This window comes from Gordionus sp. m RMFG-2023, chromosome 1 (assembly GCF_954871325.1).
Source record: "Gordionus sp. m RMFG-2023 chromosome 1, tfGorSpeb1-WG-v2, whole genome shotgun sequence".
Lineage (NCBI taxonomy): Eukaryota > Metazoa > Nematomorpha > Gordioida > Chordodea > Parachordodidae > Gordionus > Gordionus sp. m RMFG-2023.
In genome coordinates, this window is record NC_088775.1 from 62827624 (window position 1) to 62889174 (window position 61551).

At 26.8% G+C, this 61551-nt stretch overlaps 2 protein-coding genes across 5 annotated transcripts; one reads left to right on the plus strand and one right to left on the minus strand.

The window, feature by feature from the left end:
• Positions 1–15693: 15693 nt before the first annotated feature.
• LOC135931530 (protein farnesyltransferase subunit beta-like) lies at positions 15694–49771 on the minus strand. 4 transcript variants are annotated; one of them, XM_065468720.1, is made up of 15 exons: positions 49663–49771; positions 49555–49622; positions 49440–49515; positions 49239–49330; positions 39207–39256; positions 27255–27351; positions 24893–24987; positions 24825–24839; positions 24709–24775; positions 24519–24648; positions 24114–24270; positions 22774–22818; positions 22636–22705; positions 15961–16066; positions 15694–15891 (listed from the first exon to the last, which is right to left on the minus strand). In XM_065468720.1, exons 1-15 carry the CDS (start codon positions 49750–49752, stop codon positions 15778–15780), a joined length of 1272 nt encoding a protein of 423 aa, XP_065324792.1. In that variant the 5' UTR covers positions 49753–49771; the 3' UTR covers positions 15694–15777. The 4 variants fall into 4 exon arrangements, with proteins under 4 accessions (XP_065324792.1, XP_065324791.1, XP_065324794.1 ...); XM_065468719.1 differs by having other exon boundaries at positions 22774–22821; XM_065468722.1 differs by lacking the exon at positions 22774–22818.
• Positions 49772–56744: 6973 nt separating this feature from the next.
• Positions 56745–58680, plus strand: LOC135931607 (uncharacterized). Its single transcript, XM_065468842.1, has 2 exons — positions 56745–58066; positions 58117–58680. The coding sequence occupies exons 1-2, from the start codon at positions 56837–56839 to the stop codon at positions 58567–58569; spliced, it is 1683 nt and encodes a 560-aa protein (XP_065324914.1). The 5' UTR covers positions 56745–56836; the 3' UTR covers positions 58570–58680.
• Positions 58681–61551: the final 2871 nt, after the last annotated feature.

Sequence of the window (61551 nt, forward strand, 5' to 3'; positions counted from 1 at the left end):
AAACCACCTCCAAATCGTTATTAATACTAGAATATGTTCTCTCTCAATTCGACATTTTAGTTCCTCAAACGCAAAATGGCGCCGCTATCTGTGCAAAACCTTTCACAAACCGATGATAATAATTTACCATCCCTAGAAAGGCCTGCACTTCCACTTTATTATTCGGTCTCAACATACTGGTTATTCCTGCCATATTTTTATCCAGCGGTCTCACCTCTCCCAATAATCTTGTGTTCTAGATACACCACCTCCGATACTCCCAAAAACTCTTCTCGGCACTTGCCCGCAATACTTTAATCACGATATCTTAAAAACAGAGATAATGTTTTACACGTATTTATAGATAAATAAACCAAAAATGAACATTATTTAAATAATATTACTACCAAATTTGGTCGATCGAATATTTAATAAGTAGTCGGTTTTGGGCCCGGCATTCGGTCAAATCATAATATTTTTTGGGATAATGATTAACACGTTAATGTACACGTATAAACCAAAAATGAAGAATTTTCCATGGATAACGCCAGCAATGTAGTATTTCGGTTTCTAATCGGTTATCGGTCAAATCACGATATTTAAAAAATATTTTTTGAGATAATGTTTTACACGTATTTATAGATAAATAAACCAAAAATGAACATTTTTCAATTAATATTACTACCTAATTTGGTCGATTTATTAAGTGGTCGGTTTTGAGCTCGGCATTTGGTCAAATCATAATATTTCCAAAACATTTTTTGGGATAATGCTTAACACTTTAATGTACACGTGTAAACCATGAATAAAGAATTTTCCATGGATAAAGCAAGCAATGCAGCATTTAGTCATTGGGCCGGTTTCAAATCGGTTATCGGCCTAATCGCGATATTTTAAAAATATTTTTTGCGATAATGTTTTACACGTATTTATAGATAAATAAACCAAAAATGAACATTTTTGAATTAATATTAATACCAAATTTGGTCTATCGAATATTTAATAAGTGGTCGGTTTTGAGCTCGGCATTCGCTCAAATAATAACATTTTCAAAATATTTTTTAGGATAATGCTTAACACCTAAATGTACACGGATAAACCAAAAATGAAGAGATTTTGATCAATAACGCCAACAATATGTGCCTTACAAATTTTATATTATTTTTAGATTCTAAACCTACTACTCATTAATATCAAACTTTCTTTTTTTTTTAATTTTTATGAAAAGCGTTATCCAATAATTATTTTGGTTTCTTAAGAATATATTTTCATATTTATTCATTTAACGCCCTCTTATGGATATATATTTGTTAAATTTTAAAATTGAAAAATAGAATTTGAGTTGTAATAAGCTAGTAAATATAATTTTTTTCCAATAATATTACGTAAAAATAGAATTAAAAATTATTTGATATTTAATCTCAATTTTTTATTTAATGAAATATTGATATATGTACATTAAATAAACTGTTTCTGAAAATTATTCATAAATAAGATTTTATAATAAAATTTTGATTGATTATAATTATTTCCTCTTTAGCAATTCATTTTAGCAATGCAGTATTTAGTCATACCGCTATTTTTATTTAAATTTCGAAAATATCATAACTATATTTATATAAATAGAAATTCACATCATGTATAAGTGTTGAAATATAATTTATTAATTAAAACGAATTTGGCTAATTAATCTATATATAGATTTCGGACATTTGAATTATCATTCTAGTAGTTTGGGATTCCATTCGCATCCCTAAATATTAACCATATAAAAGAATTTTAAAATTAAGACTTTCAATTTTTTGAATATTCACCAACAAAAAATTATTATCCAGTTAATAGAATTAGAGCCCTACATAGACCTGCAAGAAGTCAGAATAAAATTTAAATAAAATAGGTCGCTTTTTTTCAATATGGACCTATCAAAATTATTTATTTCTATCTTATTTTTTTTGTGCTTATAATATTCTGACTGCCTAAATGTTTTTGCCTTAAAAAATTAGAGTTTAATTAAATAAGATATAAAATATATGCATATTCAAACTCAAGTATCGTTTATATCTAATTAAAATTGATACCTGTATATTATAGATAGTGAATTCCAAATCAAACATAAAAAGGTTGATTTTCAACCCGAACGCATCTAATTTTTTTAAAATTTTGCATAATGATAGTATACACTAAAACTAGGAAATAAAAAATCCCCAACAATGCTTACCCTCTAAAATGTGTTAAAGCGGGGATAAAATGAACCTATTTATTTTCAAATTTTATCGAGAATTTATTATGTTAGAGCAATCATTGAAATTTTATTATGTTCTTTAATATAACATAATTAAATGATGGAAATCTGATTAATATCTAAGACCGAATGTATAAAACAATAAATAGCCTTAGGAAAATGTTTTTTTTTTCAATTTTTCTTCTTCTGTAGATAGATATCAGACTGCTTTATATTTGTACAATATCCTAGATTGGGATGAGCTTGGTCCTTAGGTTTATGCCCCTTTATATAGCTAAAATTGATCAAATTTAACATAAATATTTTAATGTATTTTTAGTAGTAATAAAATATCGAAATCTTTTGTTATGTATATTTAGTAGTCATAGAATTCTTTCATTTTTTTTATTTAGTATCCAAAATAATGATCATCATTTATATTCAAATTCATATCAAATTATATAATAATAAAAATAAACATTTTACAAAAAACAACAATTTAATACATATCATTTATCCCCAATCTATCTGGTTTCGATCGTATCCTTTTGGGATATCGATCTTGACTTGTATCTTCTCCTTCCCTCTTTAGATTCATTTCATTGTTATTTTTTATTACAATCTTTGTTTATTTAACTCTTCGGTTTTCTCTTCTACTTCAGTTCTCTCTTCTAATTCGTATTTTTCAATTAATATATTTTAAGTTCTTTTCATTAATTGGTCCGTATGACGTATAATCGTATTACCCGCTATACTTCATAACGTTGTGATCCGAGTATGCCTTTAATAAGGGCGTCTTCCCATTTTTTTCTTTATTATTGTAAAGGCGCGACCAAACTTTTTCATTTATCTGGAATTTTTGATTGTGGTATTCTAACTTCTCCTTTTTGTTCCCCCGTTCGAATAATATTTGATCTAACAATCCTTTAGGTTTAAATTTTAGTAGTATTTCAGCACGACATTGTTCAGTTTCTGTCCCTGGTGCATTTCTGTAATTGTAGAGAAAAATAGCTAGACTGGTTTCTAAATCCCTCTCGTTTCTTTTATTCATACTCTATTTAAAAGTTCGAACTAAACGTTCGGCCATGCCGTTTGTCTGAGGATGGTAAGGACTTCCGTGCACTAATTGAATCCCGTTTTTTTCACAAAAATCATTAAAATTTTTGTTGCTGAATTGGGGTCCGTTATCAGAAACGATTATCCTGGGAAATCCGGATCTTGCAAAAATATTTCTTAATATTTTTATTGTGCTTGTTGTAGTGCTAGTCACGGGAACTAGTCAGCGATTGCTAGCATCTATCACTACCAATCAATCATGATTTTGAAATGGTCCAGCATAATTAATATGTACTCGGTGCCATGCTTTTGGTGGTTTTGCCAATTTTGAATTGCTATTTTTTGAGGCATATTGTGTTGCTCCTGTATATCTTGGTTTATATTAGGCGACCACGCGTATTGTAGTGCTCTCATCTTCATTTTTAACATTCCGATATGTCCTTGATGTATCATGTCCAACACGTTGTTTAGGTATTGTTGTGGTATTATCATTTTAGTTCTCCATAATAAACAACCCCTCTCTGTTGTAATTCCCTCTCTCCTTTGCGTCATAGTTTATTGGCCATCCATCTATTGTATATCTGTATACTTTAGAAAGTATATCATCTCGCATTGTTTCTCTTTCAATTTCGCTTGCATTTAAAGGTGTTTCTCCCACCTGTATTTGATCTAGCGTTTCTTCTTTTGATATTGGAGTTCCCTTTATAGATAATCTAGATAGCATGTCAGCATTTGCTATTTGTCAACTACTTTTGACTTCTATTTCATATTGGTAATCTGCTAATAATAAAGCCCATCTTTGTATTCTGGCAGTAGATGTTGTTGGTATATCTTTTCTTGGATGAAATAAACTCATTAATGGTTTGTGGTCTGTTTGTAATGTGAACTTTTTTCCATATATAAATCTTTGAATTTTGTAACCCCAAATATGTGGCAAGTGCTTCTATTTCTATTTGGCTATAAAAAAATTTCAGCTGCATTTAGCGTTCTTGAGGCGAATGCAATTGGTCTCTCCTTACCTCCTTCTATATTTTATATTACTCCCCCCAATTCCTATGGCTGACGCATCTGTTGCTAATATAATGGGTAATTTTGGATCATAATGTTGTAATAGGAGTACTACTTATTTCTTGCTTTATTTTTTTTACGCGTCTTTGCATTCATTAGTCCATCTCCAAACAACTGTTTTTTCTAATAATTTGTATAATGGTTTGGCTTTGGATGCAAAATTTGAAATAAATTTTGAATAGTATGTTGCTGACCCTAGAAATGACTGTAATTGTTTCAAATTTGTTGGTTCTGGTGCTTTTTTTACTGCCTCAGTATTTTTTCGGCAGTTGTAATTCCGTTTTTTGAAATATTGTGTTCTAAGTATTCGACATTTTGTTTGAAAAATTTACATTTTTCTATTTTTAGCTTGATTCCATTTTCATCTAGACATTTTAGTACCTTTTTTAAATTTGTTTCGTGTTTCTCTCTATTTTTCCCGGTTATTATAATATCATCTAAATAAACAAGCTACTCCTTCAAAACCTTTTAATAAATTCTCAATGGCTCGTTGAAATATTGCTAGAGAAGACGATAAAAAGGTAGTCTTGTATATTTAAATAATCCTCTATGCGTATTGATTACAAGATATTTTTGAAACTCTTCCCCCACTTTAATTAGAAAATAGGCATCTGAGAGATCCAATATTGAAAATTCCTCTCCTTTTCTCAAATTGGCTAATAAATCTTAGATTCTTGGTATTGGATATGAATCAATATTAGTATTTTGATTTATACTTTTTAAAATCCCCGCAAATTCTTAATGTTTTATCTTTCTTTTGAACAATTACTATGGGTTATGCATAAAGTGAATGATTAATTTTCTCTATTACGAAATAGTTATCCAATTTCTTCCAATGAAATTTTTGGTATATCCTTTTGTAATTATGAGAGGTAGTTCTAATGTTCGTCCTTTATATTATTGTACTTTTACTACAGTTTGACCTAATAGTGGTATATTGGTTCCTGTATAGCTTTTAAATTTTAGCATGCAATTTATTAATCCAGGACAATTAACTTTATTTTTCCAATCTATTTCGTTAATTATGCTTATCCCAGCTCCAGTATCTAATTCCATTCTGATATCGCTGTTGCTTATTTTGACATCTACCCAAAATTCTGGATTCAGCTCCAATCATGTGACAGTTCCTACAGAGAATGACCTACTCCCCACCAACTCAAATTTTACTACTTTGGAGATTAAGAAGGCTATACTAAAACTGAAAAATAACAAGGCGGCCGGACCTGATCGCATTAGAGCGGAACATTTAAAAGCCGCTCCTTTTTACTGATGATTTTTAATAAAATTTGGGTTTCCGGTGTTACTCCAAAAGAATGAATATATCTTTTATTTGCAACTTCCCAAAAGTTTCCAATCCATCCACTTTTGATGACTATAGAGCGATTGTGACGTCTATAGCCTCTAAGGTCTTCATGGTACTTCTAAAAGATAGAATATTAAACTCTACTAGCCATTTATTATCAAACAACATTTGCGCTTATAGACCAGGTAGACACATCCTTCAACCCATTTTAGCGCTAAAAATTACCTTACAAAATTGTTTTAGATATAAACTACCTTTTTTCTTCATCTTTGTAGATTTTAAAAAAGCATTTGATTGCATCAAGCATGAAGTTCTCTGGAATATTTTAACAGATAGTGGTGTGGACTTAAACATAATAAGAATTCTCAGAAATCATTATGGCTCACTAATGTCTACCTTTAAAGTAGAGAATGTCCAATCTCCTTCCTTTATGGTACGAAAAGGAGTTAAACAAGAATGTGTTCTGTCCCCTATCCTATTCAATATTGTTATGAATAAAATTATCGCAGATACATTAGGAGCGTTTAATTTACTAAATCTATCTTACCAAGATAACCTTTACTTAAAACACCGTATCATATCCTATGCTGATGATATCGTAATCATTTCGAAATCTATGGAGGAAGTTATATTCCTTGATATTCTTAAATCATATAGCAGCGAAATCGGACTTATGATTAACTTTAAAAAAACATTTATTATGCCCTCTCCATGGGTAGAGATAAATCCAAACCATACCTCTGAAAGATTAGGGATTAATTTGATCGAGGAATTCAAATACCTTGGAGTTAATTTGGACAACAAAGGACATATAAAAAACGAAATAGAATTAAGACTCAAACATGCAAAATCGATATTCTACAAATATTTTAAATTATGGATAACAAGAGAAATATCAGTCAAAAGTAGACTACAGTTGTTCAATTCGTTGATTATCCCCATTCTTTTATACGGAAGCGAAATCTGGGATGTTAATAAAACTCAGACTAAAAAACTTCAAGTTTTTATCAATAGATGTCTAAGACTTATCAATGGATATATGTATCCTAGAGTCATCACAAATGTTAGCCTATGGAAACTATCCAAACATACTCCAGTCGCAGTACAACTGAAGAAAAGAAGAATTCAGTTATTTGCGCATATTCTGAGAAACGCCGGAAATAATTTGGCCTATGAAGCCCTTAACTGGCTACCAATTTATAAAAACAAAAGGTATTGTAATTATAAAACGTACTGGCTAAATAAAACTGTATTCGACATTCTAAATTTGAATATATGTCTAACTCAATTTACACATTTGAATAATAATAAAAGTTCAATTAATAAACTTCTTAAAATGAAAACCAACTACCTTATAGATCGATAGTTTTCCTATGTAATCCTTCCATCCCTTTGGGAGGTTTCAATAATTTCCTTTTCCTCTTTTACCACTTTCAAGCCCATTCCAAAATTTATACGTAACCTTTATATTCCTAAACCTAATACTGTACACTCATTGGATGGTTATTCGATTTATTGTTGCTCAATGTAATTTTTAAACCTTATTTTTAATATATTATCCTAACATTATGTTATTATATTTATTTAAGCCGAGTTATATTATTTACTTCTCAATATTATTTCAAATAAAATTAATATAGCCAATATTATCCTTCCATAATCAAATTTTATTTTAATCGGGCATTGGCTTTTTTACCTCTCTTTTATTTTCCCTTGGGCGTTTAAGGGGCTTTGCCTCTTGCGCGCATAGGTAACTGCGGCCTGCCCAAAAAACGTGGATGGTCCTCTTATTTATTTCCCATTCTTTTATCCCAGTTAGATGGGCTCTTATGAGAGAACCAAGCGTTATATATGACATTTTAGGGCTAGTGCGCTTAATATCACGTAATTATGTGAACCCTCTTATTTGTGGCTTTGCATATAAATCAGGCCTATTAATTTTAACCTCAGATAACGAGAAAAACTTGATTAAAATTAATATTTCAATAATCTTGAAGGGAAATGAGAATGTGATTCACAAATACAAGGTTATTAAATATTTTATAAAAAAAAATAAAACAATTTTAAGCTTACAGACAATATAAATCGAAGATATATAAATCATGGAAAATTTTCATTAACGCTTAATATCCCTCACATATCAATACATAGTAAAAGTAGAGATTTGAAACAATCAAAATTACTTTGTGATCTTATTTCTAAAATATATAACAAAATACATGTTGAAATTGATCATCAGGATGATAAGACCTCTCAATTTAAAGTAATATAATGTTATTGTATTAAAATATAATAAATTATAGGAATATCAAAAGGAAATTAGTATATCAAGTTTTAATTTTAAAAAACAAATTGTGTCAATAACACTCTTTCTTGAAAAAATAAATGTTTATAAAATTTTAATGTAGATTATAAATTTTTGACAGGCACAAGGAATAACACATTTGCAAATTATAAAATTGTTAAACCAAATTAATAAATTATCATATTTGACACATTTGACTCTGTCCCATTGTCATGTTAAAACAATAACCCCGGTTCCAAATTTAATTTATTTAGATCTGTCAAATAATTTATTATTAACTCTACCATCAATGATTTTTAATATGAGACATGTACCCAAATTAAAGTAATTATTAAAGTGATTTTTTTTCTGTATAGAATATAACATCAGATATTTGAATCTTAGCCATAACTGTTTAACATCTCTACCTAATTCTTTATGTATATATCTTTCTAACACACTCTTACATCTTTATTTGAACAACAATAGAATTCTAAGTTTGGCTTGTAATCTAGGAAGACTTCAAAATCTAACAAATTTGTTCATTCAAAACAATCAAGTAAATTATTTTATATATTTTTTTAATGTAAAACAATATAAGATAAAATATTTACCTATATTGAGCTTTTTCAGCAACTTCAAAAGTTTTATTTGAGTGAAAATGATACAAGCTTACTTGGTCACTCAAAATATTTCTATAAAAGAATAAAGCACAAATCATTAGAAGCATCTTCCTTGCTAAATATTGCAATAAAATCTATATTATCTAAAAAGTTTTTCTTATAATTATAAACAATATTATTTAATGTTATAGATATTATATTATATTTATTTTCGGATTTGGCAAAGTGCCAACACTTTCTTATTTTGCCCATAACTCATGAACGGTTCATTCCGCTGCTTTCCGGATAGAAGATCAATTAGGATCAATTAATGGACTACACAACGGTATAGGTTTCGTAATTAATCCTCAAGTCGTTCCGCCAGTCAAAATTTACACTTTCTTTATTTTGATGATATCTTTCTTTCCTTTAATTTTTTTGACATTCCGTTTGAAGAATTCAGAGGATCAATTAAGACACTAAATATTGGCTTTAACTAAAAAATGATTGCTCGAATTTTAAATTTTGGCAAGATGCCAAAACCTTTCTATTTTGCCTATATCTCACGAACGGTTTATTCCGCTGGTATGCGGCTTAAAGATTCTGGAAGATCAATTAACGCTCTACACTTTGGCATAATTTTCGGTAATTGATCCTCAATTTTTAAAAAAAATTCCGCTAACTTCACGTTTTTAAAACCGTTATAATTACGGTTGGTGATATGGATATGCGGTTTGCAGATTATTATGTACACATTGAATACTACATAATTGCCAAGTTTCAGATTATGATCTTTAATATTTTCGGTTTTGACAAAGTGCCAACACTTTCTTATTTTGCCCATAACTCAATAACGGTTCATTCCGCTGCTTTCCGGATAGAAAATCAATTAGGATCAATTAACGGGCTACACAATGGTATAGGTTTCGGTAATTGATCCTCGAATCGTTCCGCCAGCTTCAAAATTTCACACTTTCCTTATTTTGCTTATAACTCATTAATCATTGATTCCGCTGATGTTTGGTTTGAAGATCAATGAGGATCAATTAAGATTCTAAATATTGGCATAGATTTTGTTAATTGATCCTCACATCGTTCCGCCAACTTCACGGACCTATCCCTGACGGGTATGGTTTAATCTGAATGGAAAGGTCAATGGTTTAATATGGGAGCGGCGATATCGGTGATGGGATATGAGGAATATAGTAAATTATGGCAGAGGAGGTATAAGCTGAGAGGATATTTTTGTGAGGCAGTTTGATAGATAGGAAACGGTCATGGGCCCGAGTAGAGATAGGGGATTTGTTTACGGTGAGCTACAGGTACTTGAATTGTGTATAATAAATTGGAAGGTAGAAACAGTGTTGGGATGGGATTGGATCAAGAGAGTGGGTCTGGTTTATCAATTTTGGGGGGTATTTGGAAGATGGGGTGTGTTTGTCGCCACAGATAGCGAGAGTAGAGATGGGATCATGAAAACAGTGATGGAATGGGAGGAAATAGAGCATAGAAGTACGGCGGAGTGGATGGAAGGAAGGGAAAGTATAGAGTGGAATAAAGGCGAGTATCTTTATAAGGGAGAAAGTGAGGGAATTACAATGAAAGATCGTGTAGATACGGTGAGAGAAAGCCAAATAATGGATAAAATGGAAAGGGGAATATCGACTGTGAGAAAGGAGGTAGTGAGACCATAAGTTCGAGACATGGGAAATGGAGAGTTACAGTCCGAGAAGGTGCAAGAACAAGGAAAGGAAGTGAGGAGACCGGAAGGGTCTAGGTGGAATAGAAATGTGTGCATAAGGGAGTAGAGCGATTGGCAAAGGAGTATGATAAATTTTTTAGTTGGGAGTTGGGTTGTTTGAATATTATGAAATGGAAATACGAATGAAGGATAGATGCGTACCGAAGTATTGTGCTGTGCGTCAAATGCATTTTGAGTGGAGACAGGAGGTGAAGCGGGAGTTAGATCGCTGGGTGAAGGAGGGCATAATGTGCCCGGTTGAGTACAGCGAGTGGGCGACGCCTTTGGTACCCGCGAAGATGGACAATGAGAGGTTGCGGTTGTGTGTGGATTTCCGGGTAACGTTGAATCCATGGGTGGTTGAAGTGAAACAACCGTTACTAGGATCGAGGAAATTTTAGCTAATTTGAAAGAGGGCAGATATTTTTTAAATGGATTTTTCGAATGCATATTTGCAATTACGGGTGAGGAACGAGATGCAGAAATTGTTGACGATAACCATGTCAAAGGGGTTGTTCGCCTTTCGGAGGTTGCCGTTTGGGTTGAGCCTTTCTGCGCTAATATTTCAGCGGACGATAGCGGCAGTGTTTCATGGATTAGGAGTATTTTATTATATGAATAATTTGTTGGCGATGGGGGCACACCGTAGCAGCATAATTGAAAGTTGGAGGAGGTATTTCAGAGAATACGAGAAGGGATTACGAGCAAGTAGAGAGAAAAGTGTACTGGGAGTAATGGAGATGTATTTGGAACATCGGTTTAATTGAAAGGAAATACGGTCACTAGATAAGAATATGGTTAAAATCAAAAGTATGGTGAAGCCGCGGTGTAAGACGGAGGTAAAATCCTTTGTAGGGATATAAATTACTAACATACATCGGCCTGTTGAGAATTTTGCCTGAAGTGGCAGCGTCGTTGTACAAGTTGTTAAAAAAGGGAGTAAGATTTGAGTGGGGAAATGAGCAAGATGCTGCGTTTGAGGGTCTGAAGAGGAAAATTGGAGAAGAACTAATTTTGGTATGTCTTAACAATGAGTTGGAAGTGGTCTTGGCGGTGGATGCATCGAATAAAGGAGTAGGAGGGACATTGTTGCATGAGATGGATGGAATAGAGAGACCGGTGTTGATTTCTCAAGAATTCCAGGATGCAGAAACGAGGTATTCGGTAATCGAACAGAAGGCCTTGGCGGTTTGGATTGACTAAATGAAGAGAATATTTGATTGGGCGAGGTTTGTGGTGTATACGGATTACAAGTCGTTGATACATTTGTTTAAAAGGGATAACAAAGAGTTGATGATGTCTCCGAGGTAACAGAGGTCGTTGTTATTGGTAGGAAGTTTTGATTTGACGTTGAAATATTTTAGGAGACGATGGAACTATTTGCCGGACATTATGTTGAGATGTGGGATAGAGATGGTGTGAGCTATGTCTACGATTTTAAAAGGGGCCCGGTGAGCTGGAAAGAAATTCGCGCGTCTACGATGAAAGACAGATATTTAAGTCGAGTAAAGGATTGCATAATGGGGCGTAGGCCATGGCAAGATAGAGGTAAAGGGCACAAGAGTGTGGAGAATTAACAGTATTGGATGATTGTGTAGTGCATGGAAATAGAGCGGTGGTACCTAATAGGCTAGGAGAAGCTGTGATAGTGATGTTGCATGCTGAGCATCAGGGAGTGGAACGGATAAAACAGTTGGAAGGTGGCCGGGAAGAGGCTGGCTAAGCAATGTGTAGTGTGCAATACCTGAGCCAGTATGCCATCGAGGGATAAAAAGAGTACATGGCCGAAAGCGTCGGGGCCCTGATAGAATACATGTGGACTTTGTTGAGTTTGAAAGGAAAGAATATTTTCTTGTGGTAGATGCATACTCCAAGTGGGTAGAGTTCGAGATTGTGGATGGATTGACAACAAAAATTGTGGCCAGATAATTGAAAAATTTATGGCTGAAGTTAGAAGTGGCCAAGGTAATAGTGTCCAATGGAGGTCCAGCCTTTATTAGTGAAGGGTTCGGAATTTTGTGTGGAGGGTGAAGCGATGTGCTGGCGCCATCTTATCACCCGAGCTGGCAGGCTGAGAGGATGGTGGGAGTCGTAAAAAGTTGGTTGAGAAACGCCAAAGTTGGAGATGAGATATGGGCATTGGTAGGATATTATAATAATAGCCGAAAAGAGAAGGAGTTGTCGCCGTCAGAAAAGTTTTTGGGTCGTAGAACTCGTATTAAGTTGGATACAATGAGGTCAGTAAACAGGAAAATGGTGATAAGTTTGAGGTAGGTAACTTAGTGTGGGCATTGTATGGAAGTGAAAAGAAATGGGAATCGGGAGTGGTGATCGAAAAAATGGGTAGAATGCTTTGCCGTATAAGGTTCCCGGATGGGAGAATGGGGGTCAGGCATGCTGACCAGCTGAGAAGGGGGATAAGACCAGGGCCGTTGAGGTCCGGAAGTAGGGAAGTATAGGACCCGGATATTTTTTTAAAATTTTTTTTCAAGGTCATTAGAAAATCAAGGCGAATAGAGTCGTTCTATTTGCACTTTAAAGCTATTAATGAGATGACTTTTATGGATGGATGTATCACCACAACGGTATGATATTAATAATTAAATTTGTTGGATCGATAATAGAATGAACACTCAAAGAGGGGGAATCGATAATATGGAAATTATTTGTGGATGATATTTAGGGAATTAGATAAAAAAGAATCATTGAAAATGGATTTGTATTATTTGTGTTACATAAAATTTGTCGTATTAAACATTTGAAAATATTAAATTGTATTTTATAAAAAACAAAAAATTGTAAATGCAAAAAAATTACAGTAAAATTTACTATAAGTATTTTTTTTAGTATTTTTGTTATATATTAATGGATCGCCATTTATTTTGTAATGTGCAAAAATATAATTGTTTTATTTTTTTAATGTTTCATTGCAAATATACTATTTTACCCTGAAAACTCTTATAATTACCGCGCTATCGCTATCTTACAGAAAAGTAGCGTGCTATAGCTACCGTTATTTTTTTCAAAAAGTATCGCGCTATAGCTACCGTTAATTTTTCAAAAAGCAGCGCGCTATAGATGCCGTTATCTTTTTAAAAAAGTAGCGCGCTATTATCTATAAAAATATGACTATAAATATATGTGTAATTTATTTATCTTTTATTGTATTTCAATAACATTTATATATTGTCATCCCCAAGTCTGGGACGACGATCAGAAAGTATAAACTTTATCATGCTAAATAATTGTTCAACAATTGTACTTCTGGGAAATGCAGTATTAATTTAATATACTTATTTTTTTATATATGAAATCATCAAAAATATTTATTTGAGTATTTTTAGATTTAAAAATTGTATCTGGAGGATTTTCAGTGATATTATTTATTTCAAGTTTTTTTAACTGGCTAGGGTATGGTTTGGTATAGTTTTATTTGATGCTACCATTAGCTCAAGTTGTTTTTTGGATTTAGTAAAATTAATATATGTGCAATTCAACTTGATACTAGGGTGAACAATAGCAGCTATGCTTAACATCCAAATAATAAAGATAATGATTTATTAAATATTATCATTAAATACATGAATCTGATGATAAAATGAGATGTTAATATTAATAATTTATTGTAATTTTTAATTTATAATAATATCTATTAAATCAACTTTCACATAAACTCATAGCTCATAAACTATTATAAATATAGTTTTGTTTAGATTAAAACTTTATTTTATAGATTAAGGATTGTGCCTTTAGATGCCCTCTCAAGTTGAATCTACTAGCTTTGTTTAATGAAAAAGCCTGCGCAGATCTTACAACAAAATTTATACCCGGTGTTTATTTTTTTTATTGAGATTAAAATATTTTGCAAATTTAGGAAAAATACATATAATAATCATTTTACAAAGAAATTGTTTTTTCGATATGATCTATACCAAAATTTTCTTATATATAAATCTCTATTGTCGACATTTTAAATTATCTTAAAACTACTCGTCAAATCCTCCAATGGATATTCTAATTATTATTTAATCGCTACTTTTTTCCAGTAGCGGTAGCTTTAGCGCGCTACTTAATAGCAATAGTGAATTTAGAAAGTAGCGAAATATATAATAAAAATTATTAAAAATATATTTATAATTTTAAAAATAATATTAAATTTATGATCTTTTATTTAACTTAATATTAAAAATCGGTATTATAAATCTGTTTTCAAAATAATTTAAAATTTAAACGATAGAGATTCATATTGAAGATAATTTTGGTACAGATCATATCTACAAAGTTGTTCATAGAAAATGATAATAATATTGAATTTCCTTTTCCCACATTCGCAAAATATTTAATCTCGATAGAAAAATTAACACAGGGTATAAATTTCGTTATAAGATGTGTTTATGTTTATCACCAAACAAGACTAGTAGCTTCAACTTGAATATACATTTATAATACATCAAACCAATTGTAAAAGTGTAGCCCAATCCTTAATCTTTAAAAAAAATTGAATCAGTATCTATAACAGTTTTTGAGCTAGATGAGTTATGTGAAAGTTGATTTTCTGGTACAGTCAAAAGATGGTATACTTCAACTGGTCATAAGATATTATTCAAGAATTATATTATAAATTAAAAATTAGGTAAATAATTAATATTAACATCTCATTTTATCGACTCATCTATTTAATGACAATATTTTATAAATTATTATCTTTATTTTCTGGATGTTAAACATGCTTAAAATTAATCACTCATCTATTTATATATTTTATCAAAGCATGCTAAATACTTATTTCAATCCTTTCATTTGATAAATTTTTTTTTTTTTCAATTATATTAAATTGATTGTATTGTGGAAACAATACCAATTAGTACAAGCACAAATGAGAGGGCCTTTTCTTCATTAAAAAAAAACCTATCTCAAAAGTACGATATCTTAAAATTGATTGAATGGACTATCATTACTTAAGATACATCGAGATTTAATCCCAGCATAAAACAAATCATGGAAAAATTGATGCAATCGCAAAGAAGATTAAATTTTATTTATGAACAATATTTTGATTTAAATTATCTTATAATATATTTTTCTATATTTTACTGTGATATACAAACCGATTTAATAGATATTAATATTATATCTTTTAACAGTATTATATACACGCTTAAATATTTTGTATATTTGTGTCCGAAATTATCATTTTTTAAATATGATTAGTTCTAATATTTATATGATATTTCTAATAAATTTTTAATGCTTCAGCAAAAAATCATTTCAGCAGAATAAGATTTTTTAGTGATCATTTATTTGGAATTGTATTTTATTAAATATGGGTTATTAAATTCTAACATTTTCATTTTTAGCCCGATTTGCCTGTGGATATATTTCAGTGTAAATATCAAAAAATAATAGAATTCAAAAAAGTGTTTATTTATTTTTGCCAAATTTACATATGAGTTAAGGGCATGCATAAAATTCTTAATTGTAAATAACTTTATAATTTATAGATAGATATTATCAAATGATTAATTAGTTTTTTTGTGGAATAATGTTTGGTTTTTGAGGCAATGGTAATTTACTGAAATAGGATTTGGCCTTTCTTTCGGCGTTGATCTCCAAATTGTAAAGAGGATGAATGTAACTCTAATATAATTCATGAAGGTTTTTAAGGAAAAACAAATAATATATATATTTTACAAAATTATTTATTACCAAATCATTGTTTGGGTTTCCAATTATGAATGGTTTGTTATTAAATGAATGTTGAGCAACAGAAAGGCCAGATAAAGCGTAACATGTGTGATAATAATCTTTAGGTCTTAAAAATATAAAAATTAATCGAGTGTAATTGAAACTTTGCTAAAAAAAATTAAAACTTTTATACACATGAAATTTAAAAATGAACTAATAAATAAAGAAAGAATAAATAGTAAAGATATCACTAATTATAATATGGCAAATTAAAGAGGGATATTTATTAAACTTCATAAACATTAAAATAAAATGTGACGTGGATCCAGAGATTTCTATAAAGGGTAGAGTCGTTTCTACTAAAAAATAAATTGCACATATAAATTTTCGAAAAACAAGCGGTTTGACTAACTACAAATGTTAAGGTAATAAAAATTTGCAGTTTACCTTTTTCATATATTATCTATTATTTGTAGTGAGATTGATTTTCCTATGATATAAATAATTTATAAAAAATTTCTATATTAGATATATTGAATAATAAAGAAATATACATTAATAGTTGAATTTTCTTTTATCTCATAATAAATCGCTTAAATCCTTTAATATAATTATATTAAAAATATTTATAATTAAATTTTAAATTTCACTAATATTAAATCCGTAAGTTGGCGTGTATTATTATAAAATACTATTATAAAAAAAAATAATCATTTAAAAATGTTATATATCAAGAATTTACTCCTAAAACATTAAAGGTTCATTTTAATATGCTGAATTATCATACGCATGGTGGAGTGCTATATATAATATTTAAAACAAAGTCATGCCGGTAAAGTATATTGTTAATATTACGATATAAAATATTATTTTGGGTCAAATGATATTCAATAATACCAAGTTACTATTTAAATAAAATAATTTAAATATTATTTATCTTGATTTATCTAAGTATTATAGTAAATGATTAATTTATATTTATATAATTAGAATCATATTTATATAAATATTTCACATGATGGCATTCATTCATTTACCTTTTTTTACCTCATTTTATTAGATTAAAAGATTACATTCACAATAGATTTTTTTCTAGTCGTCACACTTAATATATTCAATCAGAAATGGATAATCACGTAAGATAATATTTATATTACATGGGTGGGTCCTTAAGAATCTAGATACAGATGTGAAAAAATTAATCTTAGATGCAGATACTAGTATTTTTTTCAAAATATCAAAAAGATACTTGCATCTAATTATCATTACCAATTAAATTAGAATAGTTTATTTATTTATTATTTATTTGTGAAGAACATAACATAATTATTTAGTAAGAATGAATATTTACAATAATTAATAAAATATTTAATGATGAGTTAATATATTAAGCATTTTAATATTAGTAATTAATGGCCCATTCTTAGCGTAGATATACCTAGACTAGTATTTTTAATGGGAGTTGAAATATTTATTTGTAAAAGAGTATTTAAAATAGATTTATTATTTTATAAGATAATCAAAATTTTAAAATACTTTAGTATTCGACCTTAGCCATTTTGGCATACATAGCATTTTACCAAGACTAAATAACCTTTCAATTGAAGCTGATGAAGATATTACAGTATTATATTTATAAAAAAATTTAATTAATGGAAAGATAATAATTAAACATTTATAATGTATTTCAACTTTCATAATATAATTTATAACCTCTACACTTAAAGACCCTTTTTATGATCATTTAAACAATCAAATTATATTACTTTAATGATTAAGTTTACAAAACAAAATTTATAGAAAAAGAAATACATGGACGCTTAACCCACCAACAATTCTCATTAGATATTAGCCCACGTTAAAACCCCAAATAATTATATCTCAGAATAGCAAATCAAAGTCTTTAGAAATCAACTGAAAATTCAAACAAATACACCTACCCCCCCCCCCCCCCCCCCACCTCTACATTCATTACTTAAAATCAATATATCATTTTACAAATAAAATATAATGTCATTTAAAATATCCAGAATCCCTTATCTAATATATTTTCCCTTAAAAATGGTAAATCTTTATACATTTTTATGGTAGGTGTAAATTATCTACAAACATTATATGTTTGATAACATTTTTCTGTTATATCTTATTTATTTATTGTAATAATGGCAATAAAAACAAATTGGCTATTTAGGGAAAATATCAATAGAAAGTATGCAAAAATTATTTTAAAAAATTAATTTATCTTACATTAACCATTAAAATGTGATCATATATAATTAATAAAAACCTATATTTGTTCTTGGAATTTTTCAAATCAATTTTTGATAGATAATATATAGAATTTAGCTTACTTTTTAAGTAATAATACAATATGATTTTAGAATATAATATAACAAAAAATATTTTTAAATTTTTTTATAAAATAATAATACGCCATCTTACGGATTTAATATTATTGTAATTTAAAATTTAATTCTAAATATTTTTAATATAATTATATTAAAGGATTTAAACGATTTATTATGAGATAAAAGAAAATTCAACTATTAATGTATATTTCTTTATTATTGAATATATCTAATAATTTAATTTTTTATAAGTTATTTATATCATAGGAAAATGAATCTCACTACAAATAATAGATAATATATGAAAATTTTTACCTAAGTATTTGCAGTTTACCTTAAAACAAGTAATGCACAAAAAGGTTAAAAAAAATTCGTTTACATATAACATATACTTAGATTAGAAAGTATATCCAGGGTATGTTTTAAATATATAAAAATGTCATGAAAAAATTCAAGTCAAAATCGCATTCTAAATTTATTCCTTAAATTGTGTGAAGAACTTATTTAAATTTGAAGGAATATAGAAGATCTTTATATGGGTTACATGTCAATACCGCGAAAATTTTAGCGCGAAATGTATTATCGCGAATGTCGATTACCGCGAAAAGATATTATAGCGAATGCATTATCGCGAATATAATATAGCGAATGCATTACCGCGAATATAATACAGCGAAAATATTATAGCGAATGTAATACCGCGAAAATGTTATCGCGAATGTATTATAGCGAATACATTACAGCGAATGAATTATCGCGAATGCATTACCGCGAATGCATTATAGCGAATGAATTATCGCGAATACATTATAGCGAATCCATTATAGCGAATGAATTATCGCATAGCAAATGCATTATCATATCGCGAATGGAGTTTCATGAAAGTTACAATTTTATATTTATCGACTTTTCGACTGACTTAGTTGAATATGAAAATTAAGTTAAAATGGGGATTGGCTCTAAAAACATTTTTTTATTGAAATTAAGGCTAAGGCTTTTCTTTTTTTGACTCAAAATATATAAAAAAGATTCTAAGTAATAAAATAGATTTCTCCTTTTCATCTAATCATTTTAAATATTAAACATGAAAGTTACAATTTTATATTTATTGACTTTTCGACTGACTTAGTTGAATCTGAAAATTAAGTTAAAATGGGGATTGGCTCTAAAAACATTTTTTTATTGAAATTAAGGCTAAGGCTTTTCTTTTTTTTGACTCAAAATATATAAAAAAGATTCTAAGTAATAAAATAGATTTCTCTTTTTCATCTACTCATTTTAAATATTAAACGTCAAGTTTTTTCCTTTTAATTTATTGAAAACTTGTAGGGGAGAACGGGGTTATGGCGAACGTTAAAGGCAAACCTTAAGAAAATTATAAGTACTTTTATTAATTTAAATATATAATTTTACAATAATGTATTCAATTATAATAAAAAAATAAAATAGCAAATATATATTTTTATATTATTTTATATTTTTTAGTAAAAATATAAACTCTATAAGCAGCTAGCAGATTGTAATTGTATTCTCATATTATTTTTATTAGATTTTTGGTTAGAAAAATTCATTTTTGTGGCAATATAGTGAATTGATCTTTAATAATATATGAAGAGTTTTATAAATAAAATTAAATTCTATATATAAATTGAAACGCGAAAGTGATATTTAAAAAAATTACTAATCAAAAATATTAAGGGTTGTAAACATTAATAAATTTTAATATAACGAGTTAGATTTCAGGCACTAGTCTTGATCCCAAGTTCAGTTAGGATTCCAGAATTTAAAAAAAATTAAATTATTATTTTAGAGTAATATAATATAACAAAATATGAGTTAATAAACAAGTCATGTAATCTATTTATAAATCTTATTTCGTAGTATCATCTTTAAAAAAATTGAAAAAAAATTATTGCACCTTTCATCTTTTTAAAGTAAGGTGCCAGAAGTAAATTATAGTTTGGTAATAACTTTATTTTTATCCACTTCCAAAAATGATAGAAAAATATTATTTCAGCCGTTGGGTTATTTTTGAAAGGATAGCTTTATCAACGCCAAAAAAAATTATACTTTTATTAATATTTATCTATTTTTTACAGTACAGACAAAATTGAATTTAACATATTTCAATGTCATAATTAGTAATAAAATAAATAATATAAATGTCGTAAATTAATATACCTGTGTTCTTCGGTCTGCATTTTTTAGCTCTGATTATTTAAAGCCCTGCCCTAAATTTTCAAATTTCGTTATTTTCTCTGTATTTTATAAATTGTTTTATACGAAATTTAAGATAAGTAAATAATATTAAAGCATAATTAAAATGTTTTTCACTATAATATTAAACGGCATAAAAATATGGATTTGTGGCCTTCTGTCTCTCTTAAAGTTGAAATTGTTTTAAACAGTATCATGAATAATAAACCAATTTGCACAGTGAGATTTAGAAATAATTAAATAGACAGAATATGAAATTAAAAAATCTTCTTTTCCCATTTCAGAAAGTCTCATAATCATTATGTTTAAAAATATTTATTGTAGGCATTCCCTTTCAGGCAGAATAATATGATTTGAAAATAACTTACAAAATATTAAATTTGAACTAAATTCACATATCATCTCTATTGAAACCACCAAAATATATAATTAAATATATTTTTTATCATTTTAAGATTTATATTTGAAACAGGAGTTGGCATTTATTATTTTTAAATTTAACAATGTTTAAATTTAAAAAAGATAAGATTTTATGTTTTAAAGCTATAAAATTAATAATTTTGACGATTACAAAAGATTTAATAAGATAGAGGTCTCAATCCAATGTTCCCCTTCAACTAATATCAAAATATTTTTTTAGCGCTGGAAAGGGTTAGTCATATCTGTAACTAGGGGCTAGTAGAATTAGGTCGAATTAATTATATTATGCTTAAAAATATGATATAATAAGTATTCATTGGCTATTATAGCTTTAAATTCTATTTTTTTCCCTTTAACTTTCACCTTTTCTGGTGGTTGATAATCAAAAGAATTAGAAAAAAATTAAAAAATTCATTAAAACTTAAACATTTTTTATAATAAAATATCACATTTTGAAATTTTTTATGAATTATTTATATACAAATGGTGTATTATTGATAATAACAATTATCCTATAGGAGACTTAATAAACCAATATAATCTACAAGCCTGGGGTTTGGGGCTTGTTGGGGCAAAAATTAACTTTTATTAGATCTTAAAATATAAAATATTAAAATATTTATTAATAGGGTCTTTTGTAAAAAACGACTTAATCTAATCGTTAAAAAAATTGAGTATACCAAATTACACATATTTTTTAATAAAATACGAATTTCATAAATAACAAGTGACGTGTTTTAGAGGTAAATAATTTTAAAACGCTACTTTAAATAAATATAGACAATTAGGCTGGTTCTCTGGTTTTTTGGAACTTAATAAATGGGTTAAATATAATTTTGTCAAATATAAATCACTATTGCATTGTGATAATGTTAGTTGTAATGCATTCGCGATATTGCATTCGCTATGATGCATTCGCGATAATGCATTCGCTCTAATACATTCGCTATGATACATTCGCTATGATACATTCGCTGTAATGCATTCGCTATAATGTTTTCGCGGTAATGCATTCGCTATAATGGATTCGCGCTAATATATTCGCTATAATACATTCGCTATGATGCATTCGCGATAATGTATTACATTCGCTGTAATGCATTCGCTATAATGTTTTCGCGGTATTGCATTCGCGCTAATATATTCGCTATAATACATTCGCTATGATGCATTCGCGATAATGCATTCGCGGTATTACATTCGCTGTAATGCATTCGCTATAATATTTTCGCGGTAATGCATTCGCTATAATATTTTCGCGGTAATGCATTCGCTATAATGCATTCGCTATAATGCATTCGCGCTAATATATTCGCTATGATACATTCGCTATAATGCATTCGCGGTAATGCATTCGCTATAATATCTTTTCGCGGAATCGACATTCGCGATAATACATTTCGCGGTATTGACGTGATACGCTTTATATGTATATTTTTTAAATTTAGGATGAAAAAAACATTTTTAAAGGATGTTACATACCCCCCCCCCCTCACCCCACCCTAACCCTTAACTGAAATACAAAAAAATAATCATTCAATCTTATTATTTTTTTTAGCAATTCTTCAGTTTTGAATAAATACAATGATCAATATATTAATTAAAGGATTTGATTTGAATAACAACTATATTATTTGGCATTTATATATAGAACCCTTAAATTAATCATGTAAATATAAAAAGCCTATCATGCAAAAATAAAGGTTTTTACTTTCCTGGTTTGTCTATCAAGCTACCGGTCAAACTTTGACAACAAATTAGTATATACTCTTGTAAAGCTTCTTGGGGTTTCATGATAAAAATATAATAATAATAAGATTTTTTTTAAAAAAGTTTCATTAACTATTACCTGAATCAAAAATCCAGTTATCGAGACAGGGAATGTGAGGAGAATCTGCTAAGAAGTAAATATAATTTACTACATTTTAAAGACTATTATTTAGACCTTATAACTATAATATCCAAAATAATATAATACAGTGACGACAAGGGAGGCATTGATTCCTTATCATTTTCTTTTACACAAAAACAAAGCGTTTGTTTTATATTTTTTTAAAATATTTAATCCCGTCGTTTATTTATGATTATATATGAAAAAATTGATGTTTCCGTGCTTTATTTATTGCAATTTAGTAAAATTTGGTTTATTTAACAAAAATTTAGTCGTTAAGCATGTTATCAAAAAATTGATTGTTTGGGCCTGAGATGGGTGGGGGGGGGGGATTTATCACCTTAATATTTTGTATATTATGGCAAATAAAAAAAATCAATTATTTCCCTATAGTAGTAATCTTTATGCTTTGTCATCGTATCTTATTTAATAATACTTTTGGTAACTAAAAAGGTAAGAGTCAACAGCAGCGTATCTCTAAATTTATGGAAACTGGGGGACGTAAAAGAACGTTATAAAAATATCATCCAAATATCTAGAAAGGAACATAAATGTTTTACGTTAGGGGACCAGAGAGCTCAAATTCCCTTGAAAACTTGGATGGCCCACTATTAAAAAATGTATATTCATTTCAGTTTTTGCAAATTTTAGATAGAATCTGACTAATTTTAGAAATTATCTTTCTTGCTCATTTTGGATATTTTTTTTTAAAAAGGTGTGCCTCTTCAAGTTAAAAAAGTTAGCGACTATCACTGTACTGATCCATATCTAGATTTATAATAGAGATCTGCAAATCACGGCTCGGCCCTGTAAAAAATAATTTCTGGTCGGGCTGAGTGGGGCCTATATTTTTTAAAAACTTTCGGGCCGGACCAGGTTGGGCTTAAATTTTTAAATATTATATCATTACAGTTTTTCAAATATATTGATATATTTTAAAATTCTTGCAAGAAACAAGGCGTTAATATTTATTTATAGAATATTTTTTTTACAAAAAAAATAAATAAATTTTTATATATTTAAATATTTTCGGACTGGGCCGGGCGGACAAATTTTTATTTTTGTTTCGGCTTTTCGGGACAAATAAAAAATTTGTTAGGGAATGGCCGGGCAGGACAAATTTTTAAAAAAAATTCGGGCCGGGCTTGAAAAATTAGGGTCGATGCAGATCATTAATTTATAATATCCACAACCTAATTTTAAAATATCAACGAAGAAACAAGTAAATTATTAATTAAAAAAAGGATTTTTAAAATTTCTAATTTATTTTATATTATATAATTAATTATAATATGAACCGGATTTTTGTGTATTGTTGCACGATTTAAGATATTGGGCTTCGAAGATGAGAGGGAAAATTGCTCCAACCCAAAATGAATAGCATGAATCCACTAACTTATTCGTCCTGCCATTAAATCCTCCCTCGATTGGCATCTGCCTATTTACCAACCATCTCTATTCCGATAAAAAAAAAGAGAAGTTATTATCATCTTGTTATTTTTAAAATTATCGTAACAACGTGGCGAAATCAGCATATCCATATTTTTAAAATAATAAATTTATAACAGCCTAGTAACCTTGATTTAAAAACAGGAATTTTAAGTTTCATGGCTAAATAAATATCCTATTTATAAAATCGAGATCAACTACTAAAAACAGTTTTCAAGTTTTTAAATAATAAATATAAGAGTGGGTAAAAAAACCATTAAACTTGGCATATCACATAAATGTTGTTTATCCATTAACAAGAGAGTGGCAAAACCACAAAAAGTATATCCACCATGAGCTTCACTTCCGGGTGTGCAAGAAAATCCGCCTTCATATGTTTGACAACTTTTTGTACCAATTTATATTAGATATGTTACAATATATATATTTTATATATAAAATGACTTCATGATCTTAACATTTAAAAAATCTTCTTGTAATTCATTAGAAAATGCAAAGATTTCTCTCGGCCCTGTAACCAAGGATGTTAGGATAATTATATTAAATTAGGTTAAAATTACTTTGTATGCAAAACTCTTGATGAACCATTAGTTAAATTTAATTATCATATAAAAGAATATGAATTAACTAATATTGACCATATGATAAGATATTTTAAATTTGGTGTAACAAATTTGAGGACCATTATTTTGGAGAGGCCGCCCTAAGATTAACCCTTGTTGCCTTCATATATTTTTTATAAAAAAAAACAAAGGTAATCAATTTTTTAAATAATACCTAACTATCCATTCATCGGTTTTGTAAAATAAATCCTCGCGATAAATATTGAGTAACTTACTAACCGTTATGGCGCAATAAGTTCCTCTTATATCAATTTCCCCGGAATCGTTTAAACTAAAACTACCGTCTTCACGTTTCATATTGTACAAAAATTTGAGCAGATTTTCTCTTTTTGATATGATAAAAAATTTCTTTTTATAAATTTAAAGTTAATAATTAGGGAATAAGTTAAGGAGATAAGGATAAACTGATAATTGTTAAAGAAAGAATGGACAATATATATTTAAAAAATCTTTTATAAAAGATTTAAAAAATACATAATTTGATTTTACATGAAGTCTTGTTTTAACTTTTTATAACTAAAGATTAGATTCTCGGTGGTATAGCGGAGCATTCGAAGGATAGAACTTCAAAGAAAATGTTGAACATTGTAGGACAAACGCAACCGTAGTTAAGGAAGGCATGCGCGATTTGGAGAATATTTAAATTAGTTTTTTTAAAGCTCAACTTTAGACAAATTAATAATAAAAATAATAACAAACTCAAAATAAAAATAATTAACTACACTTGGAAATAAATCCTTTCATTTTTTTACAGCTCACATCAAAATTCTGTTCCACTATTAACTAAGTTTCTGATAAATAGACATAAAGACAGATGGTTTTTCATGCCTGTGGAGTGGATATATATTCAAGCTAAAGATTAATTTTGTGATTAAAATGAGGGGTCGAAAAAACGATTTTTTTTCCTTCTAAATTTGGAGCTTGGATGTTGGTTTAGGAAATCAATTGCCTTTTTTTGGATGAGATAAATACACAGGTTTCATTTTCAAAGAATGGTTAAAAGGATAACGGCAGTAGTATCAAAATACTCAAATTATATCATTGTTTAATGTTTCATTAAATTTTTTATGATTAAAATAAGGGTGTCGAACCAAACCTAAATAAACCGCGAAACCGAAATAAACCGTTATAAATTTTCGAACAGTAACCAAACCGGTATAAGAATTTTTTTGAGCTAACACCGAAACGTAGAATAAATTCGAACCGATTTAAACCTGTTAAAAAATAATACATGTTTTTCCTTTATTATACTATAAGATATATTCATCTAGTTAAAAAAAAGAATTGCATAAAAAAAATTGTGTTTAATATTACTTCTTTCGTTATTATTCCTGTTTATAATGAAATAAAAAATTTCAACTCATTTTCCTTAATTTTTATTTAAAAATTTTCAAATATTTGATTATTATATTTAATTCTTTAAAATATTTTTGTTTGGTTTTTATTTTTAAATTGTTAAAATATTTTTGTTTGATTTTAATTTTTACTTCTTTCGTTATTATTTCTGTTTATAATGAAATAAAAAATTTCAACTCATTTTCCTTAATTTTTATTTTTAAGTTTTTCAAATATTTGATTATTATATTTAATTCTTTAAAATTTTTTGTTTGGTTTTTATTTTTAAATTGTTAAAATATTTTTGTTTTCTTTTAATTTTTAGGTTTAAAAAACTTTTTTTCTCGTTATTTGGTCAATTAATAAAACATATAATGCATTTAAGAATATTCAAAACTTATGAAAACTATAACGAAATGAAAAGACCGGATATAGATTTCTAAATTAAAATGAACCGATATAAACTTGTTTAAGTATATAATATAACTAGACCGTTTTAAACTTTAAAATAAAAACAAAGATAGAACTGAACCGTTATACCTATATTGGTTCGATACCCTAATTAAAATTTATGCTTTACAATAATTTCATGATTATATATAGGAAATGACTTATTTTTACATTTTTTTTTCAATTTATCATTATCATCGCACTTACTGCTGAAAAATTGGAATAGAAACGCAAAATCAATGATACGAAAACATTTGTTTAACATAAATAAAATAAAAAAATTAAAGATTTAAATGTGAGACATTCTTGTATGTAATGAAATGATAATAGATTGGGCAGATTTAATAAATGATGTTCCTGAAAGATGGTTGTAACTTGTTTCAGTTGCTTAAGGATTTATAAACATTTTAGATTATTAAAAATGTTTACGGCTTTCTTTGAAATATTAGTTTCCATTAAAAATACTTGTTCCATTTTTCCAAATATCACATTCAAAACCTGCTAACTTTATTTACTTTACCATTTATTTTGATAAAAGTGGTATAATTTGTTATAAAATAGTGTAGTTTTGTTGCCATTTACCGATCGATAATTTCGTAGGCTTTAAAATTATCTAATGTACAAAGGGCACTAATTGCTGCATAAGTTGCTGCCAAATGTGGTATTTGACCTGGCCCACCTTAAGACATTATTAAATAGAATAAATTGTAATATAACAATTGTACTTAATATATTTTATGTTAATTAAAGGGTAAGCGGAAAATAATTTTAAAGAGAAATAACCCGAAAAAAATTCTTCTGGAAGATAATTCACCTGAAAAAATATCCCAGGAACCCCATTTTTTAAATTTTAAAATATATTGCTGAAAGTAATTCCCCTGAAAAAAATACCACTAACAATTTTTTTAAATTTAAAATAAAACCCAGCAGCCAAAAAACTAAAATATTTCTTAAACATTATTATCTCAGTAAAGATGCAGCATTAAGTTGTAATTCTTTTTTTCGAATTTTTTTAAGCAAATTTGTAAAAATATATATTACAAATATAAATATGTTATGATTTCAGTAAAGATGAAATATATTTTAACTTTATTTTGAAGAAAATGAGTTAAAATAATATATTAAACGTTTTTGTTTGTATTATACGATTAGTGTTAGTGAATTTTATCTGTTTTTAGTCGATCTTCGGTCGGACTGGACTTGTCCATTTTGGAAAGAAAATGTGACACCATAATATCATGAAGTGAGATGAAAACGAAACGATTACAATAGATTATTTTACAATGCTCAGATAAAAAATTATTTGGATAACTATTTTTTTTAACAGGGATTGAGAATATGAGGATTAAATTCATGTTGAAATAATCATTATTATTTTCTAGTTTATTGAAAAAAGTTTATATATACAACCATATTTGAAGGCAATGTGAAAAACCTCAATTAAAATCTCCCAATTTGGTATTTAAAATATTTTATAATAAATGTGTAAAATTTTAGGTAAAAATAAATATTTTTTAGACAATTTCTTATAAACATTTTTCCAGTCATAATAAGCTTTTAAAATATCTTCTCATAAATATCAAAAAGCTGGGGAAAATGTTTAAAATGCAAATCAAAATATATTTTATTTTTTAGAATTATTTGAAGCCTCAACATTTCGAGGGTTGAATTTAAAACAAATTTCAAATTTAGATTTATTTAAAGCAGAGACTTGCCGGCCCGGGCCAAAAATAGTATGATATTAAAAATCTGGGCCGATCTTAAAAATTAGAAATTCGGACCGGCTTATTAAAATTAAATGCTAGCTTACGGTAATATTTTGCTTAATATCACAAACTAGGTATCCAGCAGCTAATTAGGTTAGGGATATGAAGAGTTAAGCAGAGTTGTTAACACTCCTTTTTTTAAAAGTAGCTAGCTACCGCTCCCGCTACTAAAGTTTTAAAAGGAGCTGGGTCCCGCTCCAAGTAATGGAGTGCCACTCCATAACCTTTTTTTTTAAAGTACACGAAACAAAATCATATTTTTTTATCAAAAATTTTTTATTTATATTAAATGATATATCAAAATATTTATAATCTTTTATTAGCTTTTAAAAGTAATAAATTTTCTAAATTTGAATCTAACAAACATCCATGCCTCTCCCCTAAAACCTGTTTAGCAATAATAAATAGGCGCTCAACAGGAGCACTAAGGAAGCGGGGTATTGTATTTATAAAAATAGTTGTCCAATATATTATCTTCCTGATGATCAATTTCATAATCCAAAAAATCTTCTAAATCATTACAGGGTTCCCGTGAACTAGTAGCTATTTTTGCATCAGGAATTTGTTTTCTTAAAAAATAAATTAATTTGTATTTTAGTTACAAATTTTGTGCATTTTTTATCCATTCCCAATTTAATTTGAAGGCAGGATGGATAATAGCTCCAATAATATTTTCATCATTATAAACATTTGAAAATCTGCAATAAAGTTATTTAAATAGAATAATTTATTTTTTATTTCGACTTCTTCTTCTATGATGTCTAACATAACAAAAACTATTTTTTATCATAATTCTATAAAATGAATATTAATATGACTTACAAGATTTTCCAAGAAATTTTCAATATAAAAAGAAAGAAAAAATTGATTTTAATATTTTAACTGATTAGATGTAAAACCAATATAAAACTCGGGCTCAACATTTAATATTGCATAAATTTAAATTAAATAAAATTTCATTTTTATTGAATTTTAATTAAAAAATAAATAGATTTATTAATATTTAAAAAATAATTTAATTTATACATTAAATTTAAAAGAGCGGTGGAGCGGCGCCCCTCCACTCCAGCCCTAAAAGGGACTAGCTCCCACTCCTGATTTAAATTAAATCATTTTTTAAATATTAATAAATCTATTTATTTGTTAATTAAAATTTAATAAAAATGAAATTTTATTTTATTTTATTTAAATTTATGCAATATTAAATATTGAGTGGAGTTTTATAATGATTTTTCATCTAATCAGTTAAAATATTAAAAATCAATATTTTCTTCTTTTATTATATTGAAAATTTCTTGGAAAATCTTGTAATCATATTTATATTCATATTATAGACATATGATAAAAAGTTTTTGTTATGGATCCAGACATCATAGAAGAAGAAATCGACATGAAAAATAAATTATCTATTTAAATAACTTTATTGCAGATTTTCAAATGTTTATAATTGTGATAATATCATTGCGGCTATTATCCATCCTGCATTCAAATTAAATTGGGAATGGATAAAAAATGCACAAAATATGAAACTAAAATACAAATTAATTAATTTTTTAAGAAAACAAATTCATGATGCAAAAATAGCTATTAGTTCATGTGAACCCTGCAATGATTTGAAAGATTTATTTGGATTCCATGAAATTGAGTATTAGGAAGATTATATATTGGACAAATATTTTTTAAATAATGATATCAAAATAACTATTTTTTATAAATTTCCTGAATTAAAAAATATTTTTATAAAATATAATACCCCGCTTCCCTCTAGTGCTCCTGCTGAGCGCCTGTTTAGTATTGCTAAACAGGTTGGATTGTTAGATTCAAATTTAGAAAATTTATTACTTTTAAAAGCTAATAAAAGATTATAAATATTTTGATATACCACTTAATATAAATAAAACTTTTATGATAAAAAAAATATGATTTTACTTACTAAAAAAAATGAAAATCAAAGGAGCGGCTATGAAGAAGGAGCTAGCTCCTTTTGAGAAGGTAGGAGCAGGAGCTAGCTACTTTTAAAAAGGAGCGTTAACAACTCTGGTTTAGGATAGTGTTGTTAATTTGCTTGGTCGTAAAATTTACGGCCCAATTTTGTGCTCAGGCACAAACCCGGGGAATAGAATTTATTTATTTTCTTGCTAAACATAAAAAAAGTTTATGATTATTTGGATTTGACATGTCTGCTATATAATTATAATAACAATATGATTTATTATTTAGAAATAAGTTGTTAAAATTTGGAAAATAAAATAAGTGTGAATTTCAGAAAAACTTAATTGAATGGGATAAATAAAACAACTTGTAATAAATCACAAGAGAAAAAATTGTGATAATTTAAAAGAATAAAATAATAAAGATAGAAATACGGGCGAAGGATGAATGCGCCAGATGGAGGCACTATGCAGGACAGGCCAACACCTTCTTTCTATGACCACAGAGGGAGCGACTGGGATACAAGACAAAGAATGTCGTGCTGGTCCTGTGGCGGTGATCATGTAATGAGGCGTTGTCCAACAAGCAGTGCAGGAAGATGAAGTGTCAGTAAAGGTGAATCCCACGTAAATGAACATAGGGGTAAAGATCAATCTTAGCAAAGAGGTGTTGTAATAATTAGTTTTTATTATTCTAAATGTTATAATTTGGTACTTGGCTAGGATAATTTTATATTATTCATAATATATTCTGTTGAATTAGTCTTTTTTTATAAATTATGAGATATGTAATAATGTTTATGGAAATTAGTGAATTTTTCTTTCCTCGATCAAGAATTGGAGTGCCTCGACATTTTCAAAATTTTTGAGTTAGAAGTGGATAATAACTTATTTACTTCCAATATATATATATATATATATAAATAAAAACTAGATTAAAAAATATTGATTTTTGCCAAAGTTATAGTACTGTCAATTTTGCGCTATTTGCATATAATGATGTAATTTTTGCTTCATAAACATGACCTATCCTATTATCTTATTTAATCACGTGTTATATTTCCTTCTTTTTTAATTTTTTGCTTTTCCATATTAAATCGTAAAATATTTTTATTCCATATCTATCCTAAATTATTTTACTGTCAAGGTAAATTTTTAATAATTGATTTTAAAATTTATTATAATTCATTATTTTGTACTATGACTTTATAAGTTTCATTAATAATTTTATATATAAAATTACTCCTTGTAGTGGATATTTTTGTGTGTTATATTATGTGAATTAATTAATATTATGTTAGAAGTGTGTAAGACCTTCTTATAATTGTATCATTTTTTGTCAATACACCATATCTAACCTACCTTTAGTTATATTATAAAATGTTATCATTTCAGGCTTGCTTGAATCATTTTTATTAACATTTTTATCATGGTGAAAAGTTGATAGCATTATGACATCCTTTTTTTTCTTTGATATGATAATAAAGTTATTTTTTCATATTCAGCTCAAATATATGAAAAATGATATTACATTTTAAATAATTTTATTATATTTACTTTCAATAATTTAAAGGAAGTCTCAATTATAAAATACTTTATGATTTATATACTAAAAAATGTAATCAATTATCAAGAATTCCTGTTAAAGATCAATATTACATGAATAAATTAGAAAAAATTAAGATATAGTGTTAATTTCAATGATTTCAAGTTGTTGTTTTGAATATATTTAAATTTATTAAATTCTAATAAAAAAATGTAAATAAAGCATTTAGAACACCAAAAATAAATCATAAAATGTTATATTTGCTTCACTTGTATTTTAATTTTATCAAATAAATTTTATATTAAAATTTTTTAGCCAATAATTAATTAACAATATGATAAATTAACTCTGAAATTTTTAAATATATTGAACAACAAGTTTTTCCTATATTTGATTTTAAACTTTAATATTGATTTTCTCATTTTAAACATTTGCGCATGATAATCCAATAAATTGACAATTTTAGTCATTTACAAATTTTTTTTTTATAAGACACCTTAGAGATATCAAATAAGAAGAACTCTCGCCACACCCATTATACTATCAGTCTTTACCAAGTTCACCTACATTATCATATCACTCTTAGTCTTAATTCTAGACCGACGATTCATATTTTTGTAAAATTAACAGACGAAATAATGTTAATCCAGACAGATGATTGTTAAATTAAAAAAAAAAATTTGTAAAATTTGAATAAATTATTTTACGTTCAGTGTATATAAAGAAACAAATTTTGTTTATATTGATTCATAGTTTTTTAACTTTAAAAATTGTATAATTAATATAACTTTATCGGTTCATTACTCTGCAAGATTTAATTTCTGACTCTTATACTCACGAATTAGAAAAATTTGTTTTAACTTTTATAGAAAACGGGGTATGTATGATCAATTGCGGGAGAAATTTGGTTAAAATTTTTATTTTGCGGCAGATTTGTGAAAATTGAGTTTGTGAAAAATGGCTTAGTTACCCCTCCCCCACTAATTCTTAAATACTTTATATATATATATATAATAACAAAGTCAGTAATGTTTTGTAATATTTTTAAAGATAACATTTCGCATATTTTTAAGTGTGGGGATTAATATTACGAAAAAATTATACCCATTTTTCCTTATACCTTATATTTTGGAGAATAAAAAATAGAGAGAATAATAATCATCTCAAACAAGATATCAATATCTAACGGTATTTTTAATATATTTTAAAGTGAGAAAAAAAATAAGTATTATAAAGAGTGAAAATAATTATAATTTATTTTTTATATGCCCAGACGATTTTTTAAATTTTATATTTATATATTACTAGCTGATAGCCCGTCAAGAATGACGGGTAATCAGAATTTTCTCCGTATGGATAAATGATAAATTTTACCTTCATTTGATGATGGATGAATCAGAATAGTCAAATGAATCAAATGATAGGAATAGATTAACCGTGTTCATCTTTGCAAGATTTCTATAAATTTTTAGAGAAAAGGCCAAATATATTATGGAAAATATGGAATAAAAAAATTGTGAAGTTATGATATTTATCAATTCTTTTAAGAAATTTTCCACATCCAGACGCAATGGTTTTTGCTCTCTCACTTCGTATAAAATCTACATTCTTCTCAAAGAATCATTTAAATGCTTTAAAAACCTTCCTAAATACTCTTTCAAAAAAAAGACCTCCCATCAAAGATTCGAATCAATTATGGGGGCAACCAGATTATCTCACAAACACAGTGGTTGTATCCACCTAATTGCAATGGGCTATTTAGAAGATTATTAGCAAAAATAATTGTTATGGGTAAAAACTCCAGGGTCTTAACTTATTAAGTATACTTATCAATCAGGATTTAATGTTTAAGGAGAAGGCAAAATAGCTTCACGTGCCATTTGTATTCCAAATCCTCCTCCTAACATGGCTATTATCAAAGTTGACTTTAAAAATGCTTTCAAAAGCAAATTTCGTGAACATTTATTTCATAAATTATTTTTATCCCAAATTTCCTGTTTATTCAAAATTCTTAGAGACATACTGTAACATTAAAACTCCTTTATTCAGCCCACATGTCATAGATTCTGACGAAAGGATGCAGCAGGGGACGTTCTCGTTTATTTTACCTTGGTATTTATTATCTCACCTATTATGTTAAATTTAAATTTGATTTGGATATAAATATTAGGTATCTTGATAATTTGGTTTTCAATTTCTTGAAGCCAATTTTAAGACTCATTCTTAATAATTCCAAATCCGAAATCTGTTTCCATGATAACAATATACAAACCCTCATCTAGTAAAATTAAATTTTTTATTGAGTACCAAATAATAAAAATTAAAAAGAATAAGGAAATTAATATAATTTATAAAAAGTATATGAAGTTGGAATAGGGAAAAAAAAAATTATCAAGTTGGATTAGAAAAAAAACATGTTTGCTGGGATTAGAACCCAATGCCTTCAGATTTGTAAGCGACGCTCTTGCCGATTAAGCCACAGACGCTTTTCTAAATTCACGATTTTTAAAATATATGTAAATTGTGACACTTTGAGTGCGACACGGCTTTTAATATTATAGATTTCTTTTCTACATCACCTGCCCAGCCTTGATGAAAGAAAAAAATATTATATACTTTTCTTTTTACCTTTTCTTCCTTATTATTTTGTTTCATATTATTTTTTATTTTGTATATTCCATTTTAATAATTAAATTTTTATTTAATAAATAAAGCAATAAAATATTTTTCTTTTTGTATTATTATAACTATATAAATAAAAATATAAAACAAAAAAACAAAACCAATCCCTTATTTTTTTTTCACTATAAAACTTTTAGTTATTCATGTCGTGAATAACCACGAAATCAAAATTAAAATATTTTTCAATAACTATTTAGTTGATTAACATCACTATCCATATTGATAAATTGTGATGATAAAAATATTCTAGCCCCAAAGACCTAGACCCGTCCATTTAGAATAATAATTATGATTACAATCGAAATATAATTAAATTAACTTTTTTGCATTGTTAAAAATATTCCTGACCCTTCATGACCTAGAACCGCCTACCTTGAATAATAATTATGATTACAGTTAAGGTATAATTAAAATACCTTTTATTTGATACCCATATTATTATTTTGTGTTGATAAAAATATTCCTGGCCCCCAAATCTTCGATTAGCCTATCGAGAAGAAACGTGTGTCCTCCTAATGAATAGATTATTAGCTCTCAATAATATATTGAACATATATACCTTCTTAAGTTCAACAAAAAACAATTATAAATTGGTTTTTGCTCCAGGTCTGTGTTGGTGTTCGAGGTCAGAGTTGGTTTAGTCGATTTTTAGACCCAAACCCCGGGTTTGGGGTTTACACAACCATAAAAACACTAGTTTAGGGACAATTGAGTTAAGTTTAACAATAACCCCTTTTTATTGTTTATAAGTTTGGTTAAGATTTATCAGGATTTTTTTATATTTTTTAAATTTTCTCAATTTTTAAATATTTTATTTGGGGAATGATTAATATCGATTTTTTTCATTTATTTTTTTTGAAGAATATTATTATCGATTTGGAGAATTCATTTTTTTAATATTTATTTTGTTTAAGAATATTATTTCGGAGAATTTTTTTTTCTTTTTTATATATAAGATTATCGATTTTCGAGAAATTATTGTAATTATTATTATATTTTTTTCCGGAACATTATTAACTTTCTGAATATATTTTAAAACTATCGAATTTGGAGAATTGTGTTTCTTTTTTCCAAGAAAAACTAATAATTATTAAAAGAAAAATATTAAAAGGCATGAAATAAAAGGAAAAATATTTTTTGAAATTATGCTGAATTTAAAGTGATAATGAAATTAAATAATATAAATTAAGATAATTCCGCAAAATAATATAATATTTAACAATGGGAAAAATAACATATATAACAATAGCGGTGAAAAAAATCCGGGAAAACTACGTTATAAAATTATCTAAAATACCAACATCGATTCCTATTAAGGAAAACAGATTCATTCACGACATTTCGGATAAAATTGTATGCCTACTTCATTTTAAATGATATATCAGATAATGAAAAAACGGGCAGCACTTATCTTCGCATTGTCAACTTATGACTTAAATAAGTTATTTATAAAATTCGCTCCTAAGTCCACTAATAAAATAAAATATGACGATATGCTAGATTCTTATAGCTAACGATAAAAAAATAGCACCGTTATAAATTTTCTGAAACATACTAAAAGAGACGGAGATACCAACCTATAATTTTTAAATTCACCAAAGGCGTTAGCGCTAAAATGTACAAAGCAAATTTCTTAAAGAAAAAGTAAAATTAGGACATGTTATTTCCAGTGCCCTCAGGCGAGAAACTGGAAGCGATATATGGTCCAATTCCTGAATCAGTCAACGAATTGCAGTCACTATTAGGGCGATATAAAAAAAAAATTTCAAAAATCGCGGGGCCCCTTTATGACTCCATAAAGGAAGGTAACAATTTCTGATGGACCAAAGAATGCGGATCAAGTGTTGAAACTTTAAAGAGATGTTTGACTAATCCCCCAGTGTCCATTTTGATCCAAAGAAGGATATCCAACTCACTACGGATGTGTTTATGTAGGGCGTAGGAGCCGTATTGTCTCATACAGAGAAAGACGGATCCAAGAATCACATAGGCTTTGCTTCATGGATACTATCGATGGTAGAAAAAAATACCTAACTATTGAAAGGGAAGTATTAGCACTTGTATTCGGGTAAAGAAATTTTATGAATATTTAGGACAAATTTTATAATATGGACTAACCACAAACCCCTTATATACATATTCGGTAACAAAAGTTCGGCAAATATAATCTTACCACGATTGCTCAAATGGTTTCTAATGTTAGGAGGGTAAAATTGTGAAATAAAAAACAAAGCGAGTAAAGAGAACAAAGTGGCAGACGGACTCTCAAGATGTCCAATGAAAGATAAGAACAAAGACCATAATAATGAAGTATATTTTATAAACAAACATCTTATATCAGTACACGAAATTCGGAAATAAGTCGAAAACGACGACAAGTTATAAAAGTAAAGGAGAGTATAAAAACTCAATTCAAGTCAAAAGATGAAAGTACATTAAGAAAATATGGAATGTGCAAAAGTAATTTATGGGTGGAAGACGGATGTTTATACAAAGAGGAAATAATAATAATTGCAACAGAATTGTGAAAAAAAAAATAAACGAATTACATAGTGGTTATCAAGGAATTGTCAGATTGAAGAGTTTAGCCAGACAATATGTATGGTAGCCCGGAATCGACAGCGGAATAGAAGAATTATGCCATCAATGCGAATTATGTAACACATGGGCGGACAATACTCCAAAAATACAATGGCAAAGAGTTCGCATAAATTTCGCGGGACCATTCAAAAACACCATGTGACTTGTTTGGTAGACACTTATATGCGATTAATGGAGGTAAAAGGAATGACCACCACCATATCAGAGAGAACCCAGAGGTATTGGGCGAAATATTTTCTAGATGGGAATATCGAAAAATCACATATTAACTTCTCCATTAGAATGGTAGGAACGGTGAAAACAGCCATGGAGAAAAATACCGCTATAAACAAGTATGATAGATTAAAAATCTGGAAATGATTAGGGAGACACAGGGAAGCAGAAAAGATGGTACCGAAAAAACCATACAACAGAGGAGTCAATCTTGTACAATTGGACAACCAGAATGGACTAAAATATATATTGGATCAAGGCAATGTTAATGTCTCGATAAGAAAAATTCATATATAACATGGACACAGCCAAAGGTCGTTGGAAAAGGCTAAGGACCTAATCCGGAATAGATGGGTCTATATCTAAAAAGAGAGATGATAAATATCGATTTTTTTTTGAAGAATATTATTATCGCGGAGTATTCATTTTCTTTTTTCGAAATATAATATGACGAATTGATTATTTATGTTTAAGAATATTATTTCGGAGAATTCATTTTCTTTTTATATAATATTATAAAATTATCGATTTTAGAGAAATTATTAATATATTTTTTTTCGGAACATTATTAACTTTCTGAGAAATATTTTAAAACTATCGATTTTGAGGAATTGATGTTTTTTTTCAAAGAAAAAGCTAATAATTATTATAAAAAGAAAAATATTATAAAGATTCATTATTAGCATTATGAATATTTGTTATGAAATAAAAGGAAAATATTATTTAAAATTATGATGTTAAAGTGATAATGAAATTGAATAATATAAATTAATATAAACAATTCCGCAAAATAATATAATATTTAACAATGGGAAAAATAAAATATATAACAGGGAAGTTTTTCCTGAGGATTTTCTTTCCAATTTTGATAATTTTTTAAAACTAAATTAAATAAACTTTTTAGGATCTAAAAAATGGGAACTTTTTTTCGGTGAATTATTTTCTGTAAGAATTATTTTTTGCATAAATTTTTTTCGGAGATTTTTTTTCCGTAATTCAACTAAGAAATCTCAACTAAGAAATCTACAAAGCCTGGCCCGTTTTGGCCCATCAAGATTTTTTGCACAAATTGCTCAGCCTAGCCTGACCCAGTATAATCTTTTTAATTTGTCCAGTCCGACACATTAATTTTACAAAATGTCAGGCACGTTCAGGCTCGTTATAATTTCACGATGAGTACCTGTCCCATTAAATTTATTTGTACGAATTTTTCGGCCATCACATTTTTAATATATTACATCAAATTTTTACCCAATGTTAATTAAGACTCTTATATCTCTCCTCTATGGCTATCGATTTCTACAACAAACGTTTTATAAATCAATTGTGCTTGATATCTGTATCATGTATTTGTAATTGTATCATATGATAAATAACTAATTTTTTGTGAATTTATTATATTATTTATGATTTTGCATTTTAATTAGATAGACAGCTCTTAGAATGCAAAGAAAAAGGCATCTTGTAATTTATTTTTAAATAGGATTAATCAAAATATTAGCCTGAAATTCAAAAAAATATAACAAAAATAATTTTATGAAAAATCAATGATTTTCGAGGATCTGCTAATTTTTTATATATAACTCTCCTACCTGGCCCAAAAAATTATTACGTACAAATTACCTGGCCCGGCCCATTAAATTTTTGCCTGGCCTGTTATAATTCTTTAGCTAGCCCAGCCTCACCTGTAAGCCGGGCTTTTGGGTGGGGCAGGCTTTACAGATCTCTGTTGTAAATAGAGCTATTAAAAAGTAGGAAATTAATATTATACAATTAACTTATTTAATATGGATACCTCCAAATCCACCTTTTTCAGCTTGACATCTATCAAGGAATGATATAATTCTGCAGGATATATAATTTTTTTAAAAAACTTAAAATTTGTGAAGATTATTTTAAAATTATATTTAAGTTAGGCGCGCATGCAGTGGGGGGGGGGGCAAAAATCAAAATACCGGCTAAAATATTTTCCAAAAATATACTGTTTTATATTATTAATATTTTACAATGTTTCTAACCTCTTATTGCATATATATAGGTTTCAAATTTTACCGTTTATCATTGTTGAGTCAAAAGCAGAGCTCTTGAATTTAATTTTATATACCTCAGAGTTGGGCAGGTCTCATCCGGAAAAAGAATCTAGATACATATAGATTCTTTGTGAAAAAATGAATCTCAGATAATAGTATCTTTTTCAAAATATCAAAAAGATACAAGATAAAAGATACTTGTATCTTTTGCTTAATTAGAGTATCTTAAATAGATACTTTTAAATTATCATTAGCAATTAAATAAGAATAGTTTATACATTGTTGTGATGATTTAATGAAACATATTGACGATTAAATTAAAACTCATTCATATAAAATTATTTTGTTTGCAAAAATAATTAAAATAACAAAAGGAATAATAAAAGAATTTTTAATAATGCTTTGTCTATATTTTAATTATTTGGGTTTTAATTTAATCGTCAATATGTTTCATTAAATCATCACAACACTATAAAATACAGTTTTTATTATTTATTTGTGAAGAACGTAACATATTACAATAATTAATAAAATATTTCATGATGAGTTAATTATAATAATCAGGCATTTTAATATTAGTATTAGCCAATTTTTAGCATAGATAGAGAAGGGCGATTAATATTTTTAATGGGAGTTGAAATACTAATTTTCTAAAGATAATTTATAGATTTATTATTTTATAATATAACCAAATTATCATTAGACCTTTGCCGTTTCGGCGTACTTAACATAGTGCCAAAACTAAATAATATTTCAATTGGAGCCGATGAAGATATTGCAGCATTATTAAAAAGATTTTCTTAATGGAAGGATAATAATTAAGCATTTATAATGTATTGCGACTTTCTTTAATATAATTTAAAACCTCCAGTTCAATGTTATTTGTAAACTCAGCAACATTTGTTTCACCAAAAGAAAAAATAATTATCATTTTCTTTATTTTATGTTTAATCTATTGATGTTATAATTTGAGCTTGATTATATACTCTGGTACTACACTAAGGGCTTCTTTTAATAATGTATTTTGAAAGTATTTTTTTTTCTTTATCGTCCGACTCAATCCATAAGTTCTTAAGTGATATTGGTGCTAAAAAAGCCTTATTATATTCATATCATAGGAAAATAATTTCTTAAAATCTTTTGCCTATACCATCTTGGGAAGCTTTTAATAAAGGTAGACAATATTGTAAACTTAAATTTTTAAGATAACCATGTCCCCTTTAGCCACATATAAATAATATACTTTTATATGTTTAACAAAATTTGTGTTGAATCCTTTATCATTTCTTTGTTTATACAGGTTTTAAATTCAGCCTGTACAGTGTCTTTTTTAAATTTTATTTAAAAATAATTTCCATCTAAAATTTTAAGATTGGGATTTGATTCAGGGGAACTTATTTCAATAATTGAAATTTCACTATTTTCTTCTTCACAACCATGAGTGTTAATCATCCTATAAATTAAAAAAAAATTACATAAAATTGGTGATGATATTCTATAGAGTTACATTTATATATAAAAATATAATCTTTACTTATTTCGATTTGGTGTTGTTATTTAATATCAATTTATCTTGATATGAGTTGTAAATTTTCCAGCTAATTTTGGTTGTCAATACATTTAATATATGGCGGAAAAAAAATAAGGAAATTAATATAAGATTCCCGAAAAAAAAAGATTCGAGATCATTTTTTTTAATATTCGATCCCGATCCTATCTTTATATCAAATGCTATAGACTAAAATTATTATTTATAAATTAAAAACATAAAAATTGGTGTTTTTTAAATTTTAGGCATTTATATTATCAATTTAGTAAATTAAAATTAAAAATTTTAATTTTATTTTTCTGATGCTACCTGATATATCAAGAATCTTTCATTCATTTGAGTAATAAAAGTATTCAAGAAGGGGTTATTTTATAGTATTTTTCACTGACCATATTAATATTGGAATGATGAGTTGGGCAGTATTGCCAATACTTTTATCTAAGATACAAGAAACAAGCTTTTGCATACTCGGTGTTCCCATTCTAAATCGCTAAAAATTGGGAATCTCCATTATATCTCCAAATCAAATTGGGAATTTGGATGATATTTCCTCCATTTTTAGCGACTTTTTTAAAATTCTCAATTTAAATACAAGTGTTTATTGCCCTAGCATATTAATATTAATTTCAAATTTACTTTAAAAATTTTCTAGGGGATATAATCCCAATTTTTAGCGATTTAGAATGGGAACACCGAGTATTCAAAAGGATCTTGTATCTTAGATACAAGTATTCGAGGTACTGACCTACTCATCATTCCAATATTAATATGATCAGTCAAAACAAATATAAAATAAACAACTTTATCCCCTTCTTGAATACTTTTATTACTCAAATGAATGAAAGATTCTTGATATATCAGATAGCATCAGAAAAATAAACAAAAAATTTTAAATTTTAATTTACTAAATTGATAATATAAATGCCTAAAATTTAAAAAACACCAATTTTTATGTTTTTAATTTATAAATAATAATTTTGATCTATAGCATTCGACTTATATATTTTTTAAATAATTTTAAATTATCTTGCAAAAAACGTGTCTAGTTTGGAATATTCCTTTTTGAAAAAAATCTATTTTGTCAATTTCATTGTGAAGAAACAATCATTCATTTATTCCATTTCAACAAATGTTAAGCACAGATATGCCGCAGATCTATTTGACTACCTTTTTATGCCGTTATTAAATATAAATATATCAATATTTTAAAAGATGATAGAATTTTTTATAATGATAATATGAGTAAAACTTATTTTAGATATTTCATTTATTATATTTTTAACAGCTTTTGTGCTCTTGTTTAATGAGATATAAATTACTACAATATTTATTAAACAAACTGAAAAAAATTAACATCTATGAAGATCATAGAATCATAAGATTCAAAAATATCTGAAATTGGGGAAAGAGAAACCTTAAATGTATTCAGACCAAATTAATTTTTTATAATTTAAAATTCGATATTTAATAATCGGCCTAAGACTTGCCGTAATTTTTACTTTGCTTATAACTGGTTTTTTGGCTAAAAAAATCTAATCGATGAACAGTAAGAACTAAGTTGTTAAAAGTTACTTTGAAATATAACTAGTTACAGTTACTAGTTACATTTAGTTACATTTTTACAAATGTAACTAGTTATTAGTTACAGTTATATTTCAAATGTAACTAGTTACATAATAAGTTACTTTAAACATCATTCATAACACATTATTTATTTACTGAACGCAATTTCATATAAAAAAATTAGGATACAATAATTATAATTAATTATTTGAAAAAATATATAATTTATTTATATAAAAAAATAATTAAACCGAAAAAAAATATCAGAAAATAGAATATATTTATTAGACCTGCAGACCCGGCTCTACCGGTCCGGGTACACAGGCTGGGACGTATTTTAATTTTTTAAATATACTCAAGTCGGGCCTGAAATTTAAAAAAAATCTAGGTCAGGCCGTATATTTTAAAACCAAATATTTGAAATCGCTATTATTAGCTATAAAAATCAAAAATAAATATAATATATTTATAAAAAATCCGGGCCGGGTCTAAAAATTTTTCTTATTAATAAGTAATGATTACTAATTTAGTAGTTTATTCAAAAAATATTTAATTTTTAAATAATCTAAGTCTTTATCATTCCTTATACTAAGTTCTATGATCTAATTTAGTAAAATTTTTAAAAAAATACATTTATATGTAATTCTATAAATATTACCGGCAACTTGAGGGCAAAAAATATGGAATAGTGATAAATAGGTAAAGAAATATAATATTAAAAAATAGGTTTATTAAAGCAATGTAACAATTTAAGAAAAGAAAATTTATTTAGACGGGAAATCATATTATTGTTGCATACCCTTTGTGAACACAATCAGACATTTAAACAAAATTTTAAATTAATAAATTTAAAAAAAAATTATTTTCCTTGAATCGAACTGCCCACCTTAAAATTTTATTGTAGTGGACATTACTAGCTTTACCCATCTAGGTTTACCCATTGGAGGTGAAAGTACGATATTTCATTTCATAGATGAATTACTTGTCTTAAAACATTTACCTGCTCATCAGGCTTTTTATTTATTCAAATATTTTTTATTCCTTCCTAAAATTTTACATGCCTTTCGTTCGTCAACAATTTTCATGTCCTTGAAATATTATTTTGAGGTTCAATATAAAAAATACTTTCGAATCTATTTAAAATATCAAATTCTCTTCACTCTCCAGTATGCAAGCTGCCCTTCCACCAGCTAGGTGGTATAGGTATCCATTCCCCCAAATCTTTAAGCATTTCAGCCTTTTTATTCTCAGTTGCTAAATTTTCATACATACTTGGAGACTTGGATATTATACCACATCATATAGTAACATTAAACCTCTGGAGCAAAGATTCTCCAAGCCGCTCATATCCAAATTTAAGACAAAGAGACTGGAATTTACCATTATACAACATTGCGTTGAATACTTACACTTCAAAACTGTTCACAGAAAATCTCCATCGCTCTTTCTCCTCTAAAACGCACAGAGTATACAGAATGAAAACAATACGACCTTTTGCTAGATCAAATAATTCCAGCCTCAGCCATATGCCACCCTGGCTACGAATGGTTAGAAACTATACCTAGTTTTAATTTAGGCTTGTTTACTAACCAACGAAGAACTTAGAATAGCTATAGGTCTTCGTTTTGTGAAATCGTAACGCCGATATCATGTGTCCCTTGTGAAACTCATATCGATAGCCTTAGACACCCCCCCCCCATACTGTCGTTTTTCAGAAGGCAAATTATCCAGACACTATGCCATCAATTCGATATCAATAGAATCTTGAAATCCGCAAATATTCTATTCTTTCTACACTAGAACCCTCTGGCGTCAGCCCTGATGGAATGACGCTAGTCATGTGGAACCAATGTAGTCCCCTCGCTTGGGATTATACATGTGTATATCGTTTTACCAGATCTTTTTATTCCAACTCTATCACAAAGCTAAAAATACAAAAATAAATAAATATAACCACCTTAATAATCTTTTGTTCGTTCAGATAGTCTTAGACACCTGTGGATCAGTTGGACCCCAAGCCCTAAAATTATTCAAAACAATAGGGCAAAGGTTAAGTTTAATCACAGATGATCCAAAAAAAACTTCTATATACGACAAAGAATATCAATCAAAATTTGTCGATCCAAATGTATATCTATAAATGGGTCATTAAGCCTCGCCGACCAAACCTAAATACATTATTTTATTTTATTTCTCTTCTTTTAATTATAAATTTTTACATAGAATATAGATATAATATAATAATTTTAATATGAATAGTTATATTATTTTTAAAAAAACATATTAAAAATATAATTAATTACTGGAATAAATTATTTAGATTTATACATATATATTTTTAAAAGTAACTAGTTACTTTTGGCAGTTACATTTCAAAAAATATAACTAGTTACAGTTACTAGTTACAATTTTTAAAATATAACTAGTTACAGTTATTTTTTAGCAAAAATGTAACTAACTTTAACAACACTAGTACTAATCATGCATTACATATTGTTCATTGCTTCTATAATTTTCCTCCTAGCATGATGCCAATTTTGGCGATTTTTTTAATTTTGCCAAAAATGTTTTTCTTTAAACTATATATCAAAGGGATTGAAGCAGTAATGAAGTATGAAATATGCACAAATTATTGAGATAATTTTCCGAAATAATGCTTCCAGATATTTGGCGAACTTTACCCTTATGTGATATCATAGTTAGTTTTTGGTTCATAATTCGGTTACTTTTTTAATGGCTGGCGAAATTGATTAAAGAATTCATAAGGCACTAAATATTAACAACGAGATAGTTAAAACTTCTATATTCTCCATTCTGGTATGATGCTGATTTTGACAATTTTTTATCAATAATTCTTTTAATTGTTTAAGTATAAGTTTCAAAATTAATGCTTCCAAAAGGTTAGTTCACTTCACGCTTACAGCGTGATGTTATAATTTTCATTTTGTTTGTAACTTAGTTTCTTCTCGTGGTTCTCCTATTAGAGTGAGGAATTGAAAGTACTAGTAAAGGCATTAAATATTAGCGAGCGCCAGATATATCGTTTTTTATATACCTTTAGCATGATATCTATTTTGACATTTACTTTTTTCTTTATATCTACCAAACGGATAATGTACAATTATGATTTATAATTGATAAAATTTACTGAATAAATGCTTGTCACTTTTTAATAATGTTGTTAAACGGCTCGATTTAAGCCGATTTTTAAAAACGGCTATATTTTAGCTAGAAAAATATTGTCTAAGCCTCGAGATTTCATTAATAGATGTTCAAACCTTTGTGCCGCTTATGAGCAAAATAAGTCTTGCATAATATTTTTCTGGCTAAAATGTTGAGTTAGCCGTTTCTAAAAATCGGCTCACTTTTTAATCTTAAGGTTGGCCAAAATCTTGTTACTGATATTTTTCTTTTATACTGGCTAGTCAAGCACTCACAAAGCACAAAACTGCTATATTTTAAAATTAGGCTTGTTCAACCAACCTTATTGGAGATTATATAAAGACCACCGAAAAATTAACAATATATAAAAAAAAATTATAGTAAGGACCCGATCGAAGAAAATTTAAACTCCCCCTCCTATTGAAAAATTGTGGCTTCGCCACTAGGTAGCACTTACAAATCTGCAAATATTACTACTGCATAATCCTTCCAAAACTATTTCAAATCTTGATGGATAAATTATTAAATATTTGGCATATGGGCCATTCCATAAGTCAAATCGATAAAAAAGGCGCATTTTCGGCCGACCGTACTTAAAATTGTTAAAATTTTCTGGAATTATTTAGATAACTATAAAAATGAGAAAGTCTTTTATTTTAGCTCACTAGCATACCTGGTTCCCTAGGATATAGGTGCAAAAAGGGGCCACTCTGGAATATGTAAAATTTTTAAAATGCTTATATCTCAAAAACTATTTATAGATAAAAGTATATAATATCTCATATTGTAGGTAAAAGAAATCTCTAAGCGGCTATCAATAAACAATAAAAATTGGCGCCAATTTGACCTTTTACTTCCGATTTGCCTATATTGCTTTACCTGAGCTTTTAAGCAAAAAGAGAGTTTGTTTCGAAATTATTTTTTTGCTTTTTATTTAGACACCTTTTATAAATATATATATGATGTAGGCGACGGTAACGAAACGACTCTTCCGAAATATACATTTTACCAAAAATTGAAAAAAATAGATGGCACTATATGAAAATATGGAACTACGGATTATAGTTGGAAAAATATTATTCTTAAGGTAAATGAAAATATTGATAAGTTTATAAGATGTGATATGTACCAGTTCTATTCCCCCCCCCCGCCATCCATAAAAAGTTTTGCATTTTTTTAGATCTCTACTTATTATCTCAATAAAATTGTATAACTGCTGCATAAGAATATTTTATTATGCATATTATTTTACAAAATAAACAGTTCGAATCGTGCGATCTCTCCATGCATTATATTTTTTAACATGCCCGTTCAGATTAATTTAAAATAATTCAACCCGTCTGCAAGCTTATTATTTTAACTCGTCTGTCTACCAATAACGAGATTTGGAGAGTTGAAAAAATTTATTATAGGTGCAGATCAATTAAAATTTTATTCTATATCACAGATTGAAAATTGTTAAAAGAAATAATATCTGATACTCACATTCATAATAAAATTGCCGTTCATTTATTCCAAAATTATTTAGTCAGCTACTTAACTGAAATTTCTATGCCAACCAAAAAATTCTTCTAATTTTCAGATGGAGCAGCATCTCAATATAAGAATTGCAAAAATTTAATCAATCTTTGCCATCATGAAGCTGAGTGGCATCTCTGAGCCACATTTCATGGCAAATCGGCTTGTGTTGAGGTCGGAAGTAGTCAAACGTTTAGTGGCCTGGTCTAATTTACAAAGACCTGTTTCTATAACTTGTCCTAAGGTTTTGCCTATTCTAAGGAAAATATTAAAGGTATAAGATTTCTAATTTAATATACATCATATATTTTTTTTATTAGGGAAAAGATTTCTCTTAAGGCGAATATGAGAAAGAGCAAATAATTTTAAAAGAGAGATTCAGTAAAACGATTCAATAAAGCATGTACAATACTGGGACGTTAAATTTCATACTTTTCATCCAATTTCTCTGGTAAAATTGAAGCCAAATTTTATTCAAACTCAACAGAATCGCAAATATTAAATATAACATTTTACTCGAATATTAAATGAACAAAAATGGATATAACATGTATCTATGACAATCAATAATGGATGGTCTATGTTTTACAAAAAAAAGAGGTGTTAGTTCATTTTTTGCATTCTCAATCAAATTCTTTTACATATCCCTCCTTGAATGACAAATTGTGGATACATAAATCACAAATTTTAGATGTGTTCAGTGCTTCAACTGTTACCAGACAATCATTTACTTTACATAAGGATGAGACAATTAAAACTATTCATCTTTTTAATTTATTAGCTTAAAATATATAATTGTTTATCTAAATTTTGTTTCAAATATATTTTAAATTATTGAATGAATTTGAGTATCTATCTATAATTATTAATAAAAATGAATAATAAAAAAATTATAGGATATTTATTATTGGAAATTTGATTTATTATTAAGTGTCTAAGGATTATTTGCCCCCACTGCCCCTCAGTTTAATTGGTATATTTTATAAAAATTCTAAATATTTGAGTATAAAATGTTAAAATATCTTGTCATTGGTAAATAAGAAACAAAATTTTACCCATAATCTGTAGTTTTATAAAGCGCCATCTATATTCCTTCAATTTTTAATAAAAATATAAACAAACTCCCTTTATTGCTTAAAAACACGGGGAAGCAATGTAGTTAAATGGCAAGTTAAGGATTTAAATTATTGCCAATTTTTTTTTTGATAGACCTTTAAAGATTTTTTACCTAAAATATGATATATTATATTATATTACTATAAATAGTTTTTGAAATATAAGCATTTTAAAAATTTTAGAGATTCCAAGGTGGCTCTTTTATGCACCTATGAGCCCCTATATCTTGAGAAAGCATGATAGAGAGCCAAACTAAATTGCTTTCTTATTTTTATTATTTATCTAAATAATTCCAGAAATTTTTACAATTTTAAAAGGAGTCAGCCAAATCATGATCAATCTGACATGAAATGGCTCACAGATTTTCATGTGAGGATCTTAAAATATCCCCTAATACATCACCAACTAAATGCAAATTATGGTATAAAAGGTTAAATATATTTGAAAATGTTCAAAAAAATGTTATAGATACTTAGCATAATTCATATTTGTTTTATGAATACTTTGTATGTTTATATACATGCAATAATTCTTAAGAATTTTTTGTGCATTAATTTATTTTCCAACATTTAATTTTTTTTAAATATATATTAAATTTTATAAACTTAAATATTTATTTTTTTATAAAGTTCTTTGAGACATTTATTTTATTGTCACTAATGTTTGTTCTAATAAACTTCTCAAACTCAAGATATTCTTGAATAACATTTAAAAAATTATAATTAATCCCCCCAACTCCCAATAGCAAATTCATGCCTATACCTTTTAATAGTTAAATATTTTTATAATATTATAAATGATAGAAACTAATTTAGAAATAAAAAAAATTTAACTATTGAAAAATATATATAGAAGGCATCAAAATTTTATTTTTATAGAAAATAATAACTTATCTTTAGTCTCTTCTGGAATATTGAATTTAAGAAGAATCAGGCTATGAACAATCCAGTAAATAAGCCATGTTTGACTTGCATCCAGACACTATATACAGTGTTTAGATATTAATAAATTATCAACTTCTTTAATATAAAGAAAATTTAATAATATAATTATATATAATATTTTTTTAGTTATATCAATAATGAAATACTTCATAAGAATCACTTAAAACATGTAATCCTTTCCTTAAAAATGATACATGGGAATCAATTAACAATTCCGGCTCACTAAAATAAGTATTAAATTGGATAACTATATATATTTACAAAATTTCATCATGGTTTAATAACTCAAAATGTTTAAATATTTTAAGAATGTTATTTTCAATTTTTTCCTGAATTTAAAAATGGATTTGGAAAAAATATTAAAATCACTTGTTCTTTACGAGTTAAAGTGTCATCTTCCTTAAATTTTAAATCATATTGATCAATATTTTTCAAAACTCGCTGGTGGTGATTGTCCATATGACTATCAGCTGTTATATTTGAATATACTGCCCAAAAATGAGATGACTGGCATCTGTCTAAAGCCAGGTGATCGTTATATCTGACACCGTGGCCGATCATGTGTTTATTAATGTCAGCTTTATAAATTTTTTGAATTATTTTTTTTTAGAAAACTTACCTTTTTTTTCGTGGTATAAAAAAAAATTAGGAGGACTTTTCAAATTTTAAAGGAGGCTCTATCCCCTGCGCCCCCGTGCCCCCAAGTGACTCTATTTGCAATAGTATAAAGTGCTGGCGCACCTGATGTGTCTTAGTAATTTTTGCTTATTTCATCTAAAGATAAACAATGAAAATTTCGGTACTTCAATTGATTTTATTAAATTCTAAAAGGTCAATCTTCAAAATCATTATCAATATCATTTAATTTTACACCATATTTAGTAAATGATTGACAAAATTGGAGTGAGTATCCTAACAGTAGCAATTAGTTTATCAGAAATCCCATACTCAAAGATTTCTTCCAACTCTGCAATTTTATCAATGTTCATCTATATACCAAGGTTCTTGATTGTCTTTCAAGGTCTTCTCGATCTATGTATAAATTATATTACTTTCTATCAGTAGCGCAAATAGGGGGAGGGGTCTCAAGCCCCTTGAAAAATTTGAAAAGCCCCTCAAAGTTTTGAATTTTTTTATACCTCTAAAAAAGGTTAGTTAGCTAAAAAAAAAATTAGGTTAACTAAAATTGTGCAATTATTGTTTTTATTTTATTATAGCATTAAATAAAGCTGATATTGGTTCAATCATTTTTTTATGGTGGTGGAGTTTATTGGTTTTCTTCTTTGCTATTTTATATATAATTTATATAGATTATAAAAGCCTAAATATCATCTCTAATTATGTTTTATAAAATTATAGAGGAGTTTGTTGTACCCTTTATCATTTTATTTCCATCAAAAATTTTAAGATTGAAATTAGATTCAAGGGAACTTATATCCATAATTTCACTTTTACTACCTTCTTCTTCACCATCATAAATGTTAATCTTCCTACAAATTAAAAAAATATTATATAAAATTGTTAATGATATTTTATCAAGTTATATTTATATATAAAATATATTATTTACTTATTTCGTTTTGGTGTTATTTTTATCTATTTTAACGTGATTTGTAAATTTCCCAGCTGATTTTGGTTGTTATTATATTTAAAATATGGCAGAAATCAATACAATCAGCGTGTACATGACAAAATTTTCACTGGATAAAAACCCCCTTCAAAAACCTATGCTACCCTCCTAAAAAAAATTTGTCACTATTAATTACATTTTTAATTAGTGGTACTCTCCTTTCATAAATTTTAAAAAGAATAACTTAAATTATTTTAGCTCTAATACCAACTATAAAAATATTGTTAATATAAAAGAGTTATCTTTTATATCTTGAATTCAATTAAAAACTACCTCATTTATAGTGAATGCATTATTATTGCATATTGTTTGGCATGAATATGAGTTTGCTGAGAATATCTGACCCTTTTAAATATCATTTAAAAGGATAGCAAAAGTTTTATTTAGAAAATAATGTCTATGATTGTTTACAATATATGGATTTGGTCGATGATCAGCATTATCATTGTATTATAATAGGTCTAATGAAAGTATTAATTTTTATAGCCATATATTTTGTCATAATTTATCTAAAAATTAACAGATAAGGCACCTACTTCCTTCAATAAAAATTAGATGCATACTGTTCCTACCCCCCCCCCCCCCCCATTTTCGTTAATGTAGACGCTGAATACAAATACAATATTCCATAAATATGTGAAATGTAAATTTTTCAAACATTAATATTCTTTTGTCAAGAAACAAGTATCTTATTATAAATGTCTAGAAGATACTGAATATAAAGTATTTTAATACATATAGGTATTCGCGGTACTGCACAATCTGCAATTGTCACATCCACCAGTGCACATTTTGTTCTTAAAACTTTTATTTTTTGAAAAACTTTGGCCTATAAATCCCAAATCTACACATTGGATGTCAAAGATTTTTTCTTAATACAGAAAATACATATAAATTTTTTCTTTAAATGCAATATGATATTTTTTTAAATACAATATGATAATTGTTTCAAAATCATGTCCATCTTCAGCCGTCAAATAATCTCTTTACGATTTTCATTTCATGATGTAATATTTCAAAATTAAGGTTTAATAAGGACGCATTGGAGTTATTTTACTAGTAATAAGATAATCTGGGTCAAGAGGGGTTGGGGTGTATTAAAATAAGATTTATTGTATAATCATCGTCAGCAAATCTTAAAAAACGTTCAATAAAATACTCCATATTTTAATAATAATTTCCTTTTAAAGAACTCCAATTACATTTTCTTTTCTTTTCACATTCAATTTTAATTTGATATCAATAAAAAATCATGACGATTTTTAAGCATTTTACGAACACTTGAGGATTTTGTCGCGGGTCAAATATATAAGATTTTTAACCTTATTTTTATCAAGTCGAATGAATTTTCACCTCTTTATTTTTTAATATATTAATTGTGGAGTCAACACAATTTTATTACTATATTCGTATCTATTGATTAAAATGCTTATTTAATGGATCGATTGTTGTCATGTTTCATAAATCACAACGGTCATTTATATGTGCACTGGGAAAAAGACAAGGGGTTTGGACTGAATAATGATTGGAAAGTTCCGAGTTAAGAGTCGTATTAGAAAAGTATAATAACACTTCACTAATAGCCTCAAAATTTTGATAAATCATATGAGATGTTGACAAATGACCAGTCCTTATCTAAAAATCTCTTAATAGTAGGGTCTGTATATTTTTAGGATACCATAAAACGCCTAAAGTAATTGTACAATTTGTTTGCTAAATTTAAAATATTAAAATTACAGAAATATTGTTATATCATTTATTAGCAACAAGATACAACTTGTGATTGAAACAATATATATAAGTCACCTTTTTATTATTTTTTTTGGAGAAATGTTTACTCTTCTATTTTGACCGGACAACATGTGCACTATAATATCCCTGGTTTATATTTGATTAATTAATCTATAAATCATTAAGTTGTTTTAAAATGCAATTCATAATGCTTTCAACCAGAGTTGTACAAAAGATATTCTTTGAAGATTTTTGAGCGAGATCTCGCTCAAAAATTTGAGCAAGATCTTTGAAGATCGTAAAATTTGAAGATCTTTTACTTTTAAAAAATTTTGAGCAACGATCTTCCGAGATCTTTTGAAGATCTTTTATTTTAAAAAATTTTTGAGCAGCGATCTTCAAAGATCTAGATCTTTGAAGATCTATTATTTAAAAATATTTTAGATCAAACGATCTTCAAAGATCTTCATATTTTATAATGTTTTATTTTTTTGATATTATTTTTTGAACTGCATGTTAAATTAAAATAAAAATTTAATAAAGATGTACCGACAATTTTCATAATCGTTATTTTTTAACTTTTTTCGACATATATGGGTAAAAAAAAATTTATATAAAAAAAAATTTATATTATAATTTCAATGAAGATGTAATGTATTAAAAAGTGGAAATTGTAATAATCGTTATTTTTAACTTATTTGATTTATTATATCCTAAATTAAATAGGTTATAATTATTAATATTAAGATGTAAAAATAAAATTTGAATGAAGATGTACCATAGAAAAGTGACAATTGTTATAATCGTTATTTTTGAAATTTTTTTTAAAGCATAGCATAAATATTATATTGTTAACATGTTAAATTAAAATTTCTGTGAAGATGAACCACAGGAAAGTGACAATTATCATAATCGTTATTATTGAACTTTTTTAAATTTTTTTAAAGCAAATGGGTAAAAATAGATATTGTTAATATGTTTTAAATTAAAATTTCAGTGAAGATGTACTACAGGAAAGTGACAATTGTCATAATCGTTATTTTTGAACTTTTTTGAAATTTTTTAAAGCAAATAGGTAAAAATAGATATTGTTAACATGTTAAATTAAAATTTCAGTGAAGATGTACTACAGGAAAGTGACAATTGTCATAATCGTTATTTTTGAACTTTTTTGAATTTTTTTAAAGCATTTGGATAAAAATAGATATTGTTAACATGTTAAATTAAAATTTCAGTGAAGATATACTACAGGGAAGTGACAATTGTCATAATCGTTATTTTTGAACTTTTTTGAATTTTTTTAAAGCAAATGGATAAAAGAAGATATTGTTAACATGTTAAATTAAAATTTCAGTGAAGATGTACTACAGGAAAGTGACAATTGTCATAATCGTTATTTTTGAACTTTTTTAAATTTTTTTAAAGCAAATAGGTAAAAATAGATATTGTTAACATGTTAAATTAAAATTTCAGTGAAGATGTACTACAGGAAAGTGACAATTGTCATAATCGTTATTTTTGAACCTTTTTAAATTTTTTTAAAGCAAATGGGTAAATGAAGATATTGTTAACATGTTAAATTAAAATTTCAGTGAAGATGTACTACAGGAAAGTGACAATTATCATAATCGTTATTATTGAAATTTTTTTAAAGCAAATGAGTAAAAATAGATATTATTAATATGTTAAATTAAAATTTCAGTGAAGATGAACCACAGGAAAGTGACAATTATCATAATCGTTATTATTGAACTTTTTTAAATTTTTTTAAAGCAAATGGGTAAAAATAGATATTGTTAATATGTTTTAAATTAAAATTTCAGTGAAGATGTACTACAGGAAAGTGACAATTGTCATAATCGTTATTTTTGAACTTTTTTGAAATTTTTTAAAGCAAATAGGTAAAAATAGATATTGTTAACATGTTAAATTAAAATTTCAGTGAAGATGTACTACAGGAAAGTGACAATTGTCATAATCGTTATTTTTGAACTTTTTTGAATTTTTTTAAAGCATTTGGATAAAAATAGATATTGTTAACAAGTTAAATTAAAATTTCAGTGAAGATATACTACAGGGAAGTGACAATTGTCATAATCGTTATTTTTGAACTTTTTTGAATTTTTTTAAAGCAAATGGATAAAAGAAGATATTGTTAACATGTTAAATTAAAATTTCAGTGAAGATGTACTACAGGAAAGTGACAATTGTCATAATCCTTATTTTTGAACTTTTTTAATTTTTTTTAAAGCAAATGGGTAAAATAGATATTGTTAACATGTTAAATTAAAATTTCAGTGAAGATGTACTACAGGAAAGTGACAATTGTCATAATCGTTATTTTTGAACTTTTTTGAATTTTTTTAAAGCAAATGGGTAAAAATAGATATTGTTAACATGTTAAATTAAAATTTCAGTGAAGATGTACTACAGGAAAGTGACAATTATCATAATCGTTATTATTGAAATTTTTTAAATTTTTTTAAAGCAAATGAGTAAAAATAGATATTATTAATATGTTAAATTAAAATTTCAGTGAAGATATACCATAAATAATCTTTATTTTTGATTTTTTTATATATAAAATTTAAAACTGATAATTGTCATATGTAATATTTTTAAACTCTTTTTATTAAACAAGGTTAGAATAAAGATATTTTGAAAATTATTTATTATTTCAAAATTATTAAAAAAATATATTGTTAACCAGGTTTGTTGTTAATAAGGTCCTATCCCATTTAATTTAAAAAAATAACCGATCTAATTTTTTTTAATAAAAAATATTGGCTCATTATGTTTCTTAAATTTTTGATGGCTTTTAGATTGTAAAATATTAAAAAGTGGTGCCTTCTAACTTCTATAATTTGAGCGTTATTTAAGTAAAGTCGTGCTTTTACAATGTACAACGACATTAAACAGCAAGAACTCAAATTTATATTACGAGCCAAATATATTTATGGATTGTCAAATTCTTGGTTTTTTAGTTTTGACAAAATAATAAACCTGACCTAACTTATTCAATTGGATAGATTTAGTTTTTTTTATACTGAAAATATTTTATATTTTTTTTATTTTAGTCTATCAATTCGAGTCGCGAAAGGCAGTTTTAAATATGAATATTTATTGTAAACCTAGCATATAAATATTTCTCCTTTTAAAATTCAACCCATACTTTTTGATCCTTCACTACAAAGGTGGAAAAAAATCCCTTAACTACAAAGGTGGGGTCTATTTTATCCCAAATTTTGATTAATATCTCAGAACATATTAAAACTTGAGATCTACAAATACAATTTTGAATATATATTCAAATATTATTGGAAATAATAAATACAAAATCTTAGATTAATAGTTACTTCTAAAAACAGTTATGCAAATTTTACTAAAGTTACTAAAATAAAAATTTTTTTCTGAGACCTTTCTTTAATTATATTTTGATCACCATAAAGTATTTAAAAAAATGCAAATTTTATTATATATTTTATTAAATGAATGTCGAATATAGATAATTATATAAATTTTATAAAAAGATATCAAATATTAAATAAAATACTAATCATCAAATATCATGTAAATTTTTGTACTAACATTCACGACAAAATGTATGCATATGATCTAATGAATTTTTAACAATTTAAACAAATAAATGTTGTTTTTACCTCCTTCACTCTTGGACAATCTTTACATACTCCCTTTTTATTAGTTGGAATATGTTTTTCATCAGTTAAATTGAGAATATCCCCAATGTTGTTACGTATTAATCTACATATACTACTCTGTATCAAAATGTATCTTAGAATGAATTTCAAATCAGATACAGTTACTTCTTAAATAATATATAAATACAGATATCTCATTTTTATATCTAGATATTTTAACAACTCTGGTATCGTATATTTTAATTTTTTAAATGCTATTTGACTCAGATTTACGTTCAGATAAAAAATTATCTGATTGATAACAAAATAAAATTAAAAGGTATTTTTTAATCTGATTTGATATGAAAGTTGAATTTTGCAGGACTTTAATTATTAATCTTATCTTAAATCTAAATAATTTTTAAAAAAAATTTAGGTTTACGAATCGGTTGTGGGATTAATTGCTATTAACAACTTGCCAATCAATTTAGTTACATATGAATCATTCAAGCTATTATTAGATCCAATAGTCCAATCATTGAATATGACTTTAAACAAACACATCGTAAATGATAAAATAAAATATGCGGCATCAGAAATAAGATGCCTAATAATGCAACAAGTAAAAAATAAGCTCATTTCTTTGAAGATAGATACAGCCACAAGATTTCAAAAATCAGTGTTGGGGGTTAATGCCCAATTTATTATAGATGATAAGATTGAAATACGAACTTTAGGCATGTTAGAAATTGTAAAGGCGCACACGGCGTCTAATTTAAAGGAAGAAATAGAAAATTTATTAAAAAAGTATAATATATGTTTGAGCCAAATATACAGTATCACTGTTGACAATGGTGCCAATATGATAAAAACCGTGGAAATGATAGCTGAAGAACAGCTAATTACTCATATCGATCTTTCTGAAGATGCATTCTCAGAATATTTGTTACAAAATAGCGATAATGAGTCCTCGCAGGAATATAACGACTCTTCTCAACCAAATAACGATTATAATAATATAGAGATCACCCAGGAAAATAACAGTGATATTTCAAATATACATGATAATGATTCCTCAGGGGAGTATATAATAAATAATCTAAATCAAGATGATAACATACATTTTCAACATGATAATCAAGAACAAATAAATGATGATATGGAAAATTTATTAAATGATCTAAGAAAATCATTTGGGCTGATTTGTGTGCGATGTTGTGCCCATACTATTCAATTAGGAGTTAATGATTATATAAAAAAATTTCTAAAGGAGGATTTAGAAGATATAAGATCTATTCTAAAAATATGCAAATCACAAAAATATAAAAGTTTATATTCATTAGAAAAAATTAACAAACCAGTGCTGGACACTGTTACTAGGTGGAATAGCACCTATAGAATGCTAAAAAACCTAAAGGATAATAAAATATTTTACTTAAAAATGGGCCATATATATTTAGAAACTTTTATAAATTCAAGACTCTGGGATAGAATTGACGCATATCTCACCGTCTTATCTCCTGTTAATTTATGTACCATTAAATTGCAAGAAAAATCTTGTACAATCGGAGATTTTTTTAAATCATGGCTTGAATGCAAATTAGATTTAGAGGAAATAAATAATGAATCCTCGAATAATTTGATTAATTGTCTGGATTATCGTCAAAAATATCTTTTTGATAATAATGTTTTTAGAAGTGGGATCTACATGGATCCCAGATTTAATTATCAGAATGGAATCTATCCATCCGAAAGTGATAAATTGCTGGCCAGGGTAAATTTATAATATATAACTTTAAATTAAATAAATTTATTTTATTTTAGGAACATCTGATGTCTACGTGGAGACAAATACAAATTTTTAATAAGCCAAAAGATAATCCAGCTCTGAGTGGCTCTCCTTTTATCCCTGTAAGTTGTAAAAAAACCAGATTAGATGTATATTTGGAGCGAGAAAGCGCTAATGCTCCAATATACCAAAATATTGAAATCCTTGATATGAAGACCAAAATTAATGCTTTAATATATGGTCAAAAATTGCCATCTGATCAAAATATTTTGCAATATTGGCAATCCAAAAAATTTCAGGATCCGGAATTATATGCCCTATCGCGAGTAGTTCTAGCCGCTCCTTGCTCTCAAGTATCTGTTGAGAGATCATTCAGTGCTCTGGGATTGGTCCTTACACCGCTACGAACAAGATTAGAGAAATCTATATTAAATGATATTTTATTAATTAAACTTAATAAAAGTGTATTAAATAACGTTATATTTTGATTTTTATTATATTTATATAAAATTTTTATTTGTATATATTATATCATGTATTATTTAATTATATATAATCATTTTACTAATTAAAATACGAATAATTGAAATACAAAATAAAATTGTTACCCAAACTCTTGAAGTACTGAAAAAAATCTAAATTCACAAATACTTGTTTTAAGTGCTGAAATTTTTAAAATTGAGGTCTTTATAGTCCCACCTTTCTTTTGATGAAAGATAAATTTGTTTTATTAAATCATGTTTTTGGGAATTTTATATAAATATAAGTGCTAAACTGCTAGATTTTCAAAAAGGGCTAAATTTAATAAAGAAAAATACTAAATATATTTGAGGGGAATTAAATATTTTTAACTTACCTAAACCTTGACATTTCGCTGATAAATGTCCAAACTTTTGTGCCATCTATGACCACAATCTTAAGGCTTACATGACGAGGTAACGTTTGAAGTTTTTATTAATAAAAAAAATATTTAAAAAAAATATATATTATAATGTTATATTTTATCTGACTCTGAATAACGAATAAAAAAGAAAGATATTTAGAGAGATTTTTATATAATCTTAAATTTTTTTTTTAATAAATCCCCCATTTCACTAACACATGTTAAGAAATCCCCCATCAATATAACCCAAAATTTTAAAACTAATTTTTTTTCAAATATATCTGAATCTGAAAGAAAAAATAAAATGAAAAAGAAAATTATGATTATGATTTATAATAAAGGGGTATTTAAAATTTTTTTAAGGAAAAAAAATAGAAGGCGAGGAAACGTTAGAAGTTTTTCTTTTTTATTAATATAAAGAATTATATATTTAAAAAAAAATATATAATGTTATATTTTATCTGACTCTGAATAACTAATAAAAAAGAAAGAATTTTAGAGAGATTTTTATATAATCTTAAAATTTTTTTTAATAAATCCCCCATTTCACTAACACATCACATGTTAAGAAATCCCCCATCAATATAACCCAAAATTTTAAAACTAATTTTTTTTCAAATAAAATAGAAGGCGAAGGGTGAAGTTTTTATTTTTATTATAAAAAGAATTATATATAAAATTTTTTTTAATAATAATAATGTGGTTTTACGTCTTTATAGAGAAACCATTATAGAGAATGTATTTTATAGAGAAACATTTATAGAGAAGAAAACAATTATAGAGAATGCATTTATAACAAATGGTTTTATAGAGAATGTCGTTTATAGAGAATGATTTTAAAATGAATGTAGAGAATTATTTTGTAGAGAATTATTTTGTAGATCTTGATTTTATAGAGAAATATTATGTATGGGACAATTAGAGAGTAGTATATGTAGATTAATACGTAACAACATTGGGGATATTCTCAATATAACTGATGAAAAACATATTCCAACTAATAAAAAGGGAGTATGTAAAGATTGTCCAAGAGTGAAGGAGGTAAAAACAACATTTATTTGTTTAAATTGTTAAAAATTCATTAGATCATATGCATACATTTTGTCGTGAATGTTAGTACAAAAATTTACATGATATTTGATGATTAGTATTTTATTTAATATTTGATATCTTTTTATAAAATTTATATAATTATCTATATTCGACATTCATTTAATAAAATATATAATAAAATTTGCATTTTTTTAAATACTTTATGGTGATCAAAATATAATTAAAGAAAGGTCTCAGAAAAAAATTTTTATTTTAGTAACTTTAGTAAAATTTGCATAACTGTTTTTAGAAGTAACTATTAATCTAAGATTTTGTATTTATTATTTCCAATAATATTTGAATATATATTCAAAATTGTATTTGTAGATCTCAAGTTTTAATATGTTCTGAGATATTAATCAAAATTTGGGATAAAATAGACCCCACCTTTGTAGTTAAGGGATTTTTTTCCACCTTTGTAGTGAAGGATCAAAAAGTATGGGTTGAATTTTAAAAGGAGAAATATTTATATGCTAGGTTTACAATAAATATTCATATTTAAAACTGCCTTTCGCGACTCGAATTGATAGACTAAAATAAAAAAAATATAAAATATTTTCAGTATAAAAAAAACTAAATCTATCCAATTGAATAAGTTAGGTCAGGTTTATTATTTTGTCAAAACTAAAAAACCAAGAATTTGACAATCCATAAATATATTTGGCTCGTAATATAAATTTGAGTTCTTGCTGTTTAATGTCGTTGTACATTGTAAAAGCACGACTTTACTTAAATAACGCTCAAATTATAGAAGTTAGAAGGCACCACTTTTTAATATTTTACAATCTAAAAGCCATCAAAAATTTAAGAAACATAATGAGCCAATATTTTTTATTAAAAAAAATTAGATCGGTTATTTTTTTAAATTAAATGGGATAGGACCTTATTAACAACAAACCTGGTTAACAATATATTTTTTTAATAATTTTGAAATAATAAATAATTTTCAAAATATCTTTATTCTAACCTTGTTTAATAAAAAGAGTTTAAAAATATTACATATGACAATTATCAGTTTTAAATTTTATATATAAAAAAATCAAAAATAAAGATTATTTATGGTATATCTTCACTGAAATTTTAATTTAACATATTAATAATATCTATTTTTACTCATTTGCTTTAAAAAAATTTAAAAAATTTCAATAATAACGATTATGATAATTGTCACTTTCCTGTAGTACATCTTCACTGAAATTTTAATTTAACATGTTAACAATATCTATTTTTACCCATTTGCTTTAAAAAAATTCAAAAAAGTTCAAAAATAACGATTATGACAATTGTCACTTTCCTGTAGTACATCTTCACTGAAATTTTAATTTAACATGTTAACAATATCTATTTTACCCATTTGCTTTAAAAAAAATTAAAAAAGTTCAAAAATAAGGATTATGACAATTGTCACTTTCCTGTAGTACATCTTCACTGAAATTTTAATTTAACATGTTAACAATATCTTCTTTTATCCATTTGCTTTAAAAAAATTCAAAAA

What these genes read in the sequence shown, in the direction of transcription:
- LOC135931530 (XM_065468719.1), bottom strand. Translation starts at nt 49,752, where the DNA reads ATGGACAATCACCACCAGCGAGTTTTGAAAAATATTGATCAATATGAT. An exon ending in TGAAAAAGGTGGATTTGGAG is followed by an intron (nt 27,352 to 39,206) that starts GTATCCATATTA and finishes TAATGTCTTAAG; the next exon opens with GTGGGCCAGGTCAAATACCA. An exon ending in GAAACCCAAACAATGATTTG is followed by an intron (nt 15,892 to 15,960) that starts GTAATAAATAAT and finishes GAATTATATTAG; the next exon opens with AGTTACATTCATCCTCTTTA.
- LOC135931607 (XM_065468842.1), top strand. Translation starts at nt 56,837, where the DNA reads ATGACTTTAAACAAACACATCGTAAATGATAAAATAAAATATGCGGCA. An exon ending in GTGATAAATTGCTGGCCAGG is followed by an intron (nt 58,067 to 58,116) that starts GTAAATTTATAA and finishes ATTTTATTTTAG; the next exon opens with GAACATCTGATGTCTACGTG.